We start from the raw sequence: 72,089 nt of genomic DNA on the forward strand, positions 1-72,089 counted from the left end.
TCCGTTTTTTTTAGTTGACACCTTTCTATCATCACGCTTGCCAACACATGTCTTTAACGCTTAATATAACTAATTATCGACATTGTAACATTATAAAAATTGGATATTAATAAAATATACATTGAGACGATTCAAACAAGATCCCACACGACTATATGTTATCGTATCTATAAATCACAAAAGTGAGTCAAAGTGTAGTGTGTGAATAGTGTAATAGTCAAACGATGTCAACTAAAAAACAAAGGTAGTATTACTAAAGGTGAACCTAAAATGACACTTGACAACATTCTATTGAGTATTATCCGCCCAAAAGTATTTCTTAAAAAAAAACATAATGAAAGATCATTATATCTAAATAATGAGATTTGCTTTACATAAAATCTAACTAAACTTTTGAAAATATTATATTGTTCATTATAACTATTACACGTGGTTATTTTTATTTTTATACTTCATACTTTCTAATAATTGGTGTCGAGTCCTTATTTTTTATGTCATATTATAATTTTGTTATATTATAATTACTCCGTAATAAACAACCACTGCACATGAATTAATGTTTTACTTCACTGTATAATTTAGTAAATTTCGTACATTGCACAGGAATTTAACTAGTAATACTAACTCTGTTTATTATTATGTGCAACTTTGAAACACATAACAATTACCTAGGCAAAAGATGAGGGGCAAGGATTAGAAGGATAATTGTCTAAGTAGTTAAAGGGGTTGGAGAGAGAAAGTAGCCCCCCCCCCCCCCCCCACTTGCATTTTGGTGGGGAAATCTGAAAAAGTAAGAGGGAAGTGCTTTCCCTCCTACTTTTCCACCCTAAATTTCATTTGAAATGAATTTGGGAGGAAATTTCATTTTCCTCCAACTGAAATTTTTTTAAAAAAGGAAGGCATTCAAAATTTTCACATTCATTTAAGTTTATCATTCATCATTTATGAGGGCTATAAATACCAGCCCCCATTTTCACAAAAGCAATAAATGTACAAAACCTTACAACCATGAAATTGTTCAAACCATGACATTGTTTTCTCAAACCCAAAAGGTTAGCACAAACTACAACAATTACACCTTAATTACACAAAAAAATTATCCCTTAACTACAATTAGTGCTAAACATCTACCATCTTCATCATCCTTCAATATATTGCTTGTCGTTTATCTACACAAAAACAGCATAGGCCAGCTTCATCTCCTCAAAAACCTTCATCAGCCTACCTTATATTCTTTCAACAACAATCTGAAGAAAAAAAAAAGGAACAAAAGGCATGGCAAATTTTGATGAAAATCTGTTTTTTGGGATTAAGCAATTATTGACAGAGGATGAAATAGATGAACTGTATTTTGATGAGGAAGAAGCAAGACAAGATGAAGACATAGAGGAGTATGAATCAGAAAACAAAAATAGACAAGAAGAAGATGAAGAAGAAACTAAAACACATCAAGAAGATCAAAATGAAGACATGACTAACACTACACAGCAGGGCAATCAAATCACAAACAGAAAACAGCTCACACTACATCAAAAAAGGGAGATTGTTGATGATATGTTAGTTAAAATGCAAGATGGAAACTTGCCAAGAGGTTACATGATCCAATTAGAAACTCAATTCAATGTTCACAAGTCAACAACCACAAGGATATTCAATGACATAAAAAAACAGATGACAAATAGGAATTTGATTGATGTCAGGACCAAGAAGATAGGTAGAGTTGGTCCAAAGCCAAGGGTATTCACAGATGAATTCCTACAGTCGGTCCCCCTACATCTAAGGCAGACAGAGAGAAGTTATGCTACTGCATTGAAGATTTCACATGTGGCACTTCATAATTTGAAGAAAAAGGGAATAATTAGGACATACACAACAAGTAACAAGCCTGCACTCAACTCAAATCATAAAGCAGCAAGGTTGAAATGGGTTCTGTCTCATATAAACCCAGCTGCACACAATGAGGACCCCACATTTGATGACATGCACCAACACATACACATAGATGAGAAATGGTTCTATCTTAACCCTGATAAGAGAAGGGTTTATCTCCTCCCAAGTGAAGAAGACCCATACATAGCACAACAGTCTAGAAGGTTCAAACTAAAGGCAATGTTCATACCAGTCATTGGGAAGCCACTTTATGACATAAATGGGGGACTCTTACATGATGGAAAGTATGGAGCATTTCCATTCACATACAAGGAAAGAGCTAAGAAGTCAAGTAAGAACAGAGCAGCAAGCACATAGGAGACAAAGGCACATCAGAATGTCAACAGAGAAGTCATCACGGAGATGCTACTAAACAAGGTCATACCAGCAATTATATCAAAGTGGCCAGAAAGTCTGCCACAAAATGTGGTGATATAGTGGGACAATGCAAGGCCTCATCAAATCCCAAGATATGAGGAGTTCATTGCGGCCACAACAGCTAATGGGTTCAATATTCAATTTGTATTCCAACCACCACAGTCACCTTTTTTGAATGTGTTAGATTTAGGTTTGTTTAGGTCAATTCAGTCTTTACAGTACCAGTCATTTCCTAAAAACCTAGATGAGCTTGCATTGTTGCCAAATTCATTGAGTCATATGACACATTCAAACCAGAAGTAAACAAATACATTTAGGTAGCTTTGCAAAGATGCATGATAAATATTTTGAGGGATCAAGGAGGGAACAAGTACAAAATTCTACACATGAACAAAAAGAAGCTGGAAAATCTTGGCATTCTTCCAGATCAGGTTAAGGTTCACAATGCAGTTGTGTTAGAGGTTGTTGATTACCTAAACACTATGTTTAGGCCAGCAACTCAGGGCAATCATGAAGCAGAAGAATACATGGAAGTAGATGCAGACTAAAGCACATTGCAGGGGTAATCAGAACAACAACATTGATTGCCACACATAACCACTTAGTCATCATTCTGTCATTGGAATCATCTTTCCTTTTGTTAATGTTTTAGGTGGTTAGGTGTATTCTGAGTATTAGGATGGTTTATACCTTAAAGGTAGTCAAATGTATTTTCAATATCATGTTGTTCTTTTTGCATCTTTTTGAATGAAATGGAAACAAAATCTATGATTATTATAGTGTTTAAATCCATCATAATACAACATGTTTCTTGAATACAACACCTCATCACAAGGTTACCTCAACAACAACTCCTAAAGGAGTTGTTGCAGCAATACACTTGTGTGTAGTGTAATTCAATGGAGTCTCTTCATCATATGGATTAGGCAACATCCCTTAAGTCAAATTAATCATGTAGGGGACTCAATATAAGGGAGGACAGTCTATGTGAAACAAAGGGACTTCTAAATGAATAATTTCAAAAGATGTATAGGGGCTGACATTGTTCTCTACATGAATGATCATTGAGAACACTAGAGGGACCAAAAAGATAACGTGTTTCGTGCATAAAGCATACTAGATCTCATCATTCATCAATCAAATTCCAACATATTGCCATCAACCAAAGAACAAACAGCATACACATGAGGAGGTCCAGATAACAAGCCAACATTAACCAACAACCATCCATCATAAAAACACAAACCAACAATAAGCCAACATTAACCAACAAGCTCAAGATAATCCAACCATCAATAATAAGCCAACAATAACCAAAAAGGCAGATCCAACCAACACACAAAACAACATTAACCAACAAGGCAGAGCCAACCAACAAGGCAAACAACATTAACCAACAAGGCAGAGCCAACCAACAAGGCATAACAACAATAACCAACAAGGCAGAGCCAACCAACAAGGCAACAATAACCAACAAGCCAACAGTAACCAACAATCCAACAACAATAACCAACAAGCCAACAACAATAACCAACAAGCCAACAATGAACCACCAAACATGCTACTATATCAACACAAAAGGAATGTAGACACCCATTTGTGTCTCCCCAAAACCAAAACCAGTGATGAATATATTTCGTGTCGAATCATAATCGAATGAGATGAAAGTGTGAAAAGTCTAATGTTGCAGTTAGTTTTTATAAAAAATCTTTCTTTCTGTTTTCGAAAACCTGCTCTATTTTATGAAAATAGTCAATCCAATTTAGTTTGGTCATGACAAGAGTCCAATAATGGGGCTCGAAAAGAGTTTTTCAACGATATATTATAAGCCCAATTCCGATGAATAATGAGGAAGTTATGGCCAAAATACTAAATTGGGCTCGATTTGGTTCTTATATGCGGCCCAATGATCTAGAGGAGGGCCTATTATTAATTATCATTCCTAAAGCTATTAGGATTGATTATAGTCTTCTAGAATCTTCTAGAAGGTTCTCTTAAATCCTAATAGGATTAGGATTGATAATTATGTTTTATGAGTTTCATTTGGAATGAAAGAAGTGTTTTATATGAAAATACGATTTTACCCTTTGTACGGATTTTACGACTCGATTTTATCAAGAAATAGATTCCGCGTTGAAAGCGCGTGGAAAACCTTCTGCATCACCAAACGACAAGTTCGTCGCCTGGCGACAAGCCCTGTCACTGGCGACAGAGAGGTGTTTTATTCCTTTTCGAACTCTGATTCGTTTCTATCGATTCCGGACTATTTTCTATAAACAGGGTCCCTGGACCTCCTTTTTCAATAACCAGAATTCTCTAATTCTTCTCTCTCTCTAAGCTAAATCTTATTCTCTCCCCCCCCCCTTTTTAGCCTAGCCTTTTACAAACACAATTCCTCATACTTAGCACTAGACACACCTAGCCAAGTTCGAAGTTGTCTTTGCCCTAGACGTGAAAGGTTTGATATTTCTAAGGGTTTTGTCCCAAATCTCTGTTTCAATTATTTAATTTAATTCTTTGATTTTATATTTTCCTTGAAGTTACTAACGTGTGTATTTTGTTATTAGAAAGAGATATGAGGCATCGAAATAAGTACTTTAATTATTTTATTGATATTATGGTATAGAAATCATGTTTAGATTATTATTTTGCTTCCTAGTATCATGTTAGGATGTTTTGATTGCTTCCTAGTATCATGTTTAGGGTAATGATAGTTTCTTATATCAATTATGATTGCTATGATGCTTCCTATTTTCTTTCCTAATAGCATGTCAGTATCATGTTAGGGTTAAAGCTTTGATTTTTCAATGTTTAGTGACATGCTAGGGTTTGTTATTAATCTTGTTAGTATCATGCCTAGGATCTTGCTATTATTATGCTTTATTTTTAACATAAACATGATTATTTTAATTATTATAATGATTATCATGTTGCTTTATATATTTATTGTTATTGTTTGATCACACCTTTTATGCATGTTTAAAGGGAATTTGTACTTGTAATCACGCTTAATAAGATAATTAATAATCTTGTTTAGGGTTAATATGATTATAATTCAAGTTATCGCCAACTTATAGTTGCAAACCAATACTCAAATTCATTGACATACCAGGAACTAACTTACATTCCTAATCAAATCAACTAGTCAAGCATTATATTCACAAGTAGTTGGGCAAAATTGACGCATGTTAAGGTTTCAAGGCAATCAAACATCAAATCATGATCAACTAATCCACAATGCTTATCATCATATACCAAGAATCAAAACAATTTTCTCAAGTAAGGGGCACAGGGAAGCATAATTTACAATTCATTGGAACGTATTTTTGGATTTTTTTTATTTTTCAATTTTTTTTGTATTTTTTTTATATAAGAAAGCAATAAAACTAACCTAGAAAGCAATAAATCTAAACTAAGAAAACACACCAAAAATAAAAGAAAAGAGAAAAAGAAAGATACCAAATCCAAAATCTCCCCCAAGTCAGAATCAGACAATGTCCTCATTGGCTCGGAAACTAGCCCAGCATAGCTAGTCCTGATCATCATCATCCATCGAGCCGAAGCCTGCACCTCCACTGCCACCTGCACCACCTGCACCAGAAGACCTACCACCAAAATAATCAACATTAAAACTCCCCCCCCCCCCCGCCGGTCCCCTGAAAGGAATGTCCTGGCCGTACCCATGGAAGGCAGAATAGTCGGTGTAAATACCATGGGCAGTGGGATCCCTATCTTATCCCTGGGGTGGAGGCTGAAACTAGTCAGGGTAAATAGCATCGTCGGGAATGTTGCCCCGACGAGCATAATCATCGTACATAGGGTAGAGAGCTCTACCCTGGTTCCTCTCCAAGTACCCTAACCTCTGGTCTATAGAGCCTACCATCCTCCTAAGGTCAGTGTGGGAATGCTCGATACGTCCTAAGGCCTGACCTATACTCTGAAGGTCCCAAACTGAGTTAGAGTCAACATAAGGGACGGAGTGAGACATGCGAGGTGGAGATAATGCCACCTCGGGCTGAGGCTGAGGCTGGGGTGGTGGAACTGGTGGTGGTGGTGCTTGCCCCCTAGCGTTGGCAACTAAAAGATCATATGTATAGGATGGTTGCCCTGGGGGAAAGGCGGTCAAGTCAGGGTTGGGTAAGGGAAAAATGGGCAAAGGTTGCTCGCTCCCAGTCCTAATACACCAAAAAGGTGTCTGCTCGCTATCCGGTCTTACCCACCCCAACTCCTCAAAATACCTAGCAGTCATATAGGTATCTGGTCCACAGTTGGTCAGATGGTGGGGTCCTTCCTCTACAAAATCGGCCTTTTTCACTGCTATTCGAGTGATAAGGCCTCCTATACGGATGGGGGTGCGAGATGTGGTACTGGCCGTGGCATGTCTTCTCAGATGGTGAATAATATACCTACCTATGTTCAATTTCCCGAACCCATACACATAGTGTCCTATGACAGCTAGTTCGTTAGTTTGGGCGTTATGGGGCTCGTTCCTACCTAAAAAACACAAACCCGCAAATCTTTGCCAGATTTTTGGGACAGGGTGATGAATAGGTTTGGTACTAGCATGTTGGGGGTCGGGAGTAGGCAAACCAGTCAGAGCAAAATAAATGTCACCCATTTTATAGTCTGCATGCCATTGGTGAGGTAACTCAGAATTTAATTCAAATAATTTACAAAATTCTACATAAGTTAAACTAATATTCCTATTGTTCAACCTAAAAATTAAATTCGGCCCATTTCTACTATTTACAACTTTTAAAGAAGACAAGAATTAACAAGTTAATTCTCGGTAAGTAGGATAGTGCATATCAACGAATTTTCTCATGCCAATGTCATTTAAAAATCGTTTTACAAAATCATACAAACCAAACGATTCTAAAGTAGGGCGGTGTAACCACCGAGAAGGAATTACCTCGCGCCCGATTAGGTGTTCTAGCCGCTCCTTTTTCTCTTGGCTAGCAATACGGATCGTCGACCAGTACGGGAGTTGCAAATCCGGGTCGTATTCCTCCCTCGAACTAGAGCTCCTACCGAAAATAGACCGAGCCCTCTTTGAAGACATGGTAAAAATGGGTATGAAATTAATTTGAAAGAAATTCGAAAATTTTTATATAGAAATGTAGAGGATGAAGAGAGGAGTAATAATATGTAAAAAGTTTTGGATTTAGGTAAGAATTGGAGAACAAATCTTAGAGAGAAGGTAGAGAGAATTTGAGTTGTAGAGAGAGAAAGTTATGAAGGTAAGAAGAAAAGAAGGAAGAAAGAAGAAAAGAGAGAAGAAAAAGAGGCGGACGCCCCTCGCGCCCGGTTGGGCGATCTGGATATTCAATCGAGCAGTCCTCGCGCTCGGTCGGGCGGTATGTCGCCCAAATTTTCGCCACTTCTCGCGCCCGGTCAGGCGAGGCTTGCCCGATCGGGCGGACAAATTTGTCCGTATACGACGAGTTTTGCGCCTGGTCGGGCGAAATCACTCGATATTTGGACCTAGCTCTCACGCCCTGTCGGGCGAGCTTCGCCCGATCGGGCCCGAGGCTTATTGACGATTTCACTGGCTTTCTTCTTTTCTTCAATTTTTCGCTAACTCTTTTCCTTCAAAACTGTGCAAAAACTCATAAAACTCATTAAATTCCCTCATCTCTCCTCTCATAAGAAAAAAGAGAAAAAAATAGTCTAAAAAGCATTAAAAATACGGGTTGCCTCTTGCAAAGCGCTGGTTTATCTAGGTCCCGCACGACCTTCTTACCAAGTACAAGAACTAGGACCCTTGGCCTAACGCTTGATCAGGCGGTTTCTCACTCGGTCTAGCGGTGTTTTGGCTACGACGTGGCTTCCTGATATGCCCTGTGGGACAATTCACCTTATCTGATGGATCCTCCTTTACTTGGGTAGGGAGTTCTTCAATGCTACGCACCAAAGATCCTTCTTTGATCGAGGGTTGCTTCAAATTGTCATTGCATTCAACACTCACAACTCGATCTGGCGGAACACCTACCGTAGGCTCAAATCGCACAACTTGCTTGATTGATTCCACCTTTTTGTCCTCAAAACCAAGACCAACAGTGTAGAGAGCTCTTTCTATTACATCGACTTCCTTCTGCCATTTGTCTATCTCATCTGAAAGGGATGCAACACAAGATACCGCCTCCAAGGGATCTTTTTCAAGAGCTTGGGGCTTGTTAAAATAATTCTCAACCACATTAACACTAAAGCATTTCTCCTCAGTCATGGGGCTTTTGGGAGTATTATTAAGATAAAAAACAATTTTATCATCCCCTACTGATAGTGTTAACTTACCACTTTGCACATCTATGATTGCTCCTGCAATGTTAAGGAATGGTCTACCCAAAATAATCGGGGTTTGCATATCCTCAGCCATATCAAGAACAACAAAATCAACAGGTATATAAAATTTACCTACTCTAACGGGAACATCCTCTAAAACACCTAAGGGGTATTTGAAAGATCGGTCGGCCATTTGTAGAGTAATATTAGTAGCTTTTAATTTACCCATATTCAGTTTGGAACACACAGATAATGGCATAACACTAACGTTAGCACCCAAATCACACAATGCATTATCAATCACTAGATTGCCAATATGACAAGGGATAGAAAAACTACCCGGATCTTTTAATTTAGGTGGAGATTTATTCTGAAGTACGGCACTACACTCTGTAGTGAAAGCTACTGTCTCTACCTCACTAATAGACCTTTTTCTTGTCAATATTTCTTTCATAAATTTTGCATATGAAGGAATTTGTGTGATTAATTCAGTGAAGGGAACTGTTACCTTCAAATCTTTCACCATCTCCAGGAACTTACCAAACTGCTTATCCAAATTTGTTTTCAAGTGACGATTGGGGAATGGAAGTTTGATAACTGGCTTTGGAGCATCATTGCTCTTATCTTGAGTGGCCACCTTCTCTGGAGTCGTACCCTGCAATGTAGAATTAGATATGTTAGTACTATGCTTTAGCCCTGCAGGGCTATTAGCTACATTGTCTGGTTTAACGGAATCAAGATTAGCATTATTTAATAAGACAGGTTCATCAATTCTGGGCTTAGGGGGCCCTTCATAGTTTGAACCACTCCTTAGAGTAACTGCATAGGCTTGATTCGTAGGCCTGGTCGGTTGTGCCGGCAGAGCTCCCTGTTGGCGGGCTTGTAGAGTGGCGGAAAGTTGCGCAATCTGATTATCTACAATTTTATTGTGCGCTAGGATTGAATCAATTTGCGCATTTCTACTCTCCATATGCTTCTGCATGTTAACCAACATCGCTCTAATTTCCACCAAAGAAGGGTCGGAAGATGAGGAGGATTGTTGTGGTTGGTTCTTCTGGCCAGCATTGGGATGGTAATATTTCTGTTGCTGTTGTTGCTGCGCATGTGGTTCTTGTGGTGGTGGATTTTGAAAATTAGTACTCCGGTAGGAAAGGTACGGATGATTCTGATACCCAGGATTGTAGGTGTTGGAGTATGGGTTATTTTGCCTATAAGCTTGAAAGGCATTAACTTGCTCCACGGAACTCCTACAATCTTGTTCCCAATGACCTAAAATTCCACAATTTTCACAGAAAGCTTCATTAGCATTATTATTAATTGCAGAAACATTAGCTACATTAGCAGTGCTAAGATTATCTAATTTTTGGCAGATAGAGGTCAGTTGAGCTTGCAAAAAGGATACAGAGTCAACACTATGCTTCCCCTTGTTAGAAAATCCTCTAGGATTCCCATATTGGGAATTGTGTATCGCCATATCTTCAATAACCTGACCTGCATCATCAACATTAAGATTCATAAATCTCCCACTAGTTTCAGAATCTAAAATTATTCTAGAAGAATTTCCAATGCCATTGTAAAAGGCTTGGATTAACTGCCATTGTGCTAAATTATGGTGGGGGCATTCTCTTTGTAGGTCCTTGAACCTCTCCCAAGCCTCATATAAAGATTCATCGGCTTCTTGGGCAAAGTTCTGAATCGCACTCTATAGTACGGCTGTTCTCTCTGCAGGATAATACTTGTTATAAAAATTCAAAACCAGAGTTTCCCAGTCAGTTATACCAAGTGCAGTTCTATTTAAGCCATTAAACCACAATTTAGCTTTTCCAATTAAAGAGAAGGGAAAGAGAATCTCCCTGATTTGGTCTTGAGTGACCCCGGCTTGCCTAATGGTATTGCAATATTGACAATAGTCGGCAATGTGAAGATTCGGGTCTTCACCCTTGGCTCCACTAAATTGCTTCCTCTCTATCATCGTTATAAATTGGGGTTTAATTTCAAATTGTACCCCATCAAGAGCCGGAGTAGGGGTGAGATGTGGAAAATCTGTAAGCTTTGGTTGTGAGTAATCACTAAGCTTCTTTGGAGCCGTCATCTCTTATTCTGTATCTGATGATACCTCTGAATCGCTAGAACCAGTTGGAGGATCGCGGTGATTATTATTATCACCAGAGTCCGCCAGAATTTGCTTGTAGAAATTCTTCAGTCTATAAAAGGATCGTTCGATCTCAAGATCAAATGGGATGTACCCTGATCTGGAACACCTAGGCATAAACAAAAAAAAAACTAAAAGCAAATATGAGATTTGCCTCAAAGAACTAACGTTCTCTGAGACAAAAAGAAATAACCTAGACTACAAAAATAATCAGAAACAAAAATAAAACCGTTTCCCCGGCTACGGCGCCAAATTTTGACAGGGTAAAGTCGTATCCCCAAATCAAAAGTAATTCCTAAATCCTCTAACTAATGTAGATAGGGAAGTAGGGTCGAATCCACAGAGAAATGGATCTTTCTATTCCTAATTAACTAATATAATCTAGATTATGAGGTAACCAATATTTATATTTGAATAATAAACTAAACTACGGAGATCAAGAATAAGGAGAAAATAATATATAAAAGGATCTAGGGCATAGGTTCACCAATAAATAATATTCCAGGGTAGAATATAATAATCATTCATCAATGCATATATTAATCAGATTATAAAGGGCTTTCGCTACGTATTATAATCACACAATTAATTTACTGGTATTAAATTTCATCTTTCGAATCTCGACTTAACCATTTATAAATTAACCTGCCTATTGAAACTAGACCTAAACATTAATTCTCATTTGTCGAATCTCGAATCAATATTGTCAAACTCATGCATAAAAGATCAGGCCTAATCTAGTCACAGAGCATTAAATTAATCAATAGGAAATTAATCTATCATTGACAATCAACAACAATAAATTACCCCTTCATATTATTTGTGGATCCCCATAAACCCTAGAAATAAAACTACTCACACATAATAGAAACTAAACTAATCAAAGCAATAAAGCAAGACATAATCAAAGGAATGAAAATAAACAATTAAGATTAAGAGAAGAGGAATAGTTACCAAATAGATCTGGAATTAAGAGTAGATTAAGAACAAAGGTATAAGAGAGAGAAAATCTAAGAAAACAATTAAGAGAGTAAAGAAAGAGTAAAAAAGAGAGAGATCCTAAAATCGTATTACGGAGGAGTATTTATACTCCGTACAAATCCTAAACTAAAACAAACTTAAACGACAAAATTAACTCCTAATAAAAACACGCGCCCGATCGGGCGAGGCACCGCCCGATCGGGCGCGACTTTTTGCTCTTCAGGTTGAATCTCGCGCTCGGCCGGGCGCGTCACCGGGCCCCGACCTTTGCTTCTCCCGCCCGGCCGGGCGCGCCAACCTCTTTGGCCGGGAGGCTCTCTTGGGCCACTATTTGGACTACAATTGGGCTCCAATTCTTCGGGCCAATCTGGGCTTCCTCTTCGGGTCTTGAATACTCGGTCCAAATGCCCCGATATCACCTATACCAAGCCCTTAATCACTGATTCGATGTCTCTAACCGGCCCTGGGCTATAAAAACTTATCGTGTTTCTCCAGTGCTCGTGATTGCTCCATAATATCTCGAGAAAATGCTCCAAAAGTGCAAATTCCTGCAAAAGTCAACCAAATCTACGAAAACACTAGAAAACACCAATTAGTAATAAAAGTGGCTCTAAAGAGCCAAAAACACTACTAATTATGACCAAGGGACGGGGGTAAAATACTATATAAAATAGACACATCACTGTGCTCGATAAAATTTTCAGTTTCGCGCAGCATTATTTCGATCCTAGTTGTGAAAGATATTCCTCAAATTTCCTACGTGTAAAAATCCTATGTTTTTAACTCATTACGGATGGTCTTTCCAATGAGATCTTTTTTATGCATATGACAATAATGTTAATCAAAATTACGCACATGAAATACTTCGAACTTTTCGAGTCTCATCCACTCATTCTAAATCATTGCCAAAATAAATTTTAGGAATTAAAGTCGCCAAAAAACTGTAGGGAATATTTCAAGCATTACCCCTAGCTTGAAACCCACTGTGATCATACACTAAAGTACGGTGGCGTCCAAAGGGAAAGAAGATAGAGCAAAAGAGTCGCCATCAATTTTTAGGAACTTGTAAACCGTTCACGAGGTGAAGGTTACACCCCTTAACGATCTAGGAGATCGTCAACTCCAATAGGTCTGGAACCATGACTGGTAGTTCGGGGATGAAGGTACAAATCCAACCTAAAAGAGATTGAACCTGCCCTAATAATAGGCCTCTACTTTATTCTGATCGTATTCATGTGCGCTTTCTGACTAACATGCAATCAATAGGTTTACCCTAAACCTGTTTATCTATGTTGGTTGAATTTAATGCACAAATAAAACTATTATTGGCGATCACTTGAATTATAATCATATTAACCCTTAACAAGATTATTAATTATCTTATTAAGCATGATTACAAGTACCAATTCCGTTTAAACATGCATGAAAGGTGTGATCAAGCAATAACAATAAATATAATCAAGCAACATGATAATAATAATAATAATAATAATAATAATAATAATAATAATAATAATAATAATAATAATAATAATAATAATAATAATAATAATAATAATAATAATAATAATAATCATAATAATTAAAATAATCATATTTATCATAATCATGTTAAAGCATAATAATAGCAAGATCCTAGGCATGATACTAACAAGATTAATAACAAACACTAGCATGTCACTAAACATTAAAAATCAAAGTTTTAACCCTAACATGATACTAACATGAATATTAGGAAAGAAAATAGGAAGCATCACAGGAATCATAATTGATATATTTGATATTAGAAATTTTAGTTGTTACCCTAAACATGGTACTAGGAAGATCAAAACGCCCTAACATGATACTAGGAACCAAAATAACAATCTAGACATGATTTCTAAATCATAAAATCAATTAAAGCACTTACTTGGATGCCTCGTATCTCTTTCTAATAAAAAAATACACACGTTAGTAACTTCAAGGGAAATAATAAACAATTAATTAAATCAACTAATTAAAAGAGAGATTTGGGACCAAACCCTCAGAAATTAAAACCTTTCATGTCTAGGATGAAAGGCAACTTCAAATTTGGCTAGGTGTATAGATCTTGTGAATGCGGAATTTTGTATGCCAAAGGCTAGTTTATAAAAGAGAGAGAGAGAATAATCAAGAGATTCTTGAAGAGAGTATTAGAAAACTAGAGAGTTGATGATTTTTGATGAGATTTGATGATGGAAAACGGAGGTTTTAGGAGGCTATTTATAGAGAAAATTAGCCGGATAGATAAAAAAACGAATCAGAGTTTCGAAAAGAATAAAACAACTTGGCGCCAAACTCTAGACACTAGCGCCAGACGCCAAGCTTGGCGCCCGGTGCTGGTCCTGTTGTCAGACGCTGGAAAACAGTTTCCACACGTTTTCTTAATTTGATAAAATTTAGTCGTACAGGAGGGCAAAATCGTATTTTCCTTAAAAACACTTCTTTGATTCTGATTAAAACTCTAAAAAGTCAACTAAAGTTAATTTATCAATGCTAATTAAATTAGGAATGGAAAGAACCTTCTAGAAGAATCTAGAAAACTATAATCAATTCTTATTGCATTAGGAATGATAAATCAATATTAGGCCCTCCTCTAGATCATTGGGCCGCACATAAATATCAAACCGGGCCCAGTTTAGTAATTTGGCCATAACTTCCTCATTATTCATCGGAATTGGGCTTATAATATATCGTTGGAAAGCTCTTTTCGAACCCGACTCAACTACACCATTATTGGACCTTTTCCATGGACCAAACCAAACTGGATTGTCTGTTTTCTTAAAATAGGTTTTCAAAAACAAAGAGAAAGAAAAGAAATAAAAACTAACCGCAACACTAGACTTTCCACACTTTCACTTCATTCGATTATGATTCGACGGGAAAGGTACTCATCACTGGGTTTGGTTTTGGGGAGACACAAATGGGTGTCTACATTGAGGATACTGAAACGGTTGATATCTCAAACAATCCAACCATTGAAAGAGAAGTTAAAATCGGACTAACAATTAATGAAGATGACATAACCGATTTAATCAATCTACTCAAAGAATTTATCGATGTATTTGCTTGGTCATATGAAGATATGCCAGGTATTAACAGAGAAATATCTCAACACACTATACCACTAATTCCAGGAATGAAACCTGTAAAACAAAAGTTGCGTCGAATGAAACCCAACGTAGCTCTTAAGATAAAAGAAAAAGTTCAAAAGCAAATAACTGCAACTTTTATCAGGGTATCCAAATACCCCGAATGGGTTGCAAATGTGGTCCCATTTCCAAAGAAGGATGGAAGGGTAAGAATGTGTGTCGACTATCGAGATCTAAATAAGGCAAGTCCAAAGGATGACTTCCCTTCACCACACATCGACATCTTAGTAGATAATACAACAAATCACGCGCTTCTCTCATTTATGGATGGGTACGCAGGGTACAACCAGATTCTCATGGCGGAAGAAGACATGGAGAAAACAACGTTTATAACACCTTGGGGTACCACTACAAAAATAAATGCTTTTTAGCAACTAAGTTTGGCAACAGTTTTTTTAAACGTTTCTAAATAGCAACGAATATAATTTTTTTCATTGCCAAATTAAAAGCGACATTTTATGCTTTAGTTTTTTAATAATTAATGGCTACATGTTTTTGATTTGTTGCTATTTAAAACAAATTGTCTTACTAGTTGTTACTAGATGACATCATATTTTTTTCTTGTTGCCATGTAGTAACAAACTATGACAACAAATATTTTATTTGTATTGATTTAGAAACAAACAAAGGCAATGAATTTTTGAATTGTTGCCATTAGAAACAAGTCGTCTAAACTTTTGTTGTTAGATGATAACGTGTTTTTTTATTTGTTGCCATTGGAAACAAATTGTGTTACATTTTGTTGTTAATTTATATGTAGTTCAGTTTTTGCTATTATGTATAAAATTATTATTTGTTGCTATAATGACATCAAATAGAGACAAATTTCAATTTCGTCTCTAATTTAGAGACAGATTTTTTATTTTGTCCCTAATTTAGAGACAAAATTTTCAATTTCGTCTCTAATATTTCAATTTGTCTCTAATATTTCGTTCACTTATTATAAATTATATGTATAGAAGTAAACAAATGGTACTTTGTATAGTTGGTAAGAGATTCACCAAGTGACTTTGAGGTCACAAGTTTGACTCCTACCGACTGCGATTCTTGAGATAGGGGATTCAAAGAGCCTTACATGCAAAGTCGAGCCAAGTTGACCTAACCTATATTTATGATTTGTTGCTATTTTTATGAACCAACTTTAATAATTTGTTGCTATTTTTAGGAACCAGCATTAATAATTTGTTGCTATTTTAGGAACTAATATTAATAATTTGTTGCTAATCTTAGCAATGACCAATGGTAATCTGTTGCCAAAGTTGGCAACGAATGCACCAAAAATAGCAACCATCATGGAAACCGTATTTAAATGGATGCAATATTGCAACAAAATTGCTTTGCAACTGGTAGCCAAAATCCCATGGCAACAAGCCTTTTAGCAACAACAAATTTTTGTTTCCAACTCGTTGCTAAATAGAGTTGGCAACGAATTTTTGATAAATAGCAACAAATTTTAGTTGATGCTATATTGACTTAATTTTGTAGTGTACTTACTATTACACGGTAATGTCATTCGGGTTGAAAAACGTGGGTGCCACTTACCAACGAGCAGCAACTGCCCTACTCCATGACATGATAAACAAAGAGGTTGAAGTCTACGTGGATGATATGATTGTAAAATCAAAAGATCGTCCAGGACATCAAGTAGCCTTAAGAAAGTTCTTCGAAAGGCTAAGAAAATAAAACATGAGGTTGAATCCATCCAAGTGCGTTTTTGGAGTCACCTCAGGCAAACTCTTGGGATATGTCATAAGCTCTAGAGGATTTGAGATAGACCCAACCAAGATCAAAGCAATTATGTCAATGCCGCCGCCCAAAACCGAGAAACAAATTCGAGGATTTATTGGCCAGTTGCAATACATAAGTAGGTTCATATTAATGCTAACAACAATATGTGAACCAATATTTAAGAAACTAAAAAAGAATATGCCAGTAATATGGGACAATGAGTGTCAAAAAGCCTTTGAAAAGATCAAAGCCTATCTCGCAAATCCTTCCGTATTAGCACCAGCGCTTTCAGGGATCCCTCTTAGGTTGTTCATTTTTTGTAAAATGTTCAATTTTTTTTACTAAATGTTCAAAAGTATAGAGGTGGTGCACAAAATACTAATTGCAGTTTAGCTTTAATCAGTTCAGTTCAGTTCAGTTTAGTTTAATTCAACTCCTAATTTTCTTCTCTCATAAAATATTCATTCCAGCTCCAATCAGTTCAGTAGATGTGAACATGCCCGTAGTAAATTTGTATTTTTCATCTCCCCATACTCTCTCTGACTCTTTTTTTTGGTTTGTTAAACGTCGCTCTCCTTTTACTATGCATCGCTCGCATTTTTTTTAGGATTTTCCATTTTTATCCCTATCAAATAAATACCCACGACTCACTCCACGACACTCACAACTTTCATACTCTCATTTTATCTCTCTAAGAATATAAATAATTAAGTAAATCAGGAAAAAAAAGCCACGACATTGATTACAACAACAATAAAAGTACTAATACTAATTACAAAATTAATCACAAAATGAGTAATAATCATAATAAAATAATAATAATAATACAAAGATTACAATAATAAATTTGATTAATTAATCAATTTAAAAAAAAAAAAAAAACTACATACATCCGCCTAAAAATTTTGGATCCACTTAAAATTTCCGGATCCACCAAAGAAGATCCGGAAATTTTAGGCGGATGTGGGAGATCCACCTAAAATTTCCGGATCTTCCTTGGTGGATCTGGAAATTTTAAGTGGATCCACCTAGACGGAACCTAATTTTTTCAGCGGATGTTTTAATTCAATTTTTTTTTTTTAAATAAGTACGATGACTTACAAAATTCTCCGACGAACCTTCCGGTGTCGGATGTGGTAGTGTCGGGATTTTTTTTTACCACGTGGTAGTAGGTTGAAAGGTCGGGAATGATATTATACACTACAACTTATACAAAGAACAATATCGTCCTTCCATGTCATAAAGGGAACGTTAGTACATAAAATGGGAGCCACATTTAGCAGTTTATTTTTTTTATTTTTTATTTTTCGCCACAAACCAATTAATCATAGTCTCTTTCTCTTGGGTTTTAGCAATAGCTTGCCGTAGAAAAAGTAGGAATTTTCAAAAATGTCGGGAGCAACTGTAAGAGGGTTGATGCTACCAAAACCAGTAACATTTGTGACTGGAAACCCAAAAAAATTAGAGGAAGTTAAAGCCATTCTTGGTCAATCCATCCCTTTTCAATCTCTCAAACTCGACTGTAATTGCCATTTCCCAGAAATACCCAGTTCTTAATTTGTTCATAAGTTTATAATTTAGTTTAATTTGGTTTAATTTGTTATTGAATGCAGTGCCAGAATTGCAAGGAGAGCCTGAAGATATTTCTAAGGAAAAAGCTCGTTTGGCTGCAATTCAGGTAATCAACAAATTTTCTTGTTTGATTTGATTTCTTGTTTTTGAGGATTATTTGTTTATTAGGGTTATTAATTATTATTAATTGGATTAGGTTAATGGACCTGTTCTCGTTGAAGATACTTGTTTATGCTTCAACGCTCTTAAAGGGCTTCCTGGTATGTTAACAAAATTTAATTTGTCAAACACAATTTTTAAAAAAATTCCATTTTCTAATTTTTTGCTATTTTGGATTTTGTTTCAAACCCTAATATTTTCTGATTTTAATGCAGGGCCTTACATGTAAGTTTCTTCATTTGCTGAGTTGAGGTGCCAATTTCTTTCTTATTCTTTTGTATGTTAGATGATGTGCTAATGTGTTTATCAAATTATGAATTAGCAGCAATATTATGGTATATGGGTAAATATTGTTTGTATGATAAGAATAAAGTTATATTAAGCTTACTTCTTAAGCCTATTACTAAAATAATGAGATTCATCCTACATTTGCTTGTTTCTCTAAATACATGTAAATTGGTTTTTAAATTAGATAAAAACTTGGAATTACTAATGTAAAAAGTTAGTGGTGATTCCTTGTTCATAGAATGACAATCTTGAGTAATATAATTTGGGGTTGTGTGTTTCAAGAAAACATCGAGAGACTTTGTTTACAGTCTTTACACTTTACAGAGAGATTGGTCAGAAATTGCTACTGACATCTGTTTTGGGTATAAACTGCTTCACTTGGCCTTACTATCTGGAGTATCTACTATGTTTGTGGTGATCTTGCTCTGTTTATTATCATATAGCACTACGTATGCAATTGGTTGATTTCATAAATAGGAAATAATATCTTACATTACTTTCCTGACATGTTTCCTTTTGATATGTTTTCACATGGCTGTGGTGTGGTGCTCCTCAAATTGTACATCTGAAGCAAATGGTTTCTTGAAAAAATTGGTCATGAAGGTTGTTGCTTTATCATCCTTTTTTTGTATTTTCATAACCTGTGTCGGTGTTTACCTAATTGATTATTCCGCTTTATTATGGTTATTGTAGGTCTTAATAATTTGCTGAAGGCTTATGAAGATAAATCAGCATATGCTATGTGTGTGTTTTCTCTTGCCCTTGGACCAAGTGCAGATCCTATCACCTTTGTGGGGAAAACTATGGTATGTACTTTTGTTTTCTGATTTCTGAAGTCTTGAAATACTTTTAAGGTTTGTCGTACCATCTAGGATTCAGAAACAATTTGATGCCAGTGTTTTTTTCTTCTAACCAATGTTAGTATATAATTGACTAAGAAATGAGTGTCTACTAATCTACTGACACTTATCATTATGTTAATCACAATTTGCTCAATACAGGTTAACTGTCTGTTTTTTCTTATTCAAGTGTTGTACTTTCTGAAAACATGTTAAGAAATATTCTAAGCACTTGTCATTGAGAATCAAGGTAACTCAATTTGTAGTTATAATTATGTGCTCTCATCAACTACTGAATCAGACACAGGTGTAAAGTTGTAGCAGCATCATGAAATAGTGAAAGATAATGAGCCAAATGTGGATTTGCTAACTGATTAGCACAGTCAAGTTCATACATATCAATGTAGCAACTTAGATGGTCACTTTGGGGCCTGCTTTTGCTAGTTGGGATGATGGTACGGAAGATGAAAAGCGGAGAAGAGGGTGGATAGAGAGGTTAGGTAGAATGGTGCAAATAATGCTTTAAGAATACCTTATTTACACACACAGTCCGGAGATGCAGTGGTTTTAAATAAAGCTTAAGATCTACAGAGTACCAGGTCGTATCAATCACAATGGAGGCCTTGTGCTACTAATCTAGTTCAACAAAATGGGGCCTTATGTATAAACTATAAATGTAGAAAAAAAAATTAAAAAAAAAATGAACAAGTCTAGCCAAGATTCGAACCCACTAAATTACTCATGAAGCCCCCAACCATTCCACCACGTTCAATTATACACTTCAATTATACATAATATATATAGCTTAAAGTAAACAGGAGGCCCCATTTAACTTTGGCCTTGTGATGTAGAACTAGTTTACGCAGCTTAGAGCCAAGCCTAGAGAGTACATTTCCTTTTTCTTTATCCCTTAAAATGGCATACTTTCCTCTGTTCATCCATCCACTTTCTCAACAACTAAGTTTGTCACCTGATATTATATGACTTTGAGGACATTACCATTGACCCCCTCTATTTTTTAATCATCTTTCTATTTGAAAATAGCTTGGCAATTAGAACAAAAAACATAAGTATTTTCATTTGAATAAGAAGAAAAAAAAGTGTATACAATATGCCTTTGTTAGGGGAAGATTGGAAGGGATGACTTTTGGAGAGGATTATGGTTCAACCGTCTTGTTAACCATAGGGTTTCGAGGTGGGTGGGGATAGATTGAGGATGGCTTGTAGAGGGATAGGTGACTCGTAAGACTTCAAGGGGGTGGCCACGTATAAACTCCGAGCTGCATCCAAAGCTTGCAGAAGTGAAGGGGTAATTGCATGATATGAGTGACAAAAATGAAGTAAGATAAGAATAAGGAATGCTCTAACTGTTGCTAATTGCATGAATTGAGTGACAATAGAACCTATTTACATCATCTTTTTGAGAAGCGCAGTGGGGGGGAGGGGGGTTGCATAATTATAGCTTTGTCTTGGAGGATAGTTTGTGGGTCCTTAAAGGTAAGGAACTCAAACTGTTAGTGAAAGAAATAGCTTTACATTTTTTTTTTTTTTTTTTTTTTTTTTTTTTTTTTTTTTTGGTGAACACGAGGGGCTAGCCCCAAAGAGAGAACAAAGCTAGGAACTAGAAAAGAGAACAAAACAAAACACACGAACTACCTACTAAACCAAAAACAAAGAAAACTAGGCCTTATTCATCGGCACTTGCCTTGGGAGCGCCATACCCCCTAAGTCCTCTAATAAAACGGCACCAAGATCCTTCGGGATTGCCTCAAAAATGACCATCTTTTGCACCAAAGAGACTCCATGATTAGCGAGCCAATCCGCCACTCTATTCGCCTCTGTGGAACAATGGCCAATCTTCACCATCCAACCATCTTTGCCAAGCAAAGCCTTGCACTTTCGAATAATATGTATAAAAGGGGAGTTAGTTGGAATAGCATCCACTAACAAACGAACTACGACCTCAGAATCCACTCTAAGCTGCACCTTACGATACCCACCGTTCCAAGCTATTGCAAGTCCACGCAACACTGCCAATAGCCTGTTCTTATACACGTACAGGAGCCACAATTCAGAGCAAAAAGCTGCAGCACTTCACCATTATCGCCCCGAATCACACCCCCAGCAGATTGCCTTTAGAGGCACCATGCACTTCACCATGTACAATGAAAGCGATTGTTTTCTTATATGGTTTGGCAAATAGAAAGGGAGGAAAATAGAGGGATCCAACTTCTTTTCCTCTTTAATAAATAAACCCTTCCAATATTGGAAAGATTTGTTAGTACAAATTACTAGCCCACTTCTTATTTTGGGAAGTTGTAAAACTCTTTGCATTTTACATCTTTTCGGTTTTTTCTTTTTTGGGAGAAGGTTGGTACCCTCCTTTTATGAAAACTTACAGAAATTTTTCGCGTCATTAATCACACACAAATAGGCACACACACTAATAATCGGGGTGAAGTGGGTCGTTTACTACCTCCTCCTAATCAAACAGAATTTAAAACTCTTCACTACCCTAATACAAGTATAGGGTCAAGCAAAGGATCGATCCACGAGGAAAAGGAGTTTTGCTCAATCAAGGTGAATTATGAATCTATTGCAAAGGGGTATTTTGAATGTTTTTTGTGTTTTTCAATAGTCAAACTACTACTACGAAGAAATGAAAACAAGCAAAATAAGAAATCAAAAGCTAGAAGAATTAGAACAAGGGAAACAACGCTAGGGGGTACGGGGGTGTCAAACACGATTAAATAAAGATGGACAACGATGATTATCATGAACATCATGCTATAGAATACTAAATTCTACTTAAACAACTCACTCTCATGCAATTGTCTAAGCAAATCAATGAATTAGGTCTTGGCGTGATTGAGATCACTTTCATGCATCCAATTAGACACTAATCAAATCGAAAGATAAAGAGTGCACTACACATAAAGCTCTATTTAAACAATTCACTTTCATGCAATAATTAAAGTAAAAGTGATCTTAACCTGATTCAAATCACTCTCGTGCATCTAAATTAGGGAACATTAAACAATGTGCTACTAATAATCTCAAGCCATAAAAAATCATACATTCATCAATTTATAGCATGAGCTCAATCAAATCATCATCAATCATCAATATTAAGACATGCTTTTCACCCCTTACCCCTAGCTAAAAACTTAGCCTAGGGAAGAGAAACTAACCATCATAACAAAACTAAACAAGGATTCAATAAACACAAAACTAAACATGATTAAAAACAAAGGAAAAACAAATCCAACGAGCTCAACTAAAGAAATAGATGAAAACAAACAATATCAAAGCAAATAAATCAAACTAAAGGAAAGGGTAAGAGAATACTATTGAGAAACTTGATTGACGAAGGAAACTTAAAGTTTTACCATTGGATTGAAATAACCTTGACCAAGTCTTGATTACAATGATGAAACTTGAAGAATAAGCAACTTTCTCTCTCTAAAAATACTAGATTCTAATGTTGATTGGAAAATAGGAATCCTTACAAAATTCAATAAGAAGGCTATTTATATGCATTCACCAATCCAGAAATAAAGACCCAAGGAGAGCCTTCACTACGCATGACGCGCATTCTCTTGGCCGGGTACGGAACTGCCTATCCATGCAAGTCGCGCCCGCGGGTGGAGACTGGACCAGCTAAGGAGAGGCCACGACCTGGAACAGGGGAAAATGAACCTCGGAATGCCGCGCCTGCGGCCCTAGATGCCGCACCCACGGGTGGCTGAGGAGAGGCATCTCCTAGGGCGCGGCAAGGCATCTACCGCAAGAAGAACCTTCAGAGCTGCGATCCGCGCCCGCAGCCTATGCTTTGCTGCGCGCCCTCCCCTTGAGCATCTCTTTCCCTTCCTTAGCTCCATATGCGTCCATAGGCTTCATCTAAAGGGGCCGAGAACCTACAAAATATCAAAGAAAACTAAGAAAACACAAGGAAAGGGAGAATAAAGAGGAGAACACGAGAAAAGACAAAACAACACAAAAACGAAGATAAAACGCTTTGAAAAAACTCAAACAAGTGCAAATGAGGGGTAAATCCTTAGAGAAAAAGGATAAAAGAGTGGCATAAATGTCACTCATCAACTAACCTACACAGCAAATAAGAAAATAAAATGTGAATAAAATGTACAAAGTAGTCATACTACAATGATAGCGTCTAAGTGTCAATAACAATTATACAATAAAGTTTCTCGGTAAAAAATCTCTTGATCTAGATGAATTAGGTACAAAGCTCGGGTCAAGCTTTCTCGATAAAGAAGTGGCCTGCCAAAAAGTCCCTCCATCATCCGAGTATGTGGAGTCGTGTCCCTACTCGACTCCACAGTCCCGTAGAAGTCAAATGTCAAGGAAGGCCCTGACCCAACTGCTCCCATGGGCACTGTCGGTGGAGGCATTGTCGAATACATTTGAACCGAATGGTCCCCAAAGGAGAAGTCACTACATAAGCTGCGAAAACTGGAATGGATGAGACGGTTGCGACTGCTGCTACTGAGGTTGGAGATCGGTGGTGACGGCTAGACTCTCCCACTGCGAGCCTCCATGCCTCGGACAGAAGTAAGATGAGATAATGATCAGTGATGCAAAATACAAAAATAAAAGGCATTCAAGTGTAAATGTACCTCGTAGGCGTCGGTAACTTGATGATGCAATACCTCAAGGCGTTAATAACACCCAACATCCTCATCGTGTCATCACGCTGGACCTGCAAACAAAAATGAGTCAGGCTATATCAAGTAAAATCAGAACACCATTCGAAGAACTCACCGGTTCCATATCCTACTCCTCTCCTGTACATAGCCCTTCGCAGCGTCATCAATATGCTCCTCAACCATACCAATTGACCTCGGATAACGAATCGACATGGATGGGATCTCTAAGTCTCCTTATGCGACGGGCGGTCACCTAAAACATGATCAAATAATCAACAACTCCTTGTACATGTTTGACGATTTAAAAGTGGCTACAACAAAATACATGTTTCCCGAACTAAGAAAGGAAGCAACTCCTTGTGCATAATCAACGTCTATATAGACAAGCTCTCGCGAAGAGATCTTGATGGAAGCACCGACACTACAAAACGATCAATGCTATGCTGGTTGGTGGTTGAATGCTACGAGGTGTCCAAATGACGTTTATGAGGTTCCTTTTGTACTTGAATGCCTTTTTTTTGTATTTTGCATCATTGATCATTATCTCATCTTTGTATTTCGGGAGCGGCGGAGGTCTTGCTCGCGTCAGTTTTAGTGGCAGTTCTTGCAGCCGACTAGCCATTCCAGTTTTCGCAGTCTATGTTTAGGCTAGTGACTTCTCTTTTGGACCATGGCTTACATTCAGTTTCGGTGTATTTGACAATGCCTTCGCCCACGGTGCCCGAGTCGTGGGAGCACTCATCTCAACCTATGCAGTTTACGAGTTCCTCAGACATTGACTTCTACGGGAGCGCTGGGGAATCGGCAGAATCGGCAGGGACACAACTCCACGTACTCGGATGATGGAGGGACTTTTTGGCGAGCCACTTCCTTACCAAAGCGAGAGAGAGCTTGACCCGGACTTTGTACCTTGTTCATCTAAATCAAGAAATTTTTTACCGAAAGACTTAATTGTATACTTGTTATTGACACTTGACATTATCATGACTACTTTGTACATTATATTCACATTTTATTCTCATTCGCTGTGTATGTTAGTGCGTGCGTGTGACCTCCCAAAAAAGAAAAACCGAAACGACGTAAAATGCAAAAAGTTGTACAACTTCCCAAATTAAAATGAAATAAAAATGGGACATGTTTTACAACTTCCCAAAAATAAGATGAAATAAAAATGGGACAAGTTTTGCAACTTCCCCAAAATTTAAAAGAAATAAAAATGGGAAAAGTTTTTACATTTTTCCTAAAATAAAAAAAATAAAAAAAATTGGAGTAAGTTTTTAAACTAACTCAAAATATAAAAAAAAACAAGGAAAAAATAAAAAGATAGGAAAAAAGTAGTTTTTTTTTTTTTTTTTTTAAATTTTTTTATTATATAACTCACGGAAAGAGGAGTGGAGTTCTTATTAAAATAAATCTCCCTAAAAAAAGATAAGACAAACGGAGGATAGAAAATTCAAAGAAAATCTGGAATGAAGGGTAAAAGATTGATTTTGATCTTATTTAATTACCGTGACACTTTGTATCGTGTCACAATGCGCATGTTGTCGGGCGTAGTTTAATTAATTTGAGACTCTTCTTGCCTATAAATTATAACTGGTAATTCATGATATGCATAATTACGAAACAAAAAATAATTAGAATTTTATATTTCAATAATGTCTCAAAGAGATTTTGACAACACAATGTGCGATTGGTTGTATTATTTGACCAACTTGGAGAAAAAAGAACTAGAAACAATATTTGTTAGAGGTTTGTTAGCATTAAGGCGCGTAGCAATCGAACATGATTTTCTAAGAGCGGCCTTAGACTATTGGAATCCAGAAACATATTGTTTCAAGTTCGACTATGATGAAACTTCTTCTCAGGAAGAATTTGATGCTATTCTTGGCTTCCCAACCGCAAGAGAGAAAAAGAAAAAGAAAAGGGGAAAATAATAAAAGAAAGTTTTTGAAATTTGTTTTTAGAAAAAGTATGTATGGGAGGTTACCATCCGACTTACTCCTTAAAAAACGACACAAGACAAACCTAAGGTACGGTCATGAACTACATGTTGCACAACTCGAGTAAAAATAAGAAAGTGTGAGGATTATATTTGACTCGTGAGTGATTAGGTGAGGTGATAAGACGCGTGTTACGACCGTACGGCTAGACGTGACACTAGAGACACACATGACTAAAAACAGACTAAGAGCAACATTCCCCGAGTATTGTGTCATGATATAACTAATGTGGCATTGCAAACAGTACCTTGGTGCGATTCAATTTTCCGTGGCATGGCATTGAATGTCGTGACGCGGCAATTTTGATGTGGCACGATACTCAACTTCAGGGGTTTGTTTGTGTATTTTCCATTTTTATTCAATTCTAAAAGTCCGAAATTATTATTACTACGTGGAATAAAGTCCCTCGGTCATACGTTGGTCAAAACAATAAGATGAACAAACATTTTCGGGGTTAGAAAAACACATTAATAATGCCAATTAACATATAGTCACGACGATGCAATGAAGTTCGTAACCTAAGGTCAAATTCTATGTTCCACTATGGTCAAGCTTATTTGGGTGTCAAAAGAGTATCATGGTTAAAAGTTTAGACGCGTTAGCAAGACAACCTCCCTTAAGGGTGTATGCCAACGGCTGGCTTCGCGAGTTCGTGATGAAATCGAACTCGGCTCCATGGTTTGGGTGGATTTACAAACTCAGACGAACCCTTATTGTCATGAACGTTTTCGGGTTGGTAGAGTGTAAAATCCCTTGGGGATAAAACGTATGTAGAACACATACGGTTTCAATAAAACGAAGGAAGCTGCAGAAAAAAGCAGAACCATTAGATTGTTTTTATGTGTACAATGCTTTTACTTTTTCGATCGCAATTAGGTTATTCCATTTTTCCTACAAGGCAAACCTAAATACGACATTAAAACGTCAATGCATATGCAACAATGCCAAATTAATCACAGGAATACGATTCGAGAATTTTTGAAGTCTCATCCACTCATCTCAATTAAATACTGATCACTCAAATCAATAAATAACTAAAAATCCTCCCCAATAGAGTCGCCAAATTGTAGGCGTCATTCGAAGCGCGCTTACTTAAGCATGTGTGAATATGTTTGGCACTCATAGGAAGCGAGATTTAACATATACTATTAGAGACAACGATTAAGGACAAATAAAGTATGGAGCTGCCAACAAGTTTTTAATAAACTTGCAAACCGTTCACGGATCAATTAATGCAACCACGATTAAGGGACAACGAAAGGCAACAACGATTGACTCGTGAAGGTTACACACCATTCATAATCCATGAGATTACTAACTCCATATGGTTCAGAACCAAGAAGGGATGATCAAGGATGATGGTACGGTACGAAGTGATTCATGGAGTCACTTTTGCCCGTACTGGCCTCTATTCGATTCTTATTGTGAAAAGTATTTTTGCGATCTCAAAGGCATGCAAACAAAAATTAAATTTGTTCCAAACAAAATTAGGTAAATTAATGCACACGTAATTCTAAAATATTTGTGATCACTTGATTAAGCAACAAGATTAAAAAGGAACCTAAACCGGTCGTTTATCTTACTAGTTATGATTTTCAATTACATATTCCCTTTAAACATGCAATATGGTGATTAACAATAACAATAGAATAAATATTAACATTGAAAACAATTTAACCATAATAACAACGATTAATATATGACAAACATAATAAAAACCGATTAGGGCCAATAAACACGTTAGTATCTATAAAACAATAAACACGTCAGTAACTTCAAGGAAAATAAATAATAAAATAAAAATTATATCAAATGAATGTAAGGTTGATTTGGGGCCAAACCTTCAAACAGTTCTATCTTTCACGCCTTGGCTTAAGTACATAAATTTGGGTTAAGTATGGACTGTGGGGAGTGCTTAAAGGATGAATTGTTAAATAGGGAAGGCAAGTATTGAGGCTGGAGTATAAGAGAGAAAGAGAGTATGAATGGGTGCTTTAAGACTGTAAATCAGCCTCGTATTTATAGAGGGGAAAGGAGAAATGAGGTCCGGAACCCTAGAAATAAAGCTCCGCCGAAGAAATATCTACCGCAGCACAATATTAAACACCGTGGCATGGTACAGAGTGTTGTGGCATGGCACAAATACCGTGGCACGGTCCATGTTATTCAGACTCTTCATTTTACCTCAAGTACCCGTGTCGGACCCTTGATACTCGGACATGGGTATGGCACTTGGACACTTCATTTTAGTTCAAAATCATAGAATTTTTTTCACAAAATAGTCGAGTCGAACACTTGGACTCGTACCAGTGTCAAACATGGGTACCCGAGTAACATAGGGCACGGTTACTTATAACGTGGCGCGGTACTTGATCTTATCATTTTAAAAGTCAACCCGTGTAAAAAGATAAAACCGGGTAAAACAAAACTGTTGTGGCACGGTATTTCTGCCATGGCGCGACAGTTGGTTTTATGGGGAAACTTCTTTAAAATTCAATTTATCTTATTTTCTTCAAAAGCACGTGATAATTAGGCGTCGTCATTTCAGACCCATTTTCAGGTTTAGGATTTGACATTTTATTAATCGGGCTCAATTAATAAATAAATGTAATGGATTCAAATGGTTTGGGCTAAAATGTGAATAGACAAGGCTTGACTAAATACTTGGACTGGAATGTGGACTGATTTGCTAACTGTATTGGATTGAATGTGAATTTTAAGCACTCCTGAGATTAACCCGAAAAATAATGGCAATGAAAGATTGTTCATCGTCGGTTTTGGTTTTAGGGAGACATTTTTAGATGTCTATAGATACTAATCGATAATCAGAGTGGGATGGGGATGGGATATCTGGATGGAAATCAGTCTTTAATGAGTATTGAGATGTTTGGACATCCTATCGACTTCCCTAGTGCATGTGCTTGTACCTTTTCATACCTTTGTGCAGCTGGTGGAGTAAGCTCATATGCTGTTACAACTAATGACCTATTTACTATATTTGCACTTGATTGCTGGAGTGTAACTAATAGTATGAGGCACTCAGCCAATTATAAGTGTTCTTGGTTTGGGCTTTATGTTGGGTCAATAATAATAATAACTCTTGTCTGTGGGTCGGAAACTTCAGGCTGGAAGATGCCTACAACTTAGGAGCCTAAATTTAACAAACTCACACACAGAAACACTCAAATTCTTGAAAATTTCATCATACACCAAGGTGGTACACCCGGGCAAAATACATTTGTTATAAAAAAAACAGAAAGAACATTGTATACAAATACAAAGTACACGAGAATTAAAAAAAAAAAAATCAAAACGATTCTCCTCTTGATTTAAAAGATTGATTTGTTATTTTCATTCCTTGATTCATTATTAACATTCCTTTTTTTTTTTTTTTTTTTGACTGATCATTCCATATTACTTTTGATAAACAAAAAATCATTTTTTTTGTTAAGAGGAAGAAATTGGGTTTACAGAGAGAAATTATGGTAAAATTTTGAATTTCAAAGTGATTTAATGTTATTTCGGAGTTGATTTTATCGTTTTGATTGATCATTTAATTGAAAGATCGATGTAATTGACAAATTCGTTGTTGAGAGAAAAGGCATTTTCAAATATTTTTTGTTATCAATTTTTATGTTTTGGTGTTATTTTCAAGGTTGAAGATGATGTTCTTCCTATTTTGATGAATGTTCTTTTATCATTTTTTTAATTGCAATGAAATATGTTTTTTTAAGTCTAAACTATATGTTCTTTACAATACAAACAATGTTCTTTAAGGTAATATATATTAGGAAATTTTGACTTTTGCTACCTATCAAACACATCAATTTCATTTTTGCTACCTATGAAAACTTTTATTTTATTTTAGGAAAAATTGATTTTTGCTACCTATCAAACACATCAAATTGAATTTTGCTACCTATCAAAACTTTTATTTTATTTTGCTACCTAACATATGCCCTTTTTTAAAATTTTGCTACCACTGAACGGAATCCGTTAAGGAATCCGTTAAGTGGGTCCATAACGACACGTGTCGTGTTATTATTGGCCAAAAAATTAAAAAAAATAAATAAATTAAAAAATTAAAAAAAAAATAAAAAGAAAAACCTAAACTACCCAGCCACCACCCCCGCGCCACCCCCGCGCCACCACTCCCTTCCCCCCAACTCACCGCACCCCTCCCCGAAACCACCACCCGCGTCGCACCACCAGCCCCAACCCACCTGAACCCTCCCCCTCCCTTTCCCGCAACCGCGTCGCCCCCCAAAACCACCAAAACTAAAACCCTAGATCCCACCACGGCCACGAATCTGGCCACAAATGGCCAAAATCGGCCGGTTTTGGGGCTCAGTGGCCTTAACCCGCCGATTTCGGCCTTTTAAGGCCAGATTCTTGGCCGTTTTTGGGGACGAGGGTTTTGGGGGCGACGCGGTTGCGGGAAAGGGAGGGGGAGGGTTCAGGTGGGTTGGGGCTGGTGGTGCGACGCGAGTGGTGGTTTCGGCGAGGGGTGCGGTGAGTTGGGGGGAAGGGGGTGGTGGCGCGGTAGTTTAGGTTTTTCTTTTTATTTTTTTTAAAATTTTTAAAAAAAAATTTTTTTAAAATTTTTTTGGCCAATAATAACACGACACGTGTCGTTATGGACCCACTTAACGGATTCCGTTCAGTGGTAGCAAAATTTAAAAAAAGGGCATATGTTAGGTAGCAAAATTCAATTTGATGTGTTTGATAGGTAGCAAAAATCAATTTTTCCTTTATTTTACTACCTAACATATTCCCTTTTTTTAACTTTTGCTACCAGTTACGTTTCAGTTAATAATTCCGTTAGTGAGATCCAGCCACCCTCATTACCACCTTCCGACCACCACTACCTCCTTAGCCACCCTAAATGCTTCCCCCGTCAGCCACCAAAATTTAAAAAAAAATAATATTTTTTTTAAAAAAAAAACAACCACAAAGCCTAGATCTCCCGTAGTCTTGTTAGCCACCCATCCCTCTCCCCCCTACCGGCGACCGGCGCCCAAAGCTGCGGCCAGCCAGCGAACCCAGCCCCCCTCCCTTACCCCACCGACGCAGCCCCCTCCCTTCCCCCACCGACGCAGCCCCTCCCTTCCCCCACACCATCGCAGCCCCCTCCCTTCCCCTACCATCGCAGCCCAAAAATTGATTTCCCCCAAAATCGACCCAAAAATTGAAGATAATCGACCCGCCCCGAGACCGTTACCTTCGCCAACGAAGCCGCACCCCTGTTTTCCGGCAAAGTTGAAGTCCTTTTTCCCGTAGAAGCCGCAATATGTGGTTATTAGGGTCGGGGCAGCAAGAACGAGGGGGGAAAGGGAATGGTTGGGCTGCGTTTGTGGGGGAAAAGGAGAGGGATGGGGTCGATGGTACAGGGGAGGGGGTTTGGGCGCCGGCTGCCGGCAGAGGGGAGGGTAGTTAATGGGAGGGGTTTTTTTTTTTTTTTTTTAATTTTTTAATTTTAAATTCATTATTATTTTTTTAAAAAAGAAAAAAAAAATAATAAAAAACTTAACGGAACCCTAACAGATTCCGTTAACTAGTAGCAAAATTTTTAAAAAAGGATTTGATAGGTAGTAAAATAAAATAAAATTTTTTCCAGGTAGCAAAAGTGAAATACACATGTTTCACAAGTAGCAAAAGTCAAAATTTCCTATATATTAATCATGTTCTTTGGTTATAATAATACAATTATGTTCTTTGGGTATAATAATACAAATTATGTTCTATTTACTCATATAATATGTTCTTTTATTTGAATTTCGAATTTTTGAAATTTAAGAAAGAAATTTTGAATTATATTTGTGTAAAATTTATTTTAGATAGAGAAATTTTTGAAATGTAAATATTTTCTGATTCAAATGTAATATTTTGAAATGATTTGAAATTTAATTATTGGTAAAACTCAATTCATAATTATCTTTTACCTTTTTGATAATAAGTATCTCATAATATACTGTGTTCATTATATTTCACTGATATATTCTTTTATAAATTCATGATATACTTTAGGTTATTTTAGATTTTAACACCACTCAAAAACGCGAAAGTTGTTTTGAACACCCAAAAAAAAAAAGGATTTTAACACCAGATAAATTTCCAAAAATTTGGTATTACCACCACTTAACTGATTCCGTTTAGGAATCCGTTAAGTGGGCCCATAAAGCCACGTGTCGTGTTATTATTGGCCAAAAAAAGAAAAAAAAAAGAAAAACCTAAAACTACCCAGCCACCACCACAGCGCCACCACCGCCCTCTCCCCAACCCAACACTGCCCTCCCCGAATCCACCACTAGCGTCGCACCACCGGCCCCAACCCTCCCCCTCCCTTTCCCGCAACCCTGCCGCCCCCGAAAACAACATAACCCAAAACCCTTGTTCCCCAAAACGGCCACGAATTTGGCTACAAATGGCCGAACTTGGCTGATTTTGGGGCTTAGTGGCCTTAACCGACCGATTTCGGCCTTTTAAGGCCGGATTCGCCGCCGTTTAGGAGGGACGAGGGTTTGGTGGTTTTTGGGGGCGATACGGTTGCGGGAAAGGGAGGGGGAGGGTTCAGGTGGGTTGGGGTTGGTGGTGCAACGCGGGTGGTGGTTTCGGGGAGGGTTGTGGTGAGTTGGGGGGAAGGCGGGGTGGCGCTGTGGTGGTGGCTGGGGTAGTTTTAGGTTTTTTTTTTAATTTTTCTTTTTTTTAAAAAACAATAAAATGCTGACACGTGTTACTGTGGGCCATACTTTAACGGAATTTTTGGATGGAAACTGTTAAGTGGTGGTAATACCAATTTTTAGTAAGTTTGTCTGTGTTAAAATCCATTTTTTTTTATGGGGTGTGTTAAAATCAATTTTCGCGTTTTTGTGAGGTGTTGAAATCTAAAATTTCCTATACTTTATAATTATTTGCTATTTTCTTTCCGCTTTAATTTGGGTGTATGTACACCCGGGTGTAAAACCACCAATTGTCAAATTCTTATTTTTTAAAAAAATTAAAAAATGTGAATCGTATTAAATTTTATTATTTCGCATCCCTGTACCCATGTCCAAAATTAAGATGGCGTCTCCATCTCTATAATTTCTGAAATGTTATTTCAGCCTCTCGCATCCACATTCGAACTCGATACTTGTCCATGTAAAATAGGCCAAAAGTACTTAATTCCAACTACCTTTATTTTTCAGTGGCATCAAGTCTGGAGGCTATTGTACTTTAATAGTTACTTGTGCCTGCTAATGTTTTTCCTTTCTCTTGAGTCTTGACTATTGAACCACAATTGGGAAGAAATGAAAAAGAGTACTAGGAGGGGTAGGATTAAACTGGACTCCAGCTGTTGGTTAATTCACCCCAAAGGCTTAGAGTCAGGACTTTAATTCCAAACCATTTCAGCCTTAAAACATTTTACTATCATTTTACATGGACTACTAGTACTTCCTAATCATGTGCATTGATGCATCTTTTCACGAATTAGCCCTTGTCTATTAGGAATTCATAACAGTGCCAATCATCCAATCTATGCAGAGTATGTCTACTGAGTGTTTAAATTACAATCTAAAGTGCACTTGGCCGGTTGTCCCTATCTCTGTATTTGTCAGATGGAAATCATCCGTACCTCTAGGAAATCAGAAGGAAGTTGTCTTTTAATTATAAGAATTGTTTTTTACTCTTCCAAATGTATCCTTATGACTTCATGCAAGATCCATTGAGATTATTATGAGGAAGGCCCAAACTCAACCCCTAACCTTGTTAAGTAGCTGAATTGTTTCACTTCATTTGGTAAAATTATTAAAGAAATTTTCTTATCGAAATTATTTTCAAGCGCATTGTTGCTGATGTATAAAGGTTAGAAGTGTTTGCTAAGGTTTGGATTTTGAAAGTTGTTGCTGTCCTTCAGCAAAATAGTCATAGTAATTTATGGAAGCAGATCTTTCAGTTATAGGCCACAAGTTCCACATGGATAAACTAACTCCTTTTAATGAGGATATACGAAAGCTTTCTTCTTGTGGCCTTGTGGGAGGCTCACAGTGCCATTTTAATTAAGATTAAAAAAAAATACAAAGCAGTCCTTCAATTAACCCTAGTACAGTTAAATCACTAAAATGCTAATTAAAACCTTGTATATGGCCTTCATTATGCCTCATTTGAGTTTTTCGGTATCTAGATCTTCTGATTTATCTGTACGGTTATAGGCTTCTAGGATAATATAAAATCACTGATTAGATAACTCCAAAAATGTTTGAGAATTTTGATCCATGCTGAAATATATGAAACTATAAAAGTATTGTTTGGTGATCAATCTATGGTCCAGGGCCATAAATAGTAGAAACTTAGCTCAGTTGCAGTAACTGTTGTACTCTGAGCAATTGTGCTGTGTTGGTTGGGTGGAAGACATTTTTTCTTCTCCTTTTTACTACTATTTGGTGGCACTAAATGAAAAATCATCGTTGATTACAAAATAGATGCTTTTAGATTTGCCTCGCTCTTCTAGTCTTCTTGGTGACTTGTTTATCAGTCTTTCAAGAAGGGTTATGTCCTCAATACTTCATTGATGTACTAGATGCTTTGGTTTTCAATTCTGTACAATTACAAAACTTTGTGAGAAGAGGCCTTGGATTCAGCTGAAGTATTTTGCATTTGTTATGATTTCAATGGGCAAATTTTGGTCATGATGTTATTGAACTTGACCTGCAGAATGAAAGAATGCAGCTTTTCAAAAAGATATTGATCATCTTTCCCTTTGTTATTGCAGGGTAAGATTGTTCAAGCAAGAGGGCCGAACGATTTTGGCTGGGATCCAGTTTTTCAGCCTGATGGATACGAGCAGACGTAAGCTTTCTTCTCTGTTTTTACATGAGCGTGTACTTATTTATTTATTTTTTAATTATTAACATCCATGAAGTGTACTGTGGTTATTGACAGTTATGCTGAAATGCCAAAGGAAGAGAAGAACAAGATATCGCACCGGTACCGAGCTCTTGCATTGGTTAAATCCCATTTTGCTGAGGCTGGATACACTTTTCACCCGCACAATGCTTAATAACAAGCATCAATTCTGAGTCATGTAATTGGTCACAAAATTTTTAAGCTAAAGAAAGTAAAGATTATGGATATTTGACTTAAACTTTGATTATTTGTTTAATTTTTAAGCATCAATCCTCGATTGTGGAGCATTTTAGTCTTTTTCTTAATATCTCATTAATTGTTTTGTAAAATCATATATTCACATGGCTGGTAAAGTATGCACCGACACAAAATCCTTTAGATTTTGGGCAAATACTTGGTAGATTTTGGTGTTACTTTCTCCAGTAAACCTTTCTAGTCTCTACCCCTTTAAAGTACTTGTATTACTTAGACTCTCCAATACAGGCATACAGTTGAAAGGTATAAAAAAAAGATTAGTGTTCTTTTTTGTCTCTCTTTTTCTCTTGACTTTTATCTTTAATTCTACCTTGTCAATTAGTCAATTACCACTCTTGTGCCTTTAACTTTTCTATATTGCTATCTTACCAACTTCCAAACATCTACAATGAGTGAATTAGGTATGTAAAGCATAATGACTAACCAAAATAAATTCCTAAAATCATCAAATCATAAGAAAAGATTTAGGTCAGTTTATATTTTCAATTTAATTTACATATATATAGTTCAAGTTAAACGACTTATTTTTTGAATCACCCGTTATACCTACAATCTAATTTTGTGAAAATTAATAGGAAATATTTTTAAAATAATAGACCAATAATTTTCACTTTGATAACTTGAGATATTGGTTGACTAAGAGGATATTGCTAATTTTATTTTGAATGATTACAAATTTTATTGAAACTTAAAGATTATAAGGATAAGAAGGTAGGATAAGGATATGGAATTAAGAGATGGGATAGGGATAAAAATTATGTTATCCATTGTTTGCCTATTTGGTTTGATTTGGAATTAAATTGGGATAAGTAGTAAAATTACTTAACTATCCTTACTAACATTTCTCTTCTCTCTGACTCTCCTCTTCCTTTCTTTTCATTAAGGGTAAAATTGACTTTTACTTTTTAATATTAATCCAACTATGAGCCATTTTGACCATAGACTTTAAAATTGACATAAATCTACTGCCTTTGTTGATAAACAATTTTTCTATTTTAACTTTTTTGTGAGACAATAACTGTCTAAAAATAAATAATTATTAGAAACCATGAGTAATTTAAATCTTTATTCCATCTACAAAAAGCTACAACTATATAAATCAATTGAAATCGGAATGTCCTTACTTAACCTTACGAATTAGGGCAAACGACTCACCTTTTTTTACTCTTATTTGGGAAAGTTAAATATTTGTCCTTAGTGTTTTATAATAATAATCCTTAATTTTATCTAGCTTATTAAACTAAATTAAAAGTGAAGCGGAGTATCTTATATCACTTTTGCACCAAGAAAGGAGATTAAAAATTAAAAATTTCTACTCAATACTCATTAATGTTTTAGTCATTAGTTCTTGGCAATGAACCAATGAGTGAGCTTTACTTCATCAATTAATAGGACTGATTAGAACAAATTGGCCCCCCATAACATGTGTAATTGCAAAGTGTAGGGCCCACTTAAATGAATGATCCTTCCCATTATTTTCGCCGCTTTTCTCATTTGCCGCCATCTGTATTCAATGAAGTTGCTGAGCTAAGCTCAAACAAATTTGAGTTTGTTATGGAGCCCTAAAATAACACATACTATAGTTTTACATAAGTACGCTATAAATCTAAACAAAAATTGGTGGAGATATAAAAAAAATTTACATATAGTTCTAATTTGATCGGATGTCTCTAAAAATATGTCACCAATAATATGAATTATGCATAATATCTGGCATTTTAGCGCTATATGCCTTGAATGAGTTAGATTCGAAAATATGTTAATCTTTATTAATCAAATACACAAATCAACCTGGCTTAGCTATATAATAGAGTCCTAAACTCGTGTTCATTGCTACTATAGACATTTCTTCTTACACTAGTGTAATGATAGTGTAGAGAGGACAAAAGTTGACCCGACACGATAATTCAACGTAAGCTATTACAACCGTATATGTAAGGTTTTGTAATGAACGGACAAATATCAGTGGTGCATACACAGTATATATCCAGGATTGTTTAGATATGGAGAAAGAATAAAGAAACTTGATACTTATATTCAACCCAAAATAGTTTGTCCAAAGTTACTCAATTGAACATTTGGCCAATTGTCTAATCTGACACAAAGTTGGGGCATAAATTTCATACTAGATCTTACTACAACAATCACAAACTTATAGTGGGAAACCTCAGCTTGTAATTTGATGGCTTAAAAATCATCTCACATTGACTAATCACATGCAAATATGCAGCATATTGGACCTACCTCACATGCTATGGTATTTATTCCATTTTTCCTTAACTTAGCAGAAATAATATGGTAGACTAACATGCCAGGGGAATTGAACCCATTAATGTATTTCTTCTCTTCTGATTAGACTGTTGTTCTGTTAAAAGACTTCAATAATTTTTTTCTCTTTAATGGTGTGGTTCCTACCAGCCTTTGAGAGATAAGACTCTTTAATATATTCCGGAATAATCCGAAGGATGAGAGCTTCCAAGTATTCATACTTTGGCGGAGTTAGATTTGCAATAATAAATTTCCGTCTAAAGATGCAATGCAGGAGAATCACAGGGGTAGGGGAGGTGGGGAGGTTGTTTCTGATAGACTAAGATCTGTATTCTGCAACACACAATTCAATTTCTGAATGTTTCTTGACAATTGTAACTTTTGTTCAAATCAAACTAGTACTTGTGTAACTAGGACTCACAAGAGAAAAGAAAAAGAAGATTACAAACCATTTCCCAATTCCTATAAATCAAAAACAAAGAACTGTAGAAACCTGACACTTCAGAAAAAAAAGGCAAAGGTGGTTATAAATTTTGGAAGAGGGTTGATTTGTTTTGGAGGGAATTCAAAAAAGGAAAGGGTAAATCAAAAGCCAAAAGAAGAAAGAAACAACGCTTCTGACCTTGCTGTCATCGCGAAATCTTTCTTCTGAAATGAAGCAGGCCGAGGTTGAGAAAATAAAAAAAGCCACACAAATTTGATTCAACAATGGATATAAAAGGCTTCTTCAATCCAATTATATGATTGATTCGACAATGGATATGTGAGGGTTTAATCAAATCATATATAGAGACAATGTGTAAAAAATGTACACTTGCCGGTGAGCTGTAGAAAAGTGGTTCAATCAGGTAAAGGTGACTTAATGGATCAATGCTGCTATATTGTGGTAAATCTATGGAAGGAAAACAAAAAATGGACAATAAATAAAAAAAAGGGAAACTTGGACTCTCTCTTATGAACAGAGTTGTAACTAAGGGCTAGCATCGGCGACCCCTACGGCAGGAGAGAGGGCCTGCACTTGCTGTGATGGTTCCGACCATGGAAGATGACTTAGCTCCCAAGCTTGAGGCTCTTGCGTAACTAGCTGAGGCTCCAGCTCCGGATGGGGTGAAGTATGCACCGTTCAGCAGTAGATCTCCCTCAGACCTCCAGTTCCAACCCTTCCATTTGTTTGCAGCTGTCTCCACCCTCTTTGTCACCTAAAATTTTAGTATAATTCACACCATACTCAGTATCAAAATTTAATGCAATGTCTGAAGCTCATTCATTCATTAATAATGTAAAATCATGTTCATTGAACATGTTTAAGGGGATTTATTACAGGGCAAGTGTCTACCTCTTTCGCAAAAGGGTTGGTTGGGGCTGCATATCTGTTGCCCTGGCTGTTGATGGTAGGGGCTGCACTTCCACCAATTGCATACATTTCCCAGTGGGTGTAGTCATTGTTTACCACATGGAAATAACCATGGCGACACCTGCATTTTCAAGGAAGCATTCTATAACTACTAAGACATGAACTAAGCATAAAGCTAGCTCAATCAGAGCATGAATTCAACACATAATGTATAGCTGTGCATACCTCGGCATTCTCTGCATAAGGCCTGCACCAAAATGGTTAAATGCAATTGTAACTTGCATCGCCTTGTCTCTCACATAAGAATCACTATGTCCCAACAGCATCACCTATATTGCATTGCATATATTGTCAGCCTCCCCACCGCCAAGTCAGTATAAAGCAAAAAATTACAGAAATATGCAGAAACAATACCTCATTATGGTGAGCAAAGTGATTGTTGGAAATGGTGATAGCAGTTGAACCCATCACGGCATCAACAAGTCCATCAGCACAGTGTGAGAGGGAGTTGTGATCGATCCAAATATGACTTGCGCCAAAGATTGAGATGCCATCTCCATCAGCCATTGTTCTCCATCCAAAATGAGTAGTGGAACTCCTCACCATAGCATTACCAGTGGGTTTGCAGTCATGTATGTGAATGCCATGGATGATGATGTTTGTCACATACTGAATTGTAACACAAGCTCTATTAGCAATGTGGACATTGGCTCCACGACCATCAATTGTCTTAAAGCTGTTCATGATAAGCTCCTCCTTCAACTCAATCACCATGTCACGCTTAAATATGATCCAAAGAGGCTCTTCCTGGATAACTGCATGACGCAGAGTCCCAGGCCTGGGGTTGACAGGGTCGTCATCACGAGGGTCTGTGACAACATAGAAGCGACCATTCTTGCCACCAATGGCATTTCTTCCAAAACCAATACCGCAGTCAGCTAGGCGCTTACGGTTTTTGTGCCAGTTGCGGTCACAACGCCAGCAATCATCAACGGGGTTTCCTGTCCCACATGAAAAATAACCCAAATTCCTTCGCTGAGTGCTGTTCTGGATACTCCTGCAGAATACGACATAATATAAGTACAGCTTGTAGCAATAAAAGAAACTGCACCTCAGGACTACAAATAAAATATATCCTCAACCTCAACTCCTCAAGTACTTTATAAATATCATTATCTTTGTCAAGTGTAACCCTTAAGTCACTAGGAAATTTAGGTGACATATGATACAAGTGATGAATTCAAGAGAGGTTCAGGCTTCTTCCCCTGTGGACATGCAATTTTTCATGATATTTGGATCTTGCATTATATTATCTTTTACGCATTACATCAGTGGAAAAAACCTTCCTTGAAAATTATAAATTTACATACTCATCTAATTTACTAGGCTTGTTTTATGTAGAGTATATAAATAAACGGCAAATGCAGTAAATATCTACTGTTCTTGGGCCTAAAGCTTCAATATGACAGTTTTCAGCTCAAGACACCGACAATACACAATTACTCAATATTCAGTTGTAGACAAATTTTACATTTATTTCCACAATTCCTACTTCGCTGTGTTACTAGATGCATTGCAGAATACAGTCCAGAACAGAGGTACTGTCAGTAGAATGTAAGTTGAACATATTCAATTTAGACCCAAATAAGAAAAGGCTCCATCATCATACAAGACAAATAATAAGTTAGAGATCTAATGAAAGACCAAGGTGTCAAGATTGCATGAAAAAGTCCAGAATAACAGCTATTAATCTAGTGATTATGTTTTCATTGACAAGACAAATAGCATATGCTCATCATTAAATCAATAAACATCTTTACAGCTACTAATTAGTACCATTGTACCCCATCATTGCACAAACAGAATCAATTTGTAACGCCAACAGAAAATTTAACCCGAATACTCAACTCTGTGAAAGAATATCTACATCAGTCAAAAACTCAAAATTAATCCTAACCAAATTTTAGAGTTTCTTAAATGTCATTACAAGAAAGATGCATCTTCGAGAAAGCTAGATCATCCATCTAAAATCAATCGAATGAAACGTGGAATAAAAGAATCTGCAGATACAATGTGGGTGATAAAGGGATGACATTAAAAGTTTAAACCAGTACAGTCTGTTGGTGCATAAATCACACAGTGACATTACCATAACCCGATTACAAGCAGAGCACAATAAGGATCATATTTATTACTCTTCAAAAGTTGAAAAAAAAGGCAAGTAAAGTGAGAAAGCCATAAACAAAAATAACTAAGTGTGACCAAAACTTATGTCACCGCCGAATGAGTAGGTGCAAAATGTGTGATGATATCAAACATCAATTATTTAGCCTCTCAGAAAAGCAATCTTGTACGATTAATGTATGCATCATAACAATCACCAAAAATGAATGAAACTCTATAAGAGGCAAAATCTTGTGCAAGACAAACTTCTAACTCGCATCCTTTGGAATAACATTTTAACCAATCACATTAGTTATTGTAAGCTCGTCTTACCTAAGACTCGTTATTAACAAGAAATGGATATTATTGTAAGTTCGCCTTATCAAAGACTCATTAACAAGAAACCAGATTAGAGAAAGAAACTCACATGTGAACCATAGAAACAACCTCTTCTGGGTCAGCCACTGCATGTTCATTAAATGTATCAATCTCCTCCAACCTGAAAAACAACAAAGATAAAATAAAACCTCATTCACATAAAAAAAAAAATACCAAATATGGACAAACGAATAAAGTGATACCGTACCATTTTTTATTCGTTCTACTAGAATACAATTAACCATAGTACCATACACATGGTGAGAAAATCTGAAATGCTCCATGTTTTTCTCACCATTAATGTAATAACAGGCTAACAGCCTGAGCTTGAAGCTACCCTATACCCACCCATTGAATGTAGATGGTGACACCCATTTGGGTTTTTTCTTGTTTATAGAGGGGACCAATATGGGTTAATATGCAATATTATAGGATATCATTCTTCGACATTCATTAAATTAACATCCATATAGCCAAAATCAACCGAGACGGATGAATCCTGTATACATTATTGCCTTTATGACTCCCGTACCTAAAATAAAATTTCTTAAATACAACAAATACTTAAGGCCTTTTTTTTTTTTTTTTTTCTTAAGCAATCTAGTTTTTATCAAAAGCCAAACTTTAATTACTACCTCCGTTAATAGTTATCTATAACTTTAGAATATTTTATCTCTCACAAATAATACCCCAAAGTTGCTGATAACTATTAACAAAGGTAGTATAATAAGTTAATAACATCCAAATTGCCAAACTAAACCCGAGACCTTGGATCAACTCCGAGTAAATCAAATGTAAACACCAAATACATAACCCAAATTTAACCCATTTTGGGACTTCTCTTCCACTGTTCCACATTCTATTTTTTTTTTTTTCAAAAATATAAAAAAGGGGTAAAATGGTCATTTGGGGAAGACAAACAATTATCCACTACCGGTCTAGGGTAAATACAAAGTACGCAACAGGATCGCCACAGTGCTCGATAATCAGAAAAACAGGGAAGTACAAATTCAGGTATTCATCTAAAATAAAATGACAATACTACCCATAATTACATAATCTGAATACAGAGTAAAAATATAATTAATAAATTAATTAAGGTTAATTATGGAAAGTAGGAGAGAGAAAATAAAAAGGGTAGCATAACCAATGGGAATCCTAAGAACGAGGCGTAACCGCAAACAGAATAAACGAGTGAGATCAAAAGAAAGAGGAAGTTACAAAAATATCTCAACGGTTATTATTGTTTCATAGGATTTCAGAGAAGATTTGACGTCGTTTAACTGAAAAAATAAAAAAAATTTGAAAATCACAGAACATCCGCCATTGTTGTTACTTACTTTTCCGCCATTGTTCTGTTCTTTAAGCTATGCAACTCCTCTGTTTCTCCAAGCCTGTAAAATAATTATTTCTCAAAATTAAACCTTCATTTTTCGCATTCACCAAGTATAAATTTTCTAAAAATGGAAAAAAAAAAACATATTTTCAGATGAAATTCAAGAAATATATATATATATATATATATATATATATATATATATATATATATATATATATATATATATATATATATATATATATATATATATATATATATATAAATCTTAATTTTGAAGTGAAGTTGAAAGGATAAACAAAAATGTGAAGACTATAATAACAAATAAAACCTGTAAAATAAATGATTTCTCAAATTCGCATTTCACCACATAATTTTTCAAAAAAAATCTAATAAAAACATATCTTCAAGTGTAATTCAAAATAAACTGAATAAAACCTAACTTTGAGGTGAAATTGAAGGGAAGAAAAAACGTGTGAAATAAAAGTGATTTTGAGGGGAAATTTAGAGGTTTGAAGTAAAATGTAGCTTGCATTTGAGTTGAAAAAAAAAAGGAGAAATTGTGACGAAAAAACTGAAAAATTAGCGACATTTTTATTACCTGGGAGCAGTACGAGAAGCGGCAACGAGAGTGACGAAAAGGAGAAGAAGAAGGAGAGAGGAGAGAGAAGAAAGAGAAACCGCCATTGTTGGAAAGCTTGAAATAGTTCAGCTCAAACTCTGCTGCTCAGCTGAAAATTAGGAGAGAGAAAAGAGTGAGCCGTTGAGAAGGGTGGAGACAGAGTCGAAGAAATGTTGTAATGAAAGGAGTGATTTTATAGAGTGAAAAAGAGTGAATGAATATGAGAGAGAATTAAAATAAATAAATAAATAAAAAGGGTGTTGGTCCCACTTGCGGTTGCTGCTGCTGCTACTGCTGTTGTTGTTGCTGCGCTCTCTCACACACCTGCTGGCTGCTGTTGCTGTAGTTTAGTGAAGTAGGGAGTTGTACTATTTTCATTCTTTACATCTCATTTTCTAATTTATTTACCCTTAACTAAAAAGTTACAAGTACTAGTACTACTATCTTTACTTTAGGGACCAATTTAGTTATCTTGATTTTTAATTTTAAACTTATTAATTGGGATTTACACTTTTAAAGCTTTAATTTAACTATTGTTAGGGATGAAGTACGTGTTTTTAAAGTGTTTAGTGTGTAATAGTACGAAATTTGGTTTAGTAAAAAGGTTTGTTAACTTTATAAGTTACTCCCTCCGTCCCTAAATTACATTTCTGTTTAGAAATTTACACGGGAATTAAGGAGGAAAGAATAAGACAAATAACAATAATTAGATAATGCAATAGGAAGTACAAAACATTAAATAATGTTTTTGAGTAAAACAAAGATAGATTAGTGATTAACATGCCATCAATCCTTTGTTAGGGATTTACACTTTTAATTTTTAAAGCTTTAATTTAACTATTGTTAGGGATGAAGTACGTGTTTTTTAAGTGTTTAGTGTGTAATATAGTACGAAATTTGGTTTAGTAAAAAGGTTTGTTAACTTTATAAGTTAATGATTTAATAGAGGTTTAACCTTATAGTAACACACTAGATTAGCACTCGTGCGATGCACGAATTAGAATAAAAAATTCAATACTATATAAAATAATTAATTCACAAAATGTGGGTTTTTGGAAAGAGAAATATCACTAATACGTTTTTGGTTAATTGATATTCACACTTTAATTTATTTATTAAAATATATTTTCCTAATAGAGTATTGAATTTGGAAGGAGAAAAATATGATATAAATGATATCATAAGCAATTTTGGAGGAAAAAAATTTCATGAGAAATTGACACGTGTACAGTGGTGATGTAATAGGTTTTTATTTTACTTATATTTATAGATTTTAGGGCCTTTTATCTTATATTCTTATTGGGCTTGGCCCACTAGAAATAATGTAAACTATTAGTCCTTCCCTCCACTCTTATTCAACTTATTGTATTAAGGAATATATTCATAAAGTATTTTATCAGAATTTTTTCTCTTCACTTAAAAAAGGTCATACAAATTTAATTTTATAGCTCTAGTCTAATTTGATTTGAAGTTTTTTTTTTTTTTTTTTGGGTCTAGTTTAATATTTAGATGTACCACATATTGACCATATTATATACTAATTTATAAGGGGAAAAAAAAATTCTTGTTAGATTCATCTTAGTGCGTATTTTTTTTTTTTTTTTTTTTTTTTTTGTAATTTTATTAATTCACAATAAAATATATGCAACTATAGACTTATAAGTAATTAAATAAAATAAAATAATAATAACAAAGCTCATGGTTTGGTTTGATTTTTTCTAAGATATTAGTCTATTTTATCTTAATTTATTTTATTTTATTTGAAATTATTTGATCTTATTTTATTTGATCTTAATTTATTTTCATTGAATCTTTTGAAATTATTTTTTCTGAAACTAATTTATATCTAAACTTGTTTTCTAAAATAAAATACTTGTAAATTAAGTTAAATACCATGAAACAAACAAACTCTAATATGATTCTGACAAGCAAGAATAATCATTATAAATTTCTTAAATAAGATACGAGTATATTTCAAAATTACCTAGGTCAATAATAGAGTACTAAATATCAAAGAAAATAATATTTCAACTAACATGATTTGTTTTGTATAATTAATATCTTGCCTTCAAAAATTAATGCATATCAAACAGGATAGATAATGATAAATTAACTAACTTTTTTTTTTCATGGTTAATTACTCCCTCCGTCCCTTATGTACATAAAAAGATATAGGCAAGTAAATAAGGGAAGGAGGGATTATCATGTAAGTTATTAATAAAGTAGTATACAATTAGGCAACCTACAAATTAAATATATACTTAATAATTTCCTCCCTCCTTCAATTCCTTTTGTTAAGGTTAAAAATGTATTCATTTTCGGTTCTTATCTTTATCAACCTCTATAGTATATTTTTGGAATAAGAGACCTTTTATCCTTATCATCTCGTCATATTTAACCTTTTCAATGTAACTATAGGGTGTTCATAAATCGGTCCGGATCGAATAAATGGACCAAACCACCCCGGACCGGACCAGACCGAATTAATCGGTCCGGTCTTCGTGTCTTGAAATTCATTTTCCCGGTCTTCGGTCCGGTCCGGTCCAAAACCCTATAAAAACCGGTTTTGGACCGGACCGATTTTTTTTTATATAAAAAATATGTGTGAAACCTTAAATAACGTTTAAAATTATCCTTACTAAGCTTAGAAAACTTTAACTTTATAAGTTTTTTTGCACTAAACATACAAAAAAAGACGCAAAAATGACATTACAATATAGTTTTTCCAATAATTTTTTTGTGTTTTCCTTGACTTTATTAAAAATTAATATTCTTTTTAAGAAAATTCTTAAATCGGTCCAAAACGGTCCGGTTCGGGTTATGTACCGATTCTTTCGGTTCGGTCCTAACTTAATCGGTCCGGTCTTCGATTCTTAAAATTCTAATTTTCGGTCTTCGGTCTTATCCAGTCCGGTCCGGTCTTGGACCGATGAACAGCCCTAAGACCATGTTTAGCTCACTTTAAATTTAATAAAAGTTAATTCAGTTTAATATATAACATTTTTTATCAATTAAAATAATTTAAATTTAACAAAAATCATTTAAATAAATTAGTAAGTACAAGTTGAATGAAACAAACCTAAGCATACAAAAAAAAAAAAAAAAAAAAAAAAAAAAAAAAAAAAAAAAAGTGAGGTGGAATAAGAATTCCTTATCCAATGCAATTGCCCTAAAAAAAATCTAATTTCATGGAAATCAGAAAATTGAGTTATACTCTTATAAATAAATTGTACAATTATACTGTATATTGAAAGCTACTATATGTTTGAAATCGATATTTATCTTAAGTTTTTTTTTTATTTAATATTATTTTTAATTTGCATTTAGGAGATGTATGTCCTAAGTTAAAGAAATTTTGGAATAATTATGATGCTATTACCAATCATTCAATCTTCACACCCCAAATAATTACTGGAAAAAATTGATGATTATTGCTGGAAAAAAGTGAACAACGTTGTTTTTTTATTGCGGTAAAAATCAACTAACCCTACCTGCAAACTAAAGGTGGGGTTAATATTACTCCGTATTAACTCAGGGGAGGACAAGAAATGTGACTACCTAAGTGCTGTATTCACCGACGAAATGTATCGACACGTGTCATTACTCAAGCTACCCCTAATTTCTTGGGCCTACTAATCCGTATTTTTTTTTTATTTACGGAGTATTTTATTAAATCAAGGCCTACTTATCCGTGTTTGATACAGAGTGGTATAAAATTCCCTCAAAAAAAATACAGTGGTATAAAAAATAAGACAAAAAATAATAATACGAATTTGACGATTTTACCCCTAGCGTAACATGGTCCAGATAATTGGTAGCAATGGTAGGGAATGCCAAGTCAGCGAGCCGTTACAGAAGTAGGACGTTAAGAAGTGTTTGTCTGATTGGAAAAAATTGATTGGGTGAAAATGGGGAGAACAAGGAGATGGAAAGAAGTTCGTTATTTTATAATCGTTATTTTGTTTGTTATACAAAGGGTAATTACGCTGAATTTACGGGATACGGAGTATATGATAAAGTTATATGATTATTGTTTTACTCTAGCTTTTTCTATTGTAGAGGGAAAGAAGATTTAATTGAAAGTATTTTGACGATCGAGAAGGTTTTCACAGTTTCAACCATTTGGGTATGAAAAATAGAAATTTAGGTAAAACTTGTGTTTTTACATGAGGATCTACGACTTCATATTGAAGGGGGAGATAAGGAAGTTTTCTTTAAATGAATTTCAACATTTGATCTCTATATTTATGACTGATAGATAATATATGATTACGATAATATTTGTCACAGAGCTAGAATATATTTGTATAGTTTTATTATATAGTTTGTATTCTTATCGTTCTAGGTTTTCTAACAAGATTGAGACTAGTATTGTAACATTATATATATTGATCAATAGTATACACTCCAATTTGAGGAGTTTTCCCAAAATCTAACAATGACATACGAGGTAAGAAATGTCACTATTTCACCACCTCTATCTCTAAATCTCGTGTGTAGCCGTGTAGGTAACACTGTAACATCGTAACAAGTATACTTTTTGTAAGCACATTGAACTTTGTACTAATCGTATAACAACTTTTAAAAACAATGGAATCGGACTTCGTACTATTCTTTAGACAATTAGTTGATTGGTTAAATTTGAGTGGGCTTGCTACTCGAATTGGCCCATTATACTCGTGCCAATTTATTTATTTATTTACTTTAATTTTTTAAAAATAATTGCATAACCCACTAACATGTCTCTCATGTCATATTTTATTTTCGTTGATCAACACATGTTAATTTCATATTTAGCTTAGATAGGGGTAGTCTGCATGCCATCTCGGCTCATGCCAACTCTATCCAATCAACTTCCAATTCTTGCTGATTTAACTTGAATTAGTTGAATAGTTAGCTATTGATCCCCTCCGCACCGTAGAACTCTACGCTATTGTCACTAGCTATGTAATCATAGTATTAAACCCCTTAAACCCATTCTTTTATCACAAATATTTCACTTTTATATATCTAAGCACAAATTGAAATATAGAACAATTTTATTAATTAACTTCAAATATCATCATTGTATTTGACATTTGTATTTAAAAATCGAAAGCAAAAAAAGAAACATCGATTGTAGGTTATTTTTCATGAAGTTATATACTTGTATTAAAATCACTTCAAAACAAAACAAAGCAAAGCAAATAAAAGACACACACTATTCGCTTGAAGATCGATATTCTCTATTAGGGACGGAAATGGATCGGGTTCGGATCGGGTGGATGGAGCTCCACCCTCATCCGTCGATTCACCCGATCCATCCGTCACTCGTATAATACATCACTCGAAATCCATCCATCCATCCACCATCCGCGAGTGAAACAGATGGGTTGGGTGGTAAACGGGTGGGTGAATAAAAATTAATTTTAGATTAAAAAACTTGAGAAAACTATTTTAAACCCTTTAATATTAAAATAATTATTGTAAAATAATTGTGATATGTCAAATATTAACATAAAAAATAAAATATAATCGTACCATACAACTTCTAATATGCAAATATTATATATGTATAAGATATTTATATTTATTTTTAAAAAATAAGAATATTTATAATACTAAACGGATGGATGGATGGGTGACGGATGAGATTAACCACCACCCGAATCCGACCCGATCCATCACCCGATTCACCCGTCACCTGCCTCTCATCCATATAAATCGGGTTTTTCGCCCGTTTAATAAAGCGGATGGACCGGGTGGTCGGATCATCCGTTGGATATTTCCATCCTTATTCTCTATTGGTTGGATGATATCCTGGCCTCTACTAATGGCTACATGATATCACGGCTGGATGATATCCTTGATTGGTTATATGATATCATAAGTGGATGATATATAATATAATCCGCTGGACTGATGAAATATTTCGTCAGTTCGGACTAACGCAATACCTTCTCAATAAAAAAATTGTGCATCACACTTTAAAACTAGCTTCATCGAGTTTAAAGGACGGTAATGTGTTTTTCATCATTAGAATTATATTTACTACAGTAGTTTTCAAGGTCAAAACACACACTAGGATCTCACTAGAGCCCTTAAAAACTCGCCAAGCAAATACTTTTGAGTTAATTGAGTGACAGAGAGAGTACGTACTAGGCAAGTGCGCAGGACAAAATTACAATATACGGAGCACACATACATATTCTCTATATAGGATAGCTCGACAAGTAGGTGTGACTGGTGGTTGAGGAGTGTTGGTAGCACAGTACGATTAGTTAATAGAGTTCCGATTGGCTAAGCGAAATTCTCGGCGGATGGATGAGTGTAGGATTGACGGACTAATTTAAAGGTATATAATGTCGTAGCTGTCACTATTCTGACCTCCTTGAAGCACAAATTAGCTGGGCCTCATCAAATCACCACATAAAAAGTACGACTAGTCCGTAATTAAGTTAAATCAACGATTATTAAATTATGTCAATTTGTTTTTGGTGTTTGGCCTATCTTGACTTTCATTGTTTAATTTTAGGAATACCTTTCTTCAATCCTCATATAGGTTCACACCTAATTCTATTTAGTTTTCTACCCTAGCTAGCAACTCGCCTTATTATTAAGCAATTCTTTTGTTTTTATTTACTTCATCTATAAGCCTTTGAGACGCAATTTAAGTATGAGATTAAAGAAAATAATCATACACTAAATAAAAATAATCCCATACCATTAAACCCCAATTTATCCCCTTTATTGCCAGTATATACATTTTGTATCAAAACTATTGTTTATCTTCTCTAATTTAGTTCTTATATTGCGTGCTATAGGACAATAGTTCAAGTAAAAAGAAGCGGATGAAGTGTTTACTTACAATAGGTTTTATTTTTTTTTTTTTTTATTTTTTTTAATTAGATTTCAAATTTAATTAAGGTAATAAAGGCCAAACTTCTACTCTATTGTTGTTCCAATTATAATTGCGGACAAGATACTTAAAACTTTGAAAGTAAGAGAAAATGGTAAGAGACCTCATTTTAAGTATCTGTAACTGGAAAAATTCGACCTTGAACAACTGAACTCAATGATACAAAGTAAATCTCCAACCAACTATGTAGATCAAGTATTGAGTTGAACTCAGAGATATAACGTAAATCCCCATCCAAGGTAAAAAAATTGCTCGATTATTGACAAATTAGAGAGAAATATAGAATAGAATGGGTTTTGTATTGCTATACAAAACCTAAGCTCATAAGATAGGAAACAATCTTCCTAAAAGATATACCATATAACCTAATGATATATTCTCTAAATAATATCATAACATAAGATAATACTAAATATATTATTCTCTGAATGATATCTACGGAAAATATATCATACATATATTTTCCGATATTATCTCTAACACCCTCCCGCAATCGTAACGGCAGTAACACGAACGTTGCGATTGGAAATTCATCAATTTGTTGAAGCCGAGATGCACACTCTTGTGATGTCGCCTTCAATTTTTCTTTTTTTTCAATGATGAGAACGTTCATCTTTTCGAACTCATCTGTCATCAATCAAACAGGAACGTCTTTCTTTTCGAACCTGCAAATATAACAAATTTTGGTTTTTCCAGAGCAAAACCGAGCTCCAATCAAATATTGGTTTGTCAGAGTAAACCACACTCAAATTTCTTATTTAGTCTTTCAGAGTAAACCACACTCAAATCCAAAGGAGCAAAATTATGCTCGAATCAACTCACAAACCTTGTCTCACGACACAAGGAGAACCAATTTCTTGTCTCACGACACAAGAGAGCCGAAAACTTTTTTTTTTTTCATCTTTAGAGAGTCAAAGACACACCAACAACTTTATCTTGGTCTCCACCTAGAATGGACACTTTGAAAATTAGCTCTGATACCATGACAAATTAGAGAGAAATATAGAATAGAATGAGTTTTGTATTGCTTGATTATTATTCATCAATAGTTTGAGTATTTATACAAAACCTAAGCTCATGAGATAGGAAACAATCTTCCTAAAAGATATACCATATAACCTAATGATATATTCTCTAAATAATATCTTAACATAAGATAATACTAAATATATTATTCTCTGAATGATGTCTACGGAAAATATATCATACATATATTTTCCGATATTATCTCTAACAATTATCAAGTATTGAGTTGAATTCAGAGATATAACGTAAATCCCCATCCAAGGTAAAAAATTGCTCGATTTTCTAATAGAAGCTATATAGGTGAGGGTAAACGGTACCTATTTTTGTAATTGACGTATGGATAGTTAGTGCTACTATTATATTAAGGTTATTTATTTTATTTTATTTTATTTTTTTAATTTTTTTTTTAAACAATTATAATATTTAAGATTCATGTAAACATAATGGAGAATTCAACAAAGTATAAATATTTGCCTAATTGCAATAGCCGTAGCCCGTAACACGTGTACGTTTAGTTTTTATAGTTGCATTGCCATTGATTTGCAATTTTGCATGATAGCTCTGATCCGTACATGACGTTACACAAATACGATTTTTTTTTTTTTTTTTTTTTTGGCAAAGAGAACTAAAAAAACTAGAACAAAAACTAAAAAACAAAAGACAGTAATTCCCTACGCCGAGCAGCTCCTGCTAAATTATGCGCCTGAGTAATAGAAGACTTGGGCACCTTACGAATGTGGCAAACCATAAAGGAACAAAGAAGCCTTTTAATATCTTTAACAATCCAAGCCACAGTAATATCCTCAGCCCCAAAATCCAAAAGTAAGTGCGGAATAATTGAACAGTCCGTCAGAAGCAAAACACGAGAAACATCATGACGCAAAACATGTTTCAACGCAAATAAACAGGCCAAAAGTTCCGCCTGAAGAGCCGAATTAGTCATACAAGCCCGAGCCCCCCCATTCACCTGGGGAAAGACAGAGGAAGGCAAAACAGACCAACCTGCCCCAGCATTATGAGAAAGAGCATCCCAAGAACCATCAAAACAAACAATCGAATCACAACTGTCCCGGAGACTACCCCGAAGAACATGAACCAAAGGAGACTGAGAGAACCCAGGCTGTCTACCAGACTGAGTGACACCAAACAAGTGAGCTGATTTACCTCTTTCAAACCAGGTGTAGGCCAAGTCAAGAATAGCATGTGGAGAAAAAACCGCAGAACGAAAACACACACTATTCCTAGACAACCAAATAGCCCACAACAGAGCAAACACTCTATCTAACTTGTCCCAATCCCTCCCCCGAAGAAATCCAGAAACGAAATTCATAAACCAAACCTGTCATTGGGCTGGCAAAGGAGAAGGAAAAGTAGGTAAAGAAAATTCCACCCACAGCCATTGAGTCACCCGGCAGTCGCGAAACAAATGAATTATAGACTCTGATGTGTCTCGACAGAAAACACAGGTAGGGTCAACATGAATACCCTTAAGGGCAAGTATCTCAGTCGTAGGAAGAGCATTGCGAATTATTTTCCACACAAACATCTTCCATTTTGGGAATAAAGGAGATCCCCAAAGATGTTTCCAACAACCTACGGGGCTTCCACCAGAATCTAGGTTGAAATGCTGAGTAACCAAAGTTGAGTAAGCTGACTTCGTGGAGAAGATACCATCCTTCGTATACTTCCAATATACAAAAACATCAATCCGTTCCTTTGGAAGATCAAGACCAAGAATAAAAGAAGCAATTGAAGGAGGGAATAAAAGACGAATTAGAGAAGCATTCCAAACCATCGAATCAGATAACAACAACTCAGAAACCATTTCAGGACGATCCTCTACAGGGACGGTATCTTTAAAAACAACCTTAACATGTGGAACCCAGGTATCATTGAGGATACTAATATTGCTCCCTGAACCAATTTTCCATCCCAATCCTTTAGAAAGAGCCAGACCACCTTCAAGAAGGCCACGACTACCCCAAGACGGCCTTGACCCAGAAATAAACGGCGAATGAGAAAATAAACCCGGATGCTTAGTCTTAAGCACACGAAAAGCTAAGAGCTGAGGCTGCCTCATAAGGCGCCACGATTGTTTAGCCAACAAAGCTTTGTTGAAATACCTCAGGTGACGAATACCCAAACCCCCTAAACCTTTAGGGGTATGCAAAGCTGCCGGAGAGGCCAAAGACAGACCCTTAGCATCTGAACTTGCCTTCCACCAAAACCGAGTTAACAACAAATCCAGACGATCACACACCGTATCTGGAATCTTAAGAACAGACAAAACATGAGTAAAAGCAGCCACCAAGACCGAATTAATAACCACCAATTTAGCCGCAGAAGACAGGTTAAGAGAAGCATAGCACGAAAGTCGCTGAACGACCTTATCTATCAAAAACTGGAAGTCTTTGCATTTACTCCGTCCTAAATCAACCGGGAGCCCTAAATAAACTCCTATTGACGATTGTGCATCCATACGCAAAGAAGAAGCCAAATAATCCCGATAATCAGGAGGAGTATTAGCACTAAATCGAACAAAGGATTTCTGTAAATTCACCATCTGACCAGTAACAGAACAAAATTCCTTCGTAACTGACAAAATCTGATCACAAGCTGACGGCGAAACGCGAAAGAACAATAAAGCATCGTCAGCAAAAAACAAGTGGGAAACCGAAGGAGAACAACGAGAAATTTTCAAGCCTTGGAATAGACCTTGCTGTTCATCCCGTCTCAACATCAAGGAAAAAACCTCCATACACAGCACAAATAAATATGGAGATAACGGATCACCCTAGCGAAGACCACATTTAGGGCGGAAGACCGTAGAAGGAGAGCCATTAACCAGAATTTGGTAGGAGACTGTAGTAACGCATAGTTTTAAAATATGAACCCAATACGGAGGGAAACCAAAATGACGAAGGACCTCCCATAAAAATTCCCAGTTTACTCTGTCATAAGCTTATTCATGTCAAGTTTCAAAGCCGCCGAACAAATATGAATTTAATTTCTCTTGAAACCATATCTCGAATTCTCGAGCACTACATCAGAGAAGTCTAATTAACCTAGGGGCTAGAGTAATACCTTTTTTTTTTTGACACGACCTAGACCTAGAGTAATACTCTAACATAATGTCTTTGTTTCATATTGTTAGTCTTATTTGAAATTTTAAAGATTTTACTCAATTAAAAATTTTATAAATTTTTCTTCCCAAAAAAAAAAAAAAAACGTTTATAAATTTCAGTGAAAGTGAAATTTATTATAACAAATTCACCTGTCCTATGTTTGTTAGTTCTTTAAAATTATTGATTTTTATTGATGTAAACTTATTTTTATTGAACTTTTTAACTTATTTTATTGTACTTAATATAAATTATTTTTACCAAATACTTCATATTATTTAAGTAAAGTGAAGAGAACAAGACCATATCATACTCATAAATAACTATCTAAACCTAAAATTTTGCTAAATTTTGCCCTTATTTCAGTCAAACACAACTCATTTTTTTTTATTAAACATGCATATACGAAGTACTTCAATATTTGTTGAATATAAATTATTTTACTAAAATATATGTGTCAATTTATCACACTAGCTAAGCCAAACGTATAATAGCATTATACAATGTGAATGAAATGTACATAGATGAACTGATTTAACCAAAGCCTAATTTAATACTAATATACTATGTATTAATAATTTGCAAATTCAGACATTTTAAATTGCAATATAATTCTATTTACAGAAAAAAAAAAAAAAAAGACAAACAAGGAGAAATCCTTCTTTATGCATGGTTTCTTTATCTTTTTATAAGAATCCCCATTTGTTTGGACAGAGCTCTTTGTCACCTTTGACTGTGGCGTGGTGCTAAACTTGTGTAAACAAATCTTACCTTTAATTACCCTTTTTTTTTTCTTGGTTTATGAATATACACATGAATACATGTACATGTAGTCAGTAATCAAAATACCCAATTCCCAAAAAATAAAAACTTTATTATAAATCATATCATAGGTTATACACATGCATATACTCGGTAATAATTATAATATAGGACGTATATTTGTGTTAGTTGATACCTTTCTTCCTTTTGGGATAAACATTATGACGTGAATAACTAACTGTAATATAAGTATGCAACAAAAAATAATAAAAAGTGTTAAAGTGTAAAAAAAGTGTAATAATTTTGACATTTTTTGAGCCCCTTCTTACTGAGATTTTCAGTCACACCCACCACTTACCACTACATTGTTAGCCAATATAAACAACTTTTCGGAGGCAAGATTATGTTTGTTCCCACATGCATGCAACAATACAAGTGCTTTCCATCATTAACACCATTTCATGCGTCTAATCCTCCCTCTATTTTCTCTGCTTTTTACTATTTTACCCTACTTTAATTTATTTAAGTATAAATTTACTATGTAGAAATATTAATGTGCTAATTAATCTTGTATTATAAGGAATAATGGTAGAATAAGTGCAATCGATACTTAGTTCACCTTAGCTTAATTCTCCATCATATATATATATATATATATATATATATATATATATATATATATATATATATATATATATATATATATATATATATATATATATATATATATATATATATATCTTGAAATATAAAATTTAATTTGAACTTTTTTTTTTTCTTTTTCCTCATTTGAATTGATCTAAATTTCTTATTTATACTTGATTATCATGTATAACTTCAATGTATTCCGCCAGTCTTCAGCGAAAAAACTTGTTTTTTTTCACGTACCGGCTTAGGCCGGCTTATATACATATATATTCGTGGTTTATATATAATGACTTATATTATACTCCGATTTTACGAGTAGATCTGATCTAGATAGGTGAAATTCTTCATTTTGAAAATGATGCACCTTATATAAATATATAATTATCATATCACACAAAGTAATCAACAAAACATAGTCGTACAAATTAATAAATAGTTTACCATAAAACAAAATCATGATCTTCTACCAAAGAACCCATTGATTGTCATGTGGACCAAATGACCAATCAATTGGCATTTCTTTATAGCCTTTTAATTTTTCCCTAACTGGAAACCAAACTTGACTTTGTGTTACGTTCATATAAGTACTTCTCATCATTGGATAACAGAGATTGTTTTCTATTTTTCCTTTTTAATTAAAACAAATGGTTTTTTTTTTTTTTTTTTTTTTTTTTTTTTTTTTTTTTTTTGGAAACAAATGTATTTCGTTCCTTCAATTTTGGATTGATTAGAAAGAGTGATTTTATATATAACTTAAACTAGTACCAGAAATTATATTTAAAATGTCATATAAAATTTTGCTATCTAATTAACCTTTTTTCTTTCTTGAAGTACTTTGGGTGGAAACACAGTTGTATAATATAATCCTAAGCAATCAAGTAAGATAGCTACAAAAATCAAGTAGGAATAATTAATTCATGTGATGCGATGATTCTCATATTACTATTAAGATTTGGTATGCAATTTATTAATTCTTAGATGATGATAAAAATATGGGCATAGCTTCTTTTTTTTTTTTGATGTTGTTGTAGATGACTCTCTAATTAAATAAAAAATCATTGAAGTGAGTTGGGGGTGTTAAAGGAGATTCGAATCCGTAATTCGAAATTAGAGGTTCAAACAACAATAATAAGTTAACTCTATAAATATAATTTAAGTAGATTTGTAATTGATAGTATAAGTTGGTTTTAATACAAGTTCCTTGTATTATGATAAAATGATACTCTATATATCATACAAAAAAAACCCTAAAAAAGAGTCATCATTCATCAAATACCATCACTGTACTGTCTAGTTAAAATATACTTATCACATACTTATTCTAGTATGCATTCATTTTGTGATTGCCTATATCCACAAAGATATGTTGTTATATTTGAGTGATTTAAATTAATTAGTGACAAACTGACAACTACTTAATCATAATAGGCATCCAAATAGACTAGAATATTTACCTAATTTTTTGAAGAAAAAGAGTTAATAGTGTTTGAGTAGACAACTAATAAATGGAAAAGTTGCATCCTAGAAGCAAAAATTTACTCCTTAAAGCTAAAAATTAGTTAAACTAACCAACAAGCTAGCTAAGTACTACGCACATTAATCATAGCTTAAAAAAATTATTGCGTCTAATGGAAGTTCCTTTTAGTTAAGATAAAAATTAAAAAGAATACTAATATTCATGTGGTTGGATGTAATTAGCATGATTATAACAATCAATGATGATGATGGGATTCTTCTTTCAGTAAAATCCAACACCATAACGTTTTTCCCTTTCTTGGTTCTACTTTGCTAAATGCTTCTGTTGACATTTTCATTGCACTAGTTAAGATATTAGCGAATTTAAGCAACAAAAAAAAAAAAAAAAAAGGGTTTATAAAAACATACATATGGAATAAGTAAAAGTTAACATGATGTTAGTACATGTTCTGATCGCATGAAAAACTCATTATGATATTGATCCGTTTATAAGTATATAACTAGTGTGTGACCCGGGCTTTGCTCCGGGCGATACTTTGAATAATTTCATTTTTATATTAGAAGTTTTAAAAGACTTATTAATTTATTTTACATGGATAAATTAGAATACAATGACAATAATAATTTATTTTGGATTTTTTTGGTTTGTATTCTACATTCTAATACTGGTATGTATTTATATGTAAATTTGGATTAATAAAGCATGAATTGACTCTAGCTAAGATGGTAATGCATTTGGTATCCATTCAATGTGGTTTGGGGTTCAAATATCTTTGTATGCATTTTTAATTAAGATGATGATGTGGCATAATGCTAAAGACTGTTGAATAATGATGTGGCGCTATACGGATGTAAGAAAGGAAACACGTGGCACATTAAATTTTCTAATTTTATTTCTTAAGGTAAACTAGCCTTCTGGCCATTGCAATGCACGGGTTATTCATATAAAATTGTATTGAGAGATAAGTGAGGAAATATCAGTAAGTCATTATATGGTATAATATGTAACCGGAAAAATTGTATTGAGAGATAAGTGAGGAAATATCAGTAAGTCATTATAGGGTATAATATGTAATCGGAAACATGATTAAAGAAATTAAAATTTTGGAACTTTAATCGAAAAAGAGGCTTGGCTAAAATTAAAGAGAGAATAGGAAAAGGTTGAATTAAAGGGGAGAGATGAAGTGTGTATGAAAGATGAAGTATAAGTTTAATGAAAGAATTAAAAAAAAATGGTGTAATAAAAAATTAATAGTGTAAGATGACATGTGACAATATGGTTAGAGAAGTGTAATAGAGTGGATGAGGACATGTGTCTTTCTTAGTTTCTTAATTATAGTTTTTAAATACTTAGGGCCTGTTCTCTTACGTTGAAATTCAGTTCAGTTCAGTTCAGTTCAGTTCAGCTCAGTTCAGTTCAGTTCAGCTCCTAATTTCCTTCTCTTTTAAAATATTCATTTCATTTCAGTTCAGTTCAGTTCAGCTGAGTTCAGTCAATGAGAACAAACCCTAAGTATAAATTAGATTACATTAAGGGAGTGTTTCTGTGTTTGGATCACATAATTAGCTAGGTATGGGTTTAGAATGGTAATTAATAATACTTCATAATTTTATAACCATACCTCAAACCAGCAAAGTATTATATTTAGACCTAATGCAAAGGTGAATTTGACTCATAATAATACTTTTATATATACAATATCAAATAAAAGGAAAAATAAATTTTTATTCAAAAATCAAACCAAATATATAGTATCAAATCCATATCATTATGGTTTTTCATTCTTAAAACCAACTCCATACTATTTTACAAACCGAGGGCTCCCCTTGGAGAAAACTATTTTAATGTATGTTTATCTTTTTACTATTTTTTTTTGTTAGTTTTTAGTTGCAACAACAAAATATTTTATTTTTCACAAATAAAACTCATAAATTACAACTAAAAATTAACGAAATTATAATCTTAGGCCATGTTCTCATCAGATTATTTCAGTTCAGAACAGTTCAGTTCAGTTCAGCTCTTAATATCCTTCTCTCGTTCAGCTCTTAATTTCCTTCTCTCATAAATTATTCAGTTCAGTTCAGTTCATTTAAGCTCTAATAAATTCAGTTCAATTCAATTCAATTCAGCTCAACTCACTTCAGTCAATGAGAACCGGCCTTAGTTTATTTTTAAACAAAAGTTAAATCAATGTTAAAAGATTGTTATGAGCATAATTTTAGGACGTGGGTCCCACATAACTATCAACTAAATCAACCAACCGATTTGCTACCTTAATATACACGCCAAAAGGTCAGATAAAGAGAGATGAGGGCATGAGGCCCAATAGGGACAACTACTACTTTTGTAATTAGTTGCACTTTTCACTCAATTTCATCTTTTACACAATTTGAACGCAAAAGCAAGATTTCGTAGGCCAAATTTTTATCTTGAATTAAGGTCATAATTTGTACTGATTTAGAATTTTGGTAGTTCAATCAATCTCTCTTTTTGAATAATTATAATTATTACTTATTAAAAAGAGAAGAATATGTGATTTCATATAAAAGAGAGTTCTTAAACACATTATAAAATTACGGAAAATTACGTAAACAATTTCCCGTTATAATTTGCTAAACAACTTAACATGTTTCTAGCTAGGAAATAATTTTCAAATATTTATTCAAATTGTATCTGTATAAATGTATAATTCATATATTCCATCTTTCCCAACCATATAGTTCTAGTATACCTTTTTTTTTTTAAAAAAAACGTTAAGCAAGAATATTATAAATCAAAATCCGCTAAAAGTATAAGACTCTGCGGGAACAGACCCATGCAAACAAATTTCGAGCAACCATGAGTATCTCATCTTGCTACAAGGTGGGCTACCGTGTTACTTGTCCTTCTAACATAAGAAGAAATAAAAGCATTAAAACACTTAAATAACATGCTAATATCATTATAAACTAACCAAATTAGCGAGCAACCTCTAGAATCGTTATTGATTGTAGCACACACAGAAGAAGAATCACTTTCCATCCATACCCGCGTCACACCCAGGCGCCTAGCCACCAAGAGCCTTAAGCGCGCAGTTGTTGCCTCTGCACACTCTACCTCCCACTAGAACTGACTGACCCGACCCGTGACCCGAAATCGTAAACCCGAAATTGACCAAACACAAAGCTGACCTAACCGACCCATACGCGACCCGAAGTGGAGTTGATTTGATACTCGAATTGACCCGATACCCGAAGTGACCAGACCCGAATAGATTGACCCGAACAGACCCGAAATCCGAAGAGACACGAACTATACCCGAAATGACCTAATCCAAAATTAACAAATACTCAAAATGACTTAGCTGATTTAGGGCTTACTTACTTTACCCGAATAAACACTTATAGAAAATAACCTAAATTAAACAGTAAAATATAGTGTGTATACTACTGTTGAAATGTGCGTGTAGTTTATTACTCGTAGTTCATAAAAAGTTCCATTTGATTAGGAACACTAGTTTTTGTTATTGGATTGTTATTATTACTATTACTCTTAGCTTCTTCTTTTAAGTGTTACATTGAATTTTTTTTTCCACTATTCACTTTATCTAATTTGAATTTTTGACCAATTAATCAATGATAGTGATCATATATATGAAATAATACAATCTTGTGTGTATAGTACTGTTGGAATTGTCTAATGAATATATTATTAATATTCAATTGTTATACTTTATACTTATTGGCAATGATAATGTATTATTGGTCAAATTTCTACAATAACATAGATGAAAATTGACCTGACTCGAATTGGCCCAACCCGAACTCAACCCGACCCGATAATTGGACTCAAAGACTAATCGACTTGAATTGACCCAACCCGAACTTAACCCGAAGTGTTGACCCGATCTAAATTACCATTGACCCGAAACTGACCAGACCCAACCCGAACCTGACCCGAATATTGATTGACCCGACCCGTACCCGACCTGAACGGCCCATTTTCCAGGTCTACCTCCCACACATCCTCAACTTTTCTAACCGTAGCTTAGAAGAGCTTCCCTCAATGGTTTCTGGCCACTACCCCCAGGCCCCATATAGGAACTAGTTACGTGAGCACCCACATTTACTTTTATAAAGCCTTTTGAAGGACGTTTACACGTTGTTAAAGAGAGACTTGCACTTTGAGGTTGACTAGAGAACATTGTCTTGGCATACATACAATAGTTGTATGAGAAGCGTTTAGAGACAAACCTTCATGAACCATTTTGCTCCTACGAAACCAAGGGAAGGGGACCATGCAATGGCACATAACACACAAAAATCCTCACGGTCTAGTTTACCTGCAAGCCTTACAAGCTTTGAGCGATCGAATAGAGGAGTTTAGAAAATCATTCAAAATAGACCAAAAGTGGCTATTATTTTAGCTAGACATCTTTTGCTATATCACAATCAAAAAGCACAAGAGTGACGGTTTCAACTCCACCAGCACACGCCCCACACAATTTATGTATCCCCCGCTATATGCTTTGAAATGTAAGAGTTATAACAATTTACGAATTGCTAACTCAAGTAATAATAAGGATATATGAAGGAAATACAAATATGGGTTACAACCCGGAATATAAAATTATTTTCTTCTGAATATATATAATTTCAAAATATAAATTTCCTCTCATATCTCCTTAATATCTCTTAAATATTCTTTCTTTTCTTTTTCCTTCTTCTGCTTACATATAACTAAAAACAATAACTACATATATATATATGTAGACATCTACTTTTGGCCTCCTATTGCGACAAGAAGTGCAATGTCGATAAATTAAACCATCTTCGTGTTGGATCGAAGTGAAGAATGCTTATGGATAACTGGCTAAACCGCAAAGACACAAAAAGACTACCCTAACCCAAAGCATACAAAACAAGGTCCAATTAAATAAACCCGATCATAATTAGGCTTAAGCCCATGCTTAAGACCCAATAATGACGGATTTAGAGGCGCCTAGGTTAAAATTAATGCTGCCGCAGAAAAATCCGCGCGCATCTCAATGAGTCGCGCTGGTCTGGTGTGCGCAACTAATTCAGTTGCACGCAACTTCTAAAGATGCGCTAGCGGAAGATTAAGAATTTTATAAAAATATAGAATCGAATCTTACCATAAAAATGCGCGCAAGATATTCAGTAGGTAGCGTAACTAAATCACTTGCGCTAGGATGTCGTGTGCAACTCATCCAGATGCGCGCGACACCTGCTGCGGTAGATTGCTTAAAACCCTAATTGCACCCATTCCTTATAAATAGGGGCTTAATATGAGGCTAAAACACACATAAATTAACCTAAAATCCTGGCAGAAACTCTTGTGAACTTGTTCTACCAAACCCTCTTGTCCTAAACACTCACCCCTCTTAACCTTTGTTACTACGGTGGAGGTTCCCGAAAAGAAGGAATCCATAAGTGTTCTAAACGGAGATCTAGCAAAGAGAAGTGGTAAATTCCCGAGCACTAAGATAAATCACATTTACTTTTCTCGTTTAAAAGAACTTTAATCAATAAAATAGTGTTGTTTGACCACTTTAAAAGGATATTTAATTAATCAATTCCACATAGTATCTTGTGTTAAATAAGATTAGAATTAAATAACTAATTGATTACCTAAGCCAAGGCAAATCTTGTTTATTTTTGCTCCTTTCACGAATTTGAATTAAATAAAGAATAACGACCTTGCAATGTAATTCCTATGTGATTAATGCTTGTAAATAAAATCAACTAACTTAGTTTTAGGTATCGCGTTGCATATATATTGTTTGGTGATGAAATTGTAAAAAATGAAGAGCTAGTAGAGGCCGCACTAGGGCTAGAATAGCGATTCTCCTTTACAGGGAACGTTATTTTAGTACCCTTGCTCCCGAACTCATTTCTGGTTTATGTAGACCAACTTGGGCATGGGTGAACTTACGATTTGTGCTAATTATCCCATGAACTCCACATGGGAGAAAGGCATGAACGAGGTTTATAGGTTTTCCCAAAACTCATTGGCAACTCCTACTTGTTTCTTACAAAAAAGCATGATGATAGAATCAATTCTAATTCAAGGTCCCCAAAACAGTCAGGAATTCAAATCCTAATACACCTTAACAAGTGTAAAGTCCTAGGCTTTTAAATGGCCATGGGCATCTAAGGAAGGACCCCCTACGATGAGATCACCCTCCTTACAGTGGCGACTCCGCTGGGGACTTAAAGGTTACATGATTAGTTCTTAGTTAGGTTCAAGGTTTCCAACACTAGGTTGCCTATGGGTTGTAATGGGAATTAACTTGGATAATCTCTAGTTAGAGAGCGAGACTTGAACGCATTATATCTTCCTTTTGCACAAAAGTAAAAACCAAACAAGTAACATTGCATCATGCATAATCATAGCACACCTTAACCTTTGGGGATTGGCTCATTGACTAGGGGTTGCCAATACTAGGCTTCTATCCCGAAATAAAAAACAATCATCCCACCCATATCGTCAACAAAATGTTGAGAGAGCGATGTCATGAGTCAACACGTTGAGTGATTGATTTATGAATCGTTTCTTAAGATATGATCCCCTTAGACACCCAAGCCTTTAACCTTAGAATGACATTATGTGTATCTTGGCTAATGGTATGCGTATGTGATTACGTGACTATATGCGACATGTTAGGATAGATTTTTTTTCCCTTTAGTTTGGTTTAGGTTCCCAATTACGAAGTTGTCTCTTTGTAGTTTTGAGTCATATTCGAAGGGTAACAAAAAAAATCGAAAAAAATTGATGGCAAATATTAAAAAAATGCTCGAAAAAAAAATTTACGAGCAGGTTGCGCGACCATAGCCACCGCAAGTGATTCAGATGCGCGCGCCAGCCGTGCGCAACTTAGTCACTTGCGCGCGCCTACTGTTACGAGCCATTTTGATTTTTGCGAAAACAAATTGTCTCGTTCAAACAATATCTTCATTGAAGAATTGTTAAAGGTTGATGTTATCTATTCGAATATATTTTGCGTTATTTCTTCTTCTTTTTGTCTCCTAAACAAGCGTATCGATTTACTTATCCTTTCGTACTTCTTTTAGGGCCGATTTTCAAGCTTGGGAACAAAGACTCCCGGGCGCTCGCATTTTACATTTACCATCAAACAATCCACCCCTTTCAAACCACCTTCCCTCAAAAACTAGTCCTAGTCCAACAAAAATATCAACCATTGAGCAACACCTAGAAGAGATTGCTCGCTTGATAGAAGAAAAGGCTCAAAAGGCCGAGGAAAGAAGAATTAAGAAACTTGAAAAGGCTGAAAAGAAAAATGGCCCGACTCTAGCTTTGCAACAAAAGATGGAACAATTATCCGTCAAAGAAAAGTCGTTGTAGGGAATATTTCAAGCCTTACCCCAAACTTAAACCCCCCCCCCCCCCCCCCCGTGTTCATACACTTAAGCATGGTGGCGTCTAAAGGGAAGGAAGCTAGAGAAAAAGAGTCGCCAACAAGTTTTAGGAACTTGTAAACCGTTCACGAGGTGAAGGTTACACCCCTTAACGATCCAGGAGATCGTCAACTCCAATAGGTCTGGAACCATGACTGGTAGTTCGGGGATGAAGGTACAAATCCAACCTAAAAGAGATTGAACCTGCCCTAATAATAGGCCTCTACTTTATTTTGATCGTATTCATGTGCGCTTTTTGACTAACATGCAATCATTAGGTTTACCCTAAACCTGTTTAATCTATGTTGGTTGAATATTAATGCACAAATAATCTATTATTGGTGATCACTTGAATTATAATCATATTAACTCTAAACAAGATTATTAATTATCTTATTAAGCGTGATTACAAGTACCAATTCCCTTTAAACATTCATAAAAGGCGTGATCTAGCAATAACAATAAAAATATCAAGCAACATAATAATCATAACAATAATCATCATCATAATCATTAATCATGTTAAAACATAATAATAGCAAGATCCTAGGCATGATACTAACAAGATTAATAACAAACCCTAGCATGTCACTAAACAATAAAATTCAAAGCTTTAACCCTAACATGATACTAACTTTTTCAAAATTTTCTCATCGAGGGAAGTTCGAAAATAAAAGTTCAATTCAGTCTTCACATCTTTCTTTTTCGGGAGAAAGTCGGTACCCTCCACTCATGACAAAAATTGACGGATAATTTTTGCTTTTGCATCTTTGTTTGCTTGTGTCTGCACGCACACATATACACACACACACACACACTCACAAGTCATACACATGTCATGTCACATCAAGTCAAATTTGGTCAAGTCAGTGGTCAAGTTAATCACAATATATACGAGTCCATTGGAAAATTTATTTTTGCAGGTCTCATCTATAGCCCACGTTTGGGGACAAGCGAACCAACTACAACTCACGTCCAGGGACAAGCGGACCATCTACAGCCCACGTCCGGGGACAAGCGGACCATCTACAGCCCATGTCCGGGGACAAGCGGACTATCTACAGCCCACGTTCGGGGACAAGCGAACCATTTACAACCCACATTCGGGGACAAGTGAACCAACTACAGCCCACGTCCGGGGACAAGCGGACCTTCTACAGCCCACGTTCGGGGACAATCGAACCACCATCATTTCATGACGCAAGGTTCTCGATACACATAGACTTGCAATCTCATCATCTGTGGACTTTCCTCAAGCATGGATAGTATTATCCGGTGGATTTCTTCAAGCATAGAAAACCGCCAAATTCCTTTGTCGGCTTTCCTCAAGTATGGAAAGCATTATCGGTGGATTTCTTCAAGCATAAAAAAAGCCAAAATCATATGTCGACTTTCCTCAAGCATGGAAAGTGTCATCCGGTAGGTTTCTTCAGGCTTAGAAAGCTACCAAACTCATCTGTCGGCTTTCCTCAAGCATGGAAAGCATTTCAACAAAAGTCATCCGGTGGATTCCTTCAAGCATAGGAAAATACCAAACTCATTTGTCACCGATACACTGGTGTCAGATAAGCGTTCTATCCCTTTACTCTTTTATCTATGGAATTAACATTTTTTGCAGGTATCGGCGTATACAGAGTGGTTTAGGATCGCAGATAGTCTTAAATCATTCTCCGTCCCTATCGACTACTTTGACTATCGTTTTCTAAACTGACGTTTCTACAAACTCAGTCAAAGTGGGGGCTTCTGTAGACACCTAAAAATGTCTCCCCAAAACCAAACCCGACAATGAACAACCTTTCACCGCCATTATTGGTCGGGTTGAGTATTTAATCTTGGAGTGCTTAAATCCATATTTTCATTTCATAAACCAACCCAACTTCTAGCCCATTTCCCCAAACCATAACTTATTTTCCTCTTTTCGTGCCTTTAAACCCAAAATAATTCATTTCGTGTCCTTTAAAATCATTCATTTCGTGTCCTTTGTATAAAAACGTTTAATCCAGTTTATTTTGGTCCATTATATGGGTTCAATTATTGAATAGTTGGATGGGGATTTAATATAGCTTTCCAACGATATATTATAAGCCCAAATTCGAGTTATAACGAATAAGTTATGACCAAAATATTAAGCCGAGCCCAAACCGAACCTAAGCCAACCTTACCTACGACCCAATGATCATGTGGAGGGTCCAAATTATTTAATCCCATTCCTAAACCAATTAGGATTAGTTAGAAGCTTCTATAAGTTTCTAAAAAATCTTAATTATTCTTTTTGAAAAGATAAGATTAAAGAGTTTGAAATTGAATAAAACTTTTCTTTTTGAAAATCCTATTTCTATCCGAATTGAAAGATGTTGAAAGATAGTCAGTTATTATTTTAGTGCCTCATAGTCTTTATCCAAATTTTATATGGTTGGATAGCCCTTGAAATTATCTTTCCAATGATATATTATAATATCAATTCCGAGCTATAACGGAAAAGATATGAATAAAATATCAAACTCTATCCAAAACTGACACCGTCTCACTATTTCGGCCATATATTTTATTCTACAAAATATTTTAATCTTATTCTAATTGGGTTAGAAATTAAACTTCAAGAGCTTTCCAACGATATCTTATTTATCTTATTCCGATTTTTGGATCAAAAGATATGATAAAAACAAAAACCGCAAAAACTGCAGTTTATCGAGTTTTATTCCGATTTAATTCGGATCTTATCTTGTTTTTTCGACCCTTCTTTTTCTCTATAAATAGAGGTCATATCTCCCCTTTTTTTCAACACAAACTTTTTAAAAAATCGGGTGTACAATAATTATTGTACATCCATTATAAAGGTACGAGGCATCAAAGTAAGTACTTTAATTGATTTATTGATGTTATGATGTAGATATCATGTTTATATTGTTATTATGATATTCCTAGTATCATGTCTAGGGTAGCTTTAATATTAAATATGATTGTTACGATGCTTCCTATTTTCTTCCTAATATTTATGATTGTTAGTATCATGTTAGGGTTAAAGCTTTGATTTTTATTGCTTAGTGACATGCTAGGGTTTGTTATTAATCTTGTTAGTATCATGCCTAGGATCTTGCTATTATTATGCTTTAATATTAACATGAACATGATTATGATTATAATTGTTATAATTTATGATGATTATGAATATTATTATTATAATTTTATGATGATGATTTTATGATGATTATTTTAATATGACGATTATTATTTTTATGATTATTATTTATAATGATTATAATTAATTTATTATTATGTTGCTTGATTATTATTTATTGTTATTGCTTGATCACATCTTTTATGCATGTTTAAAGGGAATTGGTACTTGTAATCACGCTTAATAAGATATTAATAATCTTGTTAGGGTTAAATTGATTATAATTCAAGTGATCGCCAATAATATATTTGTTTGTGCATTAATATTCAACCAACATAGATAAACATGTTAAGGGTAATCCTATTGATTACATGTTAGTCAGAAAGCGCACATGAATACGATCAGAATAAATTTGAGGCCTATTATTAGGGCAGGTTCAATCTCTTTTAGGTTGGATTTGTACCTTCATCCCCGAACCCTTATTTGGTTCTAGACCTTATGGAGTTGACGATCTCTTGGATCGTTAAGGGGTGTAACCTTCACCCTGTGAACGGTTTACAAGTTCCTGAAACTTGTTGGCGACTCTTTTGCTCTATCTTCTTCCCTTTTGGACGCCACCATACTTTAGTGTATGATCACAGTGGGGTTCAAGCTAGGGGTTAACGCTTGAAATTATTCCCTACAGTTTTTGGCGACTCCACTGGGGAGGATTTCTATTTTAATTCCTGAATTTATTTCGGCAATGATTTAGAATGAGTGGATGAGACTCGAAAAGTTCTAAGTATTTCATGTGCGTAATTTTGATTAACATTATTGTCATATGCATAAAAAAGATCTCATTGGAAAGACCATCCGTAATGAGTTAAAAAAATAGGATTTTACACGTAGGAAATTTGAGAAATATCTTTCACAACTAAGACCGAAATAACACCGCGCGAAACTGGAAAATTTTATCGAGCACAGACAGCTGCTAAGGCATGTGGGAATTAGCGCCAGAGGCCAGAGCTTGGCGCCAGACTTTTAGCCGTAGCGCCAGACGCCAGCATTGGCGCCAGGCGCTACAGTTAAAAACTGGCGCCAGTCTCTGATTGCTGGCACCAAATTCCTCCAATACCGAGCCAGAAATATGCGTTCTAATTTCGACCGGTTTTTCGTATTGTTTGCTCGATCCTACTTCCTGATTGAATTTTTTCTCACTTTTCTAAGACCCATATGTGTTCTACATATGGACTTAACCCTCTGGGAATTCATTCTCCATCTACCTGATTGAACGCTCTGTGCAACAAAGGGTACATCCGAGATGTTGAATTCACCAAACCATGGAAGCGAGTTTTTTCTAAAACTCGCGGTGTCCCATCCACTCGCGCCAACCCTTCACGGTTAGGCTTCCGCGCGGTGCATCCGGACAATTAACCATGGACCCTCTATTGACTAAACCATATCCCGAACTTTAGAGAACTAGAGCCATGGTTAGGTTGCAAACTCATTGCATCATATTGTGCCTACTTGACTAATTGCGCATTATTTGTTGTGCATGTGATATATGTTTCTCTTAACCGTTTGTTTGACTTGTGTTGAGATTAAATAAATTAATGGCTTAAAGAAATTTGCCTAATTAATTAATTTGAGTAAATAAAGTCTAATATTTTAATCGGAATTGACCTAGTATGACTTTAGGCATACCCCAGTTGATTAATAACACCGAAAACAGTCCCAGATTGAAGCTCCAATATTGGCGCCAAAGTCTGAGCTGTAGCGCCACACTGTGGAGTGTGGCGCCTGGCGACAGCTCTGTCGTCTGGCACCAAGCTACACAGTGCGGCGCCAGTCCTGTCGTTTGGCCGACAGTTCGGATTATTGGTCGAGTCATCACCTAGTGTATAATTAATCAGTTTGCTAATTAATTCGGTTATTTTTCGCTGTCAATTAAGTCTAGTCACATAGTCTAGCCACATGGTCATGACACGAGTCTTAACATGTCACCTACACTCACTAGTCTTAGCACACACTTTGAGTACACATCACCATGACCATGTCTTAGGTTCATGCATAAGTCGGTTTTTTCCGTCATTTGAGTTGGGGGGTACATTCTACTCCTAATTCTTCATATCCCTCCATCTAAATCTTCTTTCACATTCTATTCCAATCTCTCTTCACTTCCTCCATCCATTGCATGTTGAATAAAGTTTGAGTCAAATAATTAACAATAAATATCCCCAAATTCCTTTTCCACAGTACTTGGTCGAGGAGAGAAGGGCGATTAATCAAGGACAACCTCTTTATTCATGTCTCACTTTTTGATAAACCGATTCGCCAAAAGAGGAAGGCTAAGAAGATAATGGCAACTCAAGAGGAAGTCAATGAACTCAGGAACCAATTGGTTACCGTGACTGAGACACTGAAGCTACTCACTCTAGATCGATGATCCCGTGAAGCAACAACAAATGAACCTCATGCAAGAAAGCTTGAGCAAGCTATCTAGTGACTACAAATTTCTTCCGCTGGATAAGGAACTTCTTCCGCATAAGTTCAACGCCACTGACATCCCTAAGTTCAAGGCAACATATAACCCTTACTTCCATCTAAGAGCTTTCGAAACCATAATGAACATTAAGGGTATCGATAAGAAGGTTTTCCCCTCTCTATTCTCACTATCTCTAGAGACCGTTTGCCAACAATGGTTCTTCTCCCTTGACAAGGAGAAAACCTCTACCTGGGAATCGATAGTAAACGCTTTCATTGATAGGTACAAGTGCAATATTCAAGTTGAAACCGATCATAGACAACTTGAGATGCTAAGACAAAAAGAGAATGAAGGCTTTACTTCTTTCTTTAATAAATGGAGGGAAACTTTCGCCAAGATGATTGAGGTCCCCACTGAAAAAGAATCCGTGAGGATGTTTATCAAGAATCTCCAAGAGAAGTATTCGAAGCATTTAAAATATCAACACAATCTGAATACTTTCAAGGCCGTTTATGACATCGGAATTGAAATCGAAGATGACCTCGCAAAGCAAAAAGCTACTAACAATAGTAACCACGGTGGCTGGAAAGGAAAGAAGAACAAAAATCCTTCTTCTTCCGAAAACGTCCACTCTAGTAACAATGTTAGTACCTTTGATCTCAGTGAAGTTTTAGCCATAGATAACCAAGGATCTAAGAAGCAACTAAGGAAAGACTTCACCCCCATTGGGATGAGCTACGATAATGCCTTCGATTGACTCCATGCCAAAGGACTCATTACTCCCATTGGACCTATTCAAGATCCCGCACCTGAAAAGAGATTGCCTAGTTGGAATCCAGACGAACACTGCAAGTACCATCAAGGTAGGGGTCATACTACTGAGAGCTGTTGGAAGCTAAAGGAGGCTATCCAACATTTGATTGATAATAACAAGCTTCCCATGCCTCCAATTAACAAGAAGAGCGAGTGATGATAAAGGAAACAACACAAGACAAGAGGCGAGCTTCAACGACAAGATTTCGTGACCTCTTTTTTCTATTTCTTCTTTATTTACCCTTTCCCCAATAAGTCTAGCATAGGCACCTTTTTATTCTCCTTAGATTTATTTTGTAGGATCATTATATATTTTCCCTTTTTAATAAAATGAGCATTTATTTCCTTATATATGATCATTTCATTATATTGCATTAAATAAAAAAAAATAAAAACAAAAAAATAAATAAATAAAAATCCATGTCAAACTAAGCACAAGGTATACCAATGATTTGAGGCACCCCTTGTAGCCACATCATACCTCATTTCACCCTTCAATTATACATCCTTTCTTCATAAACCACTTTGAGCCTCATCTAACGATAGACCTTTCTTTTTTCAACCTACATCTACATAACCTTGGGATGAGATGGTGTGTAACTTATGCAATTCTAAAGAAGGCTTGAGCAAATTCAAAAAATTAAAATAGCAAAAATGGAAAAAGATAATAATAAAAGTGTACAAAAGGGCAAGTGTTCCAATGTCTTTGACATGAACATGTCTTTGACATGAACATGTCTTTGATATGAACACGTCTTAGACTGCGTCTCTTATCGAGTGCTCAGTACCGTGCCTGAGAAACATGAATGCCAAGTGAGTGATAGACCGCATGATCGGGATTGCCCACACTTATGAAAATAAAATAAATAAAGCAAAAAAAGAGAGAGCTAAAAAAGAGTAGAAACTCAAGCATAAAAATACAAAGATTCAAAAGCA

General features: G+C 35.3%; 2 protein-coding genes and 1 non-coding gene across 4 annotated transcripts; 2 read left to right on the forward strand and 1 right to left on the reverse strand.

Moving 5' to 3' along the window:
- Window positions 1-10,193: 10,193 nt before the first annotated feature.
- LOC145633516 (small nucleolar RNA R71) lies at window positions 10,194-10,300 on the forward strand. Its single transcript, XR_014112837.1, has one exon. It is a non-coding gene; the product is annotated as a small nucleolar RNA R71 (small nucleolar RNA).
- A 7,630-nt stretch (window positions 10,301-17,930) lies between these two features.
- LOC145632147 (inosine triphosphate pyrophosphatase-like) lies at window positions 17,931-35,561 on the forward strand. The gene is made up of 8 exons (XM_081684443.1): window positions 17,931-18,142; window positions 18,234-18,298; window positions 18,389-18,452; window positions 18,567-18,576; window positions 19,211-19,242; window positions 19,333-19,445; window positions 34,898-34,974; window positions 35,068-35,561. The coding sequence occupies exons 1-8, from the start codon at window positions 18,010-18,012 to the stop codon at window positions 35,183-35,185; spliced, it is 612 nt and encodes a 203-aa protein (XP_081540569.1). The 5' UTR covers window positions 17,931-18,009; the 3' UTR covers window positions 35,186-35,561.
- A 2,320-nt stretch (window positions 35,562-37,881) lies between these two features.
- On the reverse strand, window positions 37,882-43,617 carry LOC145632145 (putative pectate lyase 1). 2 transcript variants are annotated; one of them, XM_081684441.1, is made up of 7 exons: window positions 43,387-43,617; window positions 42,790-42,843; window positions 41,499-41,570; window positions 39,323-39,965; window positions 39,134-39,237; window positions 38,891-39,029; window positions 37,882-38,753 (listed from the first exon to the last, which is right to left on the reverse strand). In XM_081684441.1, exons 1-7 carry the CDS (start codon window positions 43,470-43,472, stop codon window positions 38,532-38,534), a joined length of 1,320 nt encoding a protein of 439 aa, XP_081540567.1. In that variant the 5' UTR covers window positions 43,473-43,617; the 3' UTR covers window positions 37,882-38,531. The 2 variants fall into 2 exon arrangements, with proteins under 2 accessions (XP_081540567.1, XP_081540568.1); XM_081684442.1 differs by lacking the exons at window positions 42,790-42,843; window positions 43,387-43,617 and adding an exon at window positions 41,658-42,000.
- Between the last annotated feature and the right edge of the window lie 28,472 nt (window positions 43,618-72,089).

The sequence above is a fragment of the Chenopodium album genome, chromosome 5, assembly GCF_948465745.1.
Source record: "Chenopodium album chromosome 5, dcCheAlbu1.1, whole genome shotgun sequence".
Taxonomy (NCBI): Eukaryota; Viridiplantae; Streptophyta; class Magnoliopsida; order Caryophyllales; family Amaranthaceae; genus Chenopodium; species Chenopodium album.

What these genes read in the sequence shown, in the direction of transcription:
- LOC145632147 (XM_081684443.1), top strand. Translation starts at nt 18,010, where the DNA reads ATGTCGGGAGCAACTGTAAGAGGGTTGATGCTACCAAAACCAGTAACA. An exon ending in CTCGTTTGGCTGCAATTCAG is followed by an intron (nt 18,299 to 18,388) that starts GTAATCAACAAA and finishes TAATTGGATTAG; the next exon opens with GTTAATGGACCTGTTCTCGT. An exon ending in CCTGATGGATACGAGCAGAC is followed by an intron (nt 34,975 to 35,067) that starts GTAAGCTTTCTT and finishes GGTTATTGACAG; the next exon opens with TTATGCTGAAATGCCAAAGG.
- LOC145632145 (XM_081684441.1), bottom strand. Translation starts at nt 43,472, where the DNA reads ATGGCGGTTTCTCTTTCTTCTCTCTCCTCTCTCCTTCTTCTTCTCCTT. An exon ending in ACTTTGCTCACCATAATGAG is followed by an intron (nt 39,238 to 39,322) that starts GTATTGTTTCTG and finishes AATGCAATATAG; the next exon opens with GTGATGCTGTTGGGACATAG. An exon ending in CCAACCCTTTTGCGAAAGAG is followed by an intron (nt 38,754 to 38,890) that starts GTAGACACTTGC and finishes CTAAAATTTTAG; the next exon opens with GTGACAAAGAGGGTGGAGAC.